Genomic DNA, 60,948 nt, shown 5'->3' on the forward strand with positions numbered 1-60,948 from the left:
CGTCCTTTTCATCTTCAGGGAGCCAAAGGCTCCCACAGCTGGGTAAAGGAAAGGTTAAGCCGGTTGGGCAGGGGAGCTGAGGAGCAGAATCTAAAGGGGAAACTTGGTAGCAGAAACAAAGCCGGTATTTGTTGGGCTTCCCTCCTGCTTGGGAGGGTGTTCTCAGACCACGGCATTCCTGGGTTAGACAGAGTCAGTTTACAGTGGCTTCTCTACAAGGCATATGCAGCCAAAGCTACTTTTTTCCACTGGCTGCACGAGGGCCCAACGAAGGAGACCCACAACTTCTTCTGGGCCTGAAAGACCAACATTACTGGGCAGTGGTGGCACACGCCTTTAATCCCAGAACTCTGGAGGCAGAAGCAGGTGGATCTCTGAGTTCAAAGCCAGCCTAGTCCACATAGGGAGCTCCAGGACAGCCACAGCTATTCAATAAGGAGACCCCATCTCAAAACAAATAAACTCAAACTCAAGAGAAGCCAATTCTTTTGGGTTTTTGTTTTGTTTTGTTTTTTTGAGACAGACTTTCTCTGTGGCTTTGGAGGTAGTCCTGGAACTAGCTCTTGTAGACCAGCTGGTCTCGAACTCTTGAACTCACAGAGATCCGCCTGCCTCTGCCTCCCGAGTGCTGGGACTAAAGGCATGGGCCACCACCGCCTGGAGAGAAGCTTTTTTTTTTTTTTTTTTTGGTTTTTCGAGACAGAGTTTCTCTGTGGCTTTGGAGACTGTCCTGGAACTAGCTCTTGTAGACCAGGCTGGTCTCGAACTCACAGAGATCCACCTGCCTCTGCCTCCCGAGTGCTGGGATTAAAGGCGTGCGCCACCAACGCCTGGCCACTTCTTTAAATAACATTTTTATTTATGTGTGGGTGCCTGTCTGCCTGCAGAGGTCATAAAAGGGTGTTGAATCCACTGGGGCTTGAGTTAAAAGGCCATCTGACATAGATGCCAGCTAGTTTCTGAGTCTGGGTCCTCTACAAGAGCAGTGTGTGCTTTAACTGCTAAGCCATCTGTCTTGTTTTTTTGAGACAGGGTTTCTCTGTGTGGTCCTGGCTGTCCTGGAACTCAGAGCTCCTGCCTCTGCCTCCTGCCTGCTGGGATTAAAGGTATGCACCACCACAGTCCCAAGCCATTTGGGTTTTAAAAACGTTATTCTAAAAATTTATGTGCATGAGTGTACTAGTTAAAAACCTTGTACCATCAGAGTCTGGAAAAGGGCAATGAGTCCCTTGGAACTAGAAGTTAGAGGCTGTGAGCTACTATGTGGATGCTGGGAATAGAACCCAGGTAGAACAGAACACCCAGTGCTTTTAACCACTAAGCCACCTCTTCCATCCCTAAGAATCACTACTTAGCCCAGTGATCATCAACCATAGATTTTGTTGCTATTTTGTAACTATAATTTTGCTGCTGTTGTGCATTATAATAAAAATATCTGATACGCAGGATATTTGATATATGACCCCTGTGAAAGGGTCTTGACCCACAGGTTGAGAACCACTGACTTAAGACAGTGGGCTAGAAACAAGACTATTTTCTAGAAAGGTCAGTAAACAGTTCAGGCCCCTCAGGGCACAAGAGCCTCTGCAAACCATCTCCAGCAGTGGAGAGTTGGCAAGGACAGCTTAGAGGACTGTGTGGCGACAGATGTGAAAACAGAAAAAGAAGACCAAGGGGAAACAGGTACATCCCTGAGAGTAAACCCCCCACCCCACCCCAAGGCCAAGAAAATCTATTTGTTATAATTTAAAAGGCAGTTCCAGAGAGAAGACCATGGGCAGAACTCACATGGAGTGTTTTTTTAGGTTGTTTGTTTTTTTGAGACAGGGTTTCTCTGTGGCTTTGGAGGCTGTCCTGGAACTAGCTGGGGAGGGGGAGATCCTGGGAAGAGAAGAGGTGGGGGCGGGATGGGGCAAGAAATGGGATGGCAGGGGACAGAGAGCCAGGCAGAAAAGGAGAGGGAGAGGGAGGGGGAGAAGGAGAGAGAGAGATGGGAGGTGGGCAGGGCCCTTTTAAAAGGGAACACAGTGAATGTGCCAGGTGGTGCTCTTAGTGGCTGCAGCTGAAGGTGTATCCTGTCAGAACCTCAAGGGCAGGCCAGTACAGATGCCTGAACACTAATACTGGCTTGTCCTGGATCTGGAGCTTCAAGAAATCACCTGTCAGAACACAGCAAAACACACACATTGATGTGGCATTTGTTTTTATTAGAAAATCCATTTGGTAAGTGCCCCTGATGCAGGCAGAGCCTGTTTAGGCCCCACAGCTTTTATTTAATCTTCCACCCTCTTGAGAGGAGCTGCCAGGAAATGGGGGTGTCAGACAGAGTCCAAAGGGTCCCTCGTGGACCCCCAAGAGTTCACATTGCCAGTAACATACCAACAGCACCTTGGCGGGACCCTCAAGCCCCAAAGCTGTGGCTAAAGGCAGTCCTGTTTGTATGGCTTCAGTGAAGGCAGGGAGGCTCGCCCAAGCTCCCAGGTCTGCCCTCTGCATTCTGGTTGAGTTCAGGGTAGGATCCAGGAAAAGATGGCCATAGGCCAAGGGCCAAGAGAACACATTTGACACCCTATGAAGTCTGGAAAACACCTGGTTTTGTGGGAGAAAAGGGCCAAGGAAACACTGCATTCAATTCTTCTTGGGTTTGGGGGTATCGTATTTCCTCTTGCTGGAATACCACAGGAGCAGAGGGATGCCTATGGAAGGCAAGGTCATAACTCCAAAGGCTGCCCAGTCCAGCTGTGAAGGAGAGACACAGGAGAAGAGGGAATGAGGAGGGATGATGTGATGAGAAGGGGGCAGTAGGGCCCAGATTGTAAGCAGGACTCTGCAGGGAAGTTCCAGACTCTCCTCAGACCAAATGGCTCTAGGACCAGTCGACTTTTCAGGGTGTGAAGCCAAAGTCTCACCTCACTCAAATCCTAGACAGTGCTTGAGGAGGGGGTTATTCCTAACAGTCAAGCCTCCAGGGACTTTGTTCTATCCCCTTGCTCTGCCTTCCAGCCTTGTTAAGCACTTGTCATTCCTGGATTACATCAGGTCTTTAGTCACATCTGAGCTGCTCTCAAACACTGCCCTTCCTTGCTTCTTGAATGGCTAAACCCTCTCTGGACTCAAAAAGGGACAGCTCCTCCAGGACCCCTGTAAAACCTGACCCTCCACTCCCTTACTGAATCTATGAGATTAAGGGAATTTTGGTGTTACATAGTGTCTTATGTAGCCCAGGTTGGCCTCAAACTGGCTAAACAGTTAATGATGACCTTGAACTCCTGATCTTCCTGCCTTGTGCATGCTAGGCAAACACTCTACTGAGCTATCCCTAGCCCCAGGTAATCTTTTAATGGGAGGGACTGTTCTTATTTGCAGCTTCTGGATGAATAAATGAATTCCCTTAGTCAGCCTTTAAAAATTTTCTCCAAACTCCAGCTGGTTAAGGTGGCACATGACTCAATCCCAGCACTCAGGAGACAAAGGCAGGTTGGATCTCTATGAGTTCCAGGCCAGCCAGGACCTCAAAATCAAAACAACAAAGAACCTACAGAAAACGAAGCCAAAGCTAAGCTCATTCAACTATCCCAACTCTCTATGACCCTCTGAATCTGCTGAGGCCTCCCAGTGACACATCTATCAAGTCTAAGATAGGCTTTCACTTAAGGTTAAACAGAAGAACAGGCCAGTTCTATGGTGCTGGCTTTTTCGAGCTTGTTTAACAAAAACCTGGGCAGGATTACATCAGGAATATATCTAAAACTCTCTGTCTCTCTCAAATATGAAAACAACAAATAGATAAGGCAAGACCAAGTCAATCAATTTTCTAAGGAGACCATGAGTTTCCAGAAACAAAAGAATATTCTCACACCAGGGGATGAGAGACAATACTAGAAGGGCTTACAAAATGGGGGGAGAATCTCCGGTCAAACTCCCGCTGGGCCAGGATTCCTCCCTGTCCAGGAGCACTTGTTGAGCCGATCTGGAGGGGAAAAAAGTATTAAGGCAAGCTTCAAAGTTACCTCATCTGAGAACAGGTTGCTCCAGGCAACAGACTTCTAAACATTAGACTTAGTTACCAACAGACACAGCCAAGAATACTTAAAGAACATGAGTTATAGCTCAAGTGGTAGAGTTCTTGTATAGCATGCAAGAAGCATCGGTTTTGATCATCAGTACTGGGAGAAGGAAGGAAGGAAGGAAGGAGGGAGGGAGGGAGGGAGGAAAAGAAAGAAGGAAGGAAGGAAGGAAGGAAGGAAGGAAGGAAGGAAGGAAGGGAAGGAGAGAACTGTTGATGGCTGCAGGGTTTCTTTGTGTAGTACCAGCCAAGGAATGGCTGGTTTTGCAAATGACCTAGATTTGGTCCCCAGCACACAACCACCTCTATCTAACCACCAGATCTAATCCCTTCTTCTGACCTCTTCAAGAACTAGGCATGCACTTGGTATACATACATACAATTAGACAAAACTCTCGTAAACATAAATAAATTTTCAAAATTTTCTATTTAAATAAAAGTTTTTAATAAGATAGAGAAGCCAAGCATGGTAGCACATGCATTTATTCCCAGCACTCAGGAGGTAGAGACAAGCAAATCCCTAAGAGGTCAGTCTGGTCTACAGAGTGAGTTCCAGGAAAGCCAGAGATACACAGAGAAACTCTGTGTTGAAAAACCACAAATAAATAAATAAATAACAGAGAGATAATTCCCTTAGGATTCTTAAAATTTTATTTATTTATTTATTTAAGTTTTTGAGATAGAGTTTCTCTGTGTAGCTTTGTAGACCAGGCTGGCCTCGAACTCAAGAGATCTGCCTGCCTCTCCCCCCCAAGCGCTGCTAAAGGCGTGCCCTACCACTGCCTGGCTTCCTTAGGACTTTTTTTTTTTTTTTTTCTTGAGACAGGGTTTCTCTGTATTGTTTTGGAGCCTGTCCTGGAACTCGCTCGGGAGACCAGGCTGGCCTCAAACTCACCAGAGATCTGCCTGTCTCTGCCTCCCCAGTGCTGGGATTAAAGGTGTGTGCCATCAACACCCGGCTTTCCTTAGGATTTTACAAAGAAAAGTAGATTAGGAGCCAGGGGAACTGAAATCCCACATAGCAGGGCTCACAACACAGCCAGCACCTGTTAGACGGGACATGCTAGCGAGGCAACTAAAACCAAAGCTTGATCCACTAGGATGAAGACACAGACCACTCCTGTCTGTCAGACAAGGTGTATAATGGAGTTAGCAGTCCTCAGCAATCATTTACTTATTCCTCATGAGAGAACACTCTTTTCTACTTCACAGAGCTGACCCAACTCAGATGAAGTAGTAAGAAGCGCTCTGAAAATTTGAAAGCCCTACCCAAATGTACATTACCAGAGGATGGCTGGGCTGCTCCACATTCCTGGGCTTTGAAGAGGGGCCAAGAGTTTGGAGCTCACTAAAAGAACTCTGTTCCCAGGTGGCAGGCAAGCCTTTGATTTTTGTTACTATTAACCCCTAAGTACCAGGTAGTGCTGGGCATAGTGGCTCACACTTGTAAAACCAGCACTTGGGTGATTGAGGCAGGAAGGTCGGAGTTCAAAGCTGGCCTCCTTCAGAGTTTGAAGAAGGTCAGCCTGGGTGGGCTACAGGAGAATCGGTCTCAAAATAAGTTAAAAAAAAAAATTAGTTCGAGCCCAGCCTGGTCTTCAAGAGCTAGTTCCAGGACAGCCTCCAAAGCCACAGAGAAACCCTGCCTCGAAACCAACCGCCCCCCCCCCAAATAATTCAATAATTCAACTAATTAACAAAACTAAAGCTGGGTACAGTGATAATCATCTGTAACCTCAGCACTGGCAAGACAGAGGCAGGCATTTCTCTGAGTTCAAGGCCAGCCTGGCCTACAAAGCCAGTTTCAGGACAGCCAGGGCCACACACACATAAGCCTTGTCTCAAAAAACAAAATAAATTTAGAGGCTGGGCATGGTGGTGCATGCTTTTGATCTCAGCACTTGGGAAGAAGAGACAGGTGGCTCTCTTCTGAGTTCAAGGCCAGTCAGGACTACATAGTGAGTGAAATAGAAAGATGGAGAAACAGAAGGTTCCCAGGGGGTGTCCTATAGAGGCGGGGAAGCTGGTTCTTTGGGGTGGTAAATATTACCTTCTAAGTGTGGGAAAGACAGTAACAGGGAAACATGGGAAGGCGACTGGAAATGGCAAGAACAGTTATAAAATGGAGAACAAATAACACATTCCAGAATAAAGGGAAAGCAGAGGTACAGAAGAGAGGAGATGCTATGGTTTTCCACTCTGTGCAGGTACAGTGTTCAACTCACCACAACAGGCCCATCCTCCTGGGCCAAGTAGGTAATAGTTGCTGAGGTGAAGTTGAAGTAACCGGCTTTGAGAGGACGCAGGACCACGGTGTGGGAGACATTGCTAGCACTAGGCCAAGGGTTAAGGAAGCAGAAAAAGATGATGAAGGCCTAGGGTAGTGGTATGTTCATTTAATCCTAGCATTCAGGAGCAGAGGCAGGCAGATCTCTGTTGAGTTCCAGGACAACCAGGATATATATAGACCCTGTCCCAAAAAACAAAATGAAACTAAAGCAGTAACAACCTTGCAATTTTTTAACTAAATGTCCCATTGACAAAACAGTAACACATGCAGTAACTTCAGGCCCACCATACCCTCTTTTTAAAATCAAAGCATATGACCGGACATTGCTGTCGAAAGCCTTTAATCCCAGCACTCAGGAGGCAGAGGCAGAGGCAGGCAGATCTCTGTGAGTTCGAGGCCAGCCTGGTATACAGAGCTAGTTCCAGGACAGGCTCCAAAACAATATAGAGAAACCTTGTCTTGAAAAACAAAACAAAACAACAACAAAATCAAAGCATATGTCGGGGCAGTAGTGGTGGCATTCACCTATATTACCAGCAGTCAGCAGGCAGAGGCAGGTGGATCTCTGTGAGTTCGAGGCCAGCCTGGTCTACAGTGAGTTCCAGGCAGCCAGAGCTACAGAGTGAGACCCTGTCTGAAAAAAAGCAAAACCAAAAATTTTAAATAAGAAATCAGACACTTCTTTAATCCTAGCACTCTGAGGCAAAGGCAAGAGAATCTCTGAACTTGAGGCCAGCCTGGTCTACAGAGCTAGTTCCATGGCAGCCAGGGTTGTTACATAGAGAAACACTGTCTTGAAAACAAAAAACAACAACAACAAAAACCAACCAAACAAACAAACAAACAAAAAAAGAAACTAGACACTCATTGAGTGAGAGGGGCACTAATAGGTTATCCAGTTTCTCCATGCTAATATCCCACTGGATCTGTTTTGACAGTACCTCAGGTACAGGGCATTTACCCGTGTGTGTGTGTGAATGCTTGGGTCTCTTTGCAACAATGCAAAGAAAAAAGAACCTTCGATATTCATTTGTAGCTACCAATACCCTTATAAATGTCTGTCTTTCTAAGGAAATGCAGGGCTTACAACCTAAACGAAGGCAAGCCCACACAGCTGACTCTTGTATTCCTTCCTTGTCCAGATATATGTAACAAGAGCCACATACCATTCTGTTTGAAGCAATGTCCCTCCCAGCCCTCACCACCTAGAAAAAGAGGATACGGGGCAATCCGGTCCCACTTGACATTGAGCATACCAGAGACAATGCCAAAGTCTTCTGGGGGGAAGGAATCGTCAGATAATTCCACATCTAACGCCGCACTATAAAGCAGAGGAAACAAAAAGGGTAAGGGATATCAAATTAAGACAGCTAGCCACAAAACCGACCTGCTAGTCAAAAGAAACTCCTACAATAACTTTGAAGAGGCCAGATCAAGGCCTGGATTCTATTGCTCAGAAACACCAGAATATTCAAATATCCAGAAGTGAATGTGCCCAAAGCTATCCCTGCTCTAGTTTCTAGATAAGAGAACTACGATGAAGATGCAAGAAAAACAAAATGAAAGAACAGCAATAAAAGTGCCCATGGGGCCGGGCGGTGGTGGCGCACGCCTTTAAGGAAGGCAGAAGCAGGTGGATCTTTGTGAGTTGGAGGCCAGCCTGGTCTCCAGAGTGAGTTCCCGGGCTGGCTCCAAAGCTACACAGAGGAAAAAAAAAAAAGGAGGGGTGGGGTTCATGGGTGGGAGTCGCGCCCCTGAGGTAAAAGGACTAGATGTACATTCTGTGTCTGCATCTCCTCTTTTTCACAAGATGAATTTGTTTCCTGCCTTTGAAACCCTTCAAAGCCGCCAAAGTGGAAGATGGTTTCTTGTAGTTCACCTAAGGATGTCTTCACTTTCAAAAACCATCCCGCCAAAAGTAAGCCCTGTAGTATATTCATTCATTCCTTTACTCACGGCACCCGATGCTGGAGGTCTCCAAAAGAGAATTCACCCCCCCCCCCAACAAAATGTTCTCTATGCCCACGTGGAAGCCCGGAATCCAGGGAAGAGCATGCAAACCCCAGGCCGTTACCTGGAGCCCACATTGTAGATGTTATACTGCAGCGTCAGGTCCCGCCCTTCCACAGCGTATCTGTTCAGCAATGATTTGGAGGCCAAAAGCCTGGCTCCTTCTTCTGCTTGACTGACAGCCAACAGAGCCAACACCACAAACGCCAGCGGCCTCATCTTTGGAAAAAAGAGCAAAGTGAGCCATCAACTCAAGCACGGAAAGCCCGCCAGGCAGGCACCTTGAGCGGCGCCACACTCCAGCCCCACGGCCTCATCGGCAGCCGCAGGCCCCGAGACCCGCCCAAGTCACAGCAGTGCGCACCGCGCTTCGGGTCAGGCTGGGTCTTGGGGACTGCCGGACTCACCGTGAGTACCCCAAACGCCTCTCTCGGTCACAGACAACAGGAAGACAACGTCAGCATCCCAAAGACCGGAAGCGGATCTGGCCGGAAACCCTGATGTCCCGCCCAGTGCCTTGTGGATGTTGTAGTTCTAGATCAAGCCCCACATTTCTCTTTGTGGAGACTGCCACCCAAGGGAAAAAAATGACTTGGACCAGCGGTTCTCAACCTGTGGGATGCAACCTTTTTCAAAGGAGATGCATATCATATATATCCCGCACAGATACTTTCATTACGATTTGTAACAGTAGCAAAATTATAGTTAGAAATATATTCTGCACCCACTGTCCAGAAACCCCATAAAAACAGCTGCCTTCAGATTCAGAAGAGGAATGTCTTCATCTTTTCTCTGGCAGCTCTGCATTGACCTTTCTCCAGCCTCTCCCATACGCATTGAGCCACTTGGCCATGTTTTAGGACATTTAGCTCTGAGGAGAAGGGTTCAACACAACGCATTGTACAAGCTAAGCACTTTCTCTACCTCTGAGCTCTACCCTTGTGTAGACCAACATGGTAAGTACTGCGGTTGTCCCTGTGGGATATACAAAGGCAGGCTATAGGCAGGAACACACAGAGTGCACTCCTTTAATGCCAGCGCACGCTGGAGGCAAAGACAGGTGGTCTCTGGGTTCCAAGCCTGCCAGAGCAAATAGTGAGACCCTGTCTCACAGCAACATCAAGCAAACAAAATAAAGCTGGATCTGGAGTCTGCTCTCTGAGTTTTAGAACCTGGCAGTAGGGAGGCAGCAGGTAGTGTGTGACTCCACTGCAGAAGGCAAAGGGAATGGCACACCCTCTTCAGAGAAACACCGTCTAGAGGTAGTCCCACTAGACTACCCTTTGTCAATGTGAGAGCCTATTCCTTACTGTGAACTCTGCTCCTCTACCTCAGACAGATCACTTTCCACCTTGCTTTCTCATTCCTGAGAATGAGATCTTTGACTAGAGCAAGTTATTGAATTAAAAAACAACCTTGGGGGGCTGGAGAGATGGCTCAGAGGTTAAGAGTACTGACTGCTCTTCCAGAGGTCCTGAGTTCAATTCCCAGCAACCACAAGGTGGCTCACAACCATGCGTTATGAGATCTGGTGCCCTCTTCTGGTGTGCAGATATACATGGAAGCAGAATGTTGTATACATAATAAATAAATAAATAAATCTTTAAAAAAAAAAAACAGCAACCTTGGGAGCTGGGCAGTGGTGGCTCACACCTTTAATCTTAGCACTCAGGAGGCAGAGGTAGTTGGATCTCTGTGAGTCTACAGAGTGAGTTCCAGGACAGGCTCCAAAGCTAAGGAGAAGCCCTGTTTCAAAAAACAAAAAACAACAACGAAATAAACTCAGGACAAATGGCTGAGGTGCCTATTAACATATCAAAATAAAGCAGGCCTTCAATCTCAGCATTTGGGAGACAGAGGCAGGCAGATCCCTGTGAGTTCAAGACCAGCCTGGTCTATACAGTGACCAGCTACACAGAGAAACCCTGTCTCCAAAACAAAAACAAACAAACAAAAGAAATATAGGTTAATTTCAAATGTAAACGTTAACTGGTAACAAGTCTAAGCATTTGTAATTAATATAAGCCTCAGTGTATTTATTTGGGAGCTGCTGGTGGAACAGAAACTTCTACCTACAAGTAAGTGTTTTAGTTTGCTTTCTACCTTTGTGACAAACACCATTACTATAAGCAAGTGTGGAAGAAAGAGTTTATTTCTCTTTCCAGTTTTCAAGTCCTTCATGAAGGGAAGTTAGGGCAGGAACTCAGGGCAGGAACCTAGAGGTAGGAACTGAAGCTTGCTCCACTTGCTTTAAAAAAAAAAAACATTTGTTTATGTGTTATTCATTTATTAGTTTTGAGTTTGTTTGTTTGTTTTGGGTTTGTTGTTGTTGTTGTTGTTGTTTTGTTTTTCGAGCCAGGGTTTCTCTGTGGCTTTGGAGGCTGTCCTGGAACTAGCTCTTGTAGACCAGGCTGGTCTCGAACTCACATTGATCTGCCTGCCTCTGCCTCCCGAGTGCTGGGATTAAAGGCATGCGCCACCAATTCCCAGCTTGGGTTTGTTTTTGTTGGGGTTTCTCTGTGTATCTTGGGAGCTTCTGCCTCCTGCTGGGATTTAAAGGCTTGCACCACCACCTCCTGCAGTCAGAGCTCTTTTTTTTTTTTTTTTTGGTTTGTTTTTTGTTTTTTTGAGACAGGGTTTCTCTGTGTAGCTTTGTAGACCAGGTTGGCCTCATTAAAGTGTGTGCCACCAGCATTCAAAGGTGTTGTTCTAAAAAACTTCATCATTGGGGCTGGAGAAATAGCTTGGTGGTTAAGAGCTCCCTGCTCTTCCAAAAGTCCTGAGTTCAATTCCCAGCAACCCACATGGTGGCTCACAACCATCTGTAGTGAAATCTGGTGCCCTCTTCTGGCCTGCAGACATACATGCAGGCAAAACACTGTGTACATAATAAATAAATAAATATTTTTTTTAAAAAAGCATTGGCTGCTCTTCCAGAAGACCCAGGTTCAACTCCAAGCACCTACATGGCAGCTCAAAATTGAAAAAAAATAAAATAAAAGGCTGGAGAGATGGCTCAGAGGTTAAGAGCACTGGCTGCTCTTCCAGAGGTCCTGAGTTCAATTCCCAGCAACTACATGGTGGCTCACAACCATCCGTTGTGGGCTCTGGTGTCCTCTTCTGGTGTGCAAATATATATGGAAGCAGAATGTTGTATACATAATAAATAAATAAATCTTGAAATAAGTAAATAAATAAAACTTAAAAAAGAAAGAAAACTTCATCATGATTAAGATCAAACTCTATTATTTCTTTATTATTGAGATGTGCTCATTTCACAGTTCATATTTTTATAAATGTCGAGGCATATATGAAAAGTGCATCTCCATGCTTACTGCATATAGCAATACTACAATTTTGGTTCTCAGGTTGTTTTGGAATTGGCCTTTGGGAGCTGTTTCAGTTGGGTCTTTTATATTAATGTCCTGAAAGGGTGCTGTTACTGTGTAATGCTGCTGTTTTCATTTTATTTTTTGAAACCCAGTCTTACTATGTGTCCTTGGATGGCCAGGAACATGCTATGTGGACCAGGATAGCTTTGAACTCATAGAGAGACTCCTGTCTGCCTCCTCAGTGTGGCTGGCATGATACTGTTTTTTTTTTTTTATGTAGATGGTATTTTGCCTGCATGTATGTTTGTGTATCACATGTGTGCAGTGCCTGAGGAAGCCAGAGAGGGTATAGGATCCCATGGGACAGGAGTTACAAATGGTTGTGAGCTGCCATGTAGGTGCTGGGAATCGAACTCAGGTCCTCTAGAAGAGCAGCCTGTGCACTCAATGTCTGAGTCCTGTTTTAAAACCATTTCCTTACTTTCTGGCCTGAAAGATGCTCTGGCCAGTCTCCAATCAATCATTTCTCCAAAGAACCCAGTTCCTCCCTACGCCACCTCAGCACCGGGAATTAAACTTAGAGCCTTGTAAAGGTTAGGCAAATACTATACCACTGACCTGTGTCCCCAGTTTCTTATCTGTAGAATGGGTTCTAAGATCTGGGTTCTCGAGGTACCTGTCATTATTTTTATGCTCTTTCAGCTGACAGTACAGAAAACAGTCATGGATACTAACCTCTCAATAATTGGTAACACACATATACATATTCAGTGTCTGTATTAACTAAACATGAGTTAATGTAGATGACTCTAGCTTTAATCATTACTGTAAATTCTTTTTGCCCTCTTCCTTTACTTCTAAATTCTCACTTCAACAATGAGGACCCTAGTGTCTACCATCTGGCAATGTGTCAAAGCTGGTGACACTGGCTGTAAACCTAACATTCAGGAGACAGAGGCAAGGCTGGGCTACATAGTAAGCCCTATCTTGTCTCAATCAAGAGGAACAACCCAGGGTGGAGCTGCAGGCCTTTAACCCTTGGGAAGTAGAAGCTGGTGGGTTCCTGTGCATTTGGTGTAAGCCAGAGTGACACAGTAAGACCCTGTCTCAAAACAAAAATGGTGGGGAGGGGCCTGGAGAGAAGGCTCAGCAATTAAGAGCATTTGCTATTCTTGCAGAGAACCCAGCTTAGATTCCCAGGACCCATATTTTGGGTCAAAACCATCTACATAGTTCCAGGGAAAAATCTGACACCCTCTTCTGGCCTCCATAGCACTCCACATGGTGAACAGATACAGGCAAAAACACTCACACACATGAAATAAAAAAAAATTGAAATAATTTTTATTAAGAAAAATGTGCTGGGCAGTAATGGCTCACAACTTTAATCCCAGAACTGGGGAGGCAGAGGCAGGAGGATCTCTGTGAGTTCAAGGCTAGGTTGATCTACAAAGAGAGTTCCAGGACAACCTCCAAAGCAATACAGAGAAACCCTGTCTCGGAAAAACCAACCAACCAAACAAACAAAAAAACAAAAAAAAAACAAAATTTCAAGCTACACAGTGAGTTTAAGGCCACCCTGGACTATGAAATAAAACAGACAGCAAAATTTATAGTACATCCATAGGAACCAGTTATTTTTTAAATTTACTATGTATTATTTGTGTGAATGTGTGTGTGTGTGTGTGTGTGTGTGTGTGTGTATGCTCTCGTGCAAGTGTCTATGTGCTTTACCACATGTTTGTGTGGAAGTCACCGGACATGGCCTGGGAGTCGATTCTCTTCTTTCACTGTGGGATCTAGGGCTGTCTCAGGTAGTCAGGCTTGCACGGCAGGCAGTTGAGTCTTCTGCCCACCCAGAGCAGCCATTTCTGTTGACCATAGTACAATGTGTAGCTTCTTTGGCCTTGAATCTTAGATTCTACATTTCACAGGTCACCATCGGTGAGTGTAGTATAGCACAAAAGTAGAGACTCCCTGTCCTTTAAATATCCTTTATTTTGTACCCTTAAATCCATTCCCTGGTCATTCCTTATATCTTATATCTATATATTAAGATGCCTTAGTCTCTTTTGTTTAAACTTTGAATGCATTAAATTTCATTGTATAGTTATGGACCTATTATTACCTTGTTTTGTGACAGTGTCTTTCTGTGTAGGCCTGGCTGACCTAGAACTTATATATAAATCAGGCTGGCTATGAACTTTGCAGAGATCTGCCTGTCTCTGCCTGAGTGCTAGCTTGAAGGCGTGTGCCACTGTGTTGGCATTTATCTTATTTTAATATCATGCAAAAACAGCTTCACCCTCCTAAAAAAAATCTTTTTTTAAAGATTTTTTTATTTATTTTTATTATGTATACAACATTCTGCATCCATGTATATCTGCACACCAGAAGAGGGCACCAGATCTTATAATGGATGGCAGTGAGCCACCATGTGGTTGCTGGGAATTGAACTCAGGACCTCTGGAAGAGCAGTTGGTGCTCTTAACCACTGAGCCATCTCTCTAGTCCCCCCCCCACCCCCAAATCTTTATTTTTGGTTTGAGACAAGGTCTTACTAAATAACAATCTGGCCTTGACTCTGATTTTTCCTTTTTGTTTTTTTGAGACAGTGTTTCTCTGTTGGAACTCACTCTGTAGACCAGGCTGGCCTGGAACTCAAAAGAGATTCACCTGCCTCTGCCTCCTGAATGCTGGGATTAAAGGCATGCAACACCCAGCTTTTATTTTTTTTAAATGTTTGTTTTGCCTGCATGTATGTCTGTGTACCATGTGCATACCTGCTGCCTGCATAGGCCAGAATAAGCCGGTGCCAGGTCCCCTGAGCTGGAGCTACAGATGGTTGTTGAATCTTCCACACCCTAATAAGACCTCCGCTGATGTAGTAATTCAAATCATACCAAATCAAACAGAATTAGAAAAAGCCCATGTTTAATGGATACAATGCTCCCTGATGGCCTTCCAGTTCCCCAGAGAGGATATGGGAAAGGGAGACAGGAAAAGGCACAAAGTCTATTTTCTGGGAGGCAGTGTAAATACCCTGTGGGAGTGGTCTTGAGCATCTCTGGGAGAGGGGTCATCATTCCCCTTGATTCTTTTTTTTTTTCTTCTTTTCTTTTATCCAGCATTGGAATTTGCACTGAGAACTTGTCTGAAGCATAGTCTCTTTCTCCCATGCATGGTTCAATCTTATATCACCAGACTTTCCTCATAGCTTCATTGCATAAAAGATAAGGCAAGTGTGGAGGCTCAGCCTACAATCTCATCACTGGAACACTGAGGCAGAAGGCTGCTACATGCTCCAGGCCAGGTTGGGCTACATTGACACCTTCTCAGAACACCAAAACTCAAGACAGGCAATGAATGACCTTGTCTTCCACCTGAATCCTCCCTCAGAAATAAACACTGACAACATCAATGTACTCTCACAACAAAAATCATTTATTTACAAAGGCCAGGGTGGATGTTGGAAGTAAGAGAGGAAAAGGGCAGGCATGTCTGGACTACTTGGGACCCTTCCCCAACTGGAACAGGGTTCTTCTATCTCCCAGCCAGGGATCCTCCAAGTAGCTGGACCACAGAGCAGAGAGAATGTGTTGACAGCCTCTTCCTCAGTACTCCAGCTGAGCTAAACCTAATTTCTTATTAAAGGCATCACTGTTCCCACCCTTTCCTCAAATAGAACTTTCTGGTCTAGAGGGAACCAGCAAGGAATTGAAAGGCAGGAGCTCTGGAAGAGAAACCTCACTATTTTTTTCCACAAGAGTAATGGTGGTAAGGGTATCCGTTAGAGCCATTATCTTTAGAATTATCCAATATGCTATCTGGTTACCAAAGACCCAGAGACCCAGCTCTCCCAATGCTATATTCCTCCACTAGGCTGGCCCTTGTACCCACTCATCTCTGTTGACAAAGTTGTGAACCTGAAACCAACAAAGAACACACAACTCCCAACTTTCATGAATGCTCGTATGTGTATAACTTCTCCATACTGCTGAGAAAGATCCAACCCCATCATATCTCCTGGAGAGGGAAGCTCAAAGTACTGGAGCCTGAAGATATAGGCATGTCCTGGGTCATTGGGTCACGTGTGTGCATATGCATGTGTTGGAGACAATGGAACCAACTTGATTCCTTGTAGGTTGCACTGCTCAGCTTTGTTGAGCTCCATTCTTCAATTCAAACTCCACCAGTCTCTCTTCTGTCAGCCCTGAGCCTGGGTTCTCCAACCTGAAATCTACTGGTGTTTCTATATCCCAACTGTCAATTCGAACTTCCAAGCATTCAGCTTAGGCAGTCTTTCCCCAGTCCCTGCTTCCAGGAATTCTCAGCTCTTGCTCTTCAACACCAGCCCCTGCAGGTCTTGTCTGTCCTTGGTAATCCTGCCCAGAGTACTGACTCATTGCTCCCTTTGGGCAAGAGGACAGGCATCTTTCTCCCTGCCTCAGAGTCCCAAAGGAGCCCATGAGAATATGCTGGATGAATTTGCAGAATAGGGGTAGAGAAAGAAAACTATAGCATTTCATCAGTTCCTTTCCAGAGAGTGAAATTCAAACACTGGTTGGGTTGAGGTGAGGGAGGGAAAGGAAGAGAGTAAAGTAAATGTAAGGCAAACTAATCCCTAGTGGTACTGATGGAAGACTTCCAGGAAGCCAGGCGGGGTCCTCCTCTCTCAGACCCTGGGAGAAGACTGAACATTGCCAGAGTACTTGTGGGCAAGGAGGTAGGGCCAACTGACCACACAACTGTGCAAACTAAATAGCTCTGCTTAGAGGGCCAGGAGAGAAGATTTCATTAGATAGCAACCGAATCAAAATCCTTGGAAAGAGCTGTGGGGTTGTGCCCATGCCTCTAGTGTCACCCTGCTGTTTGTAGAGGTCAAAGAAGACAGGCTACAGAAGGTAGGGCTTGACAGAGAGCCAAAGGCTGGCGCTGAGAGGTGGGGAAGGCAGGAGGCACAGGCCAAGGGATCAGGAGAGCTGGGACCCCAGGAGTCTCTCAATAGCAGCATTGATGTCCCCTCCTGTGGCAATCAGGGCCTGCAGGTTGGCTTCACGGTTGACAAAGCCCATGGAGTTGAGCTGTTCCAGCTGCTGTTGAAATCTCACTTCTGGCACCGGCACCTGGAGGAGGCAGGCCTTGGCAAGTGGGCATGGGCCCATCCTAGGGCTAGCCCCTGTCTTCCTTCCTTTCTGTTTGAGAATGTCTTGCTATGTAGTATGTAGCTCAGGCTGGCCTACAACTGCTGGGATTGCAGGCATATAACACCGTGCCTGTCTCCTAGAGGGACAGTTTGAATTTGAGTGTATACATAATACCAGTAGGTCCCTAACACCCCCATGGTCAAGGATGGCTCTTGTATCCACTTGTCTCCCACCCCAGTCCAGGGCTTTGTGCTTAGCTGAGGAAAAGTGAGATGCAAACGAAGGACAGGGAACCTAGTCCCCAAGTTAGTAAATAACTATAACAATAAAACAGACGATATTTTTGTTAAACTTCCTAAGTCCCTGGTAGGCCTGGGTCAGCTTGTTCCTATATGCTCTCCAGAAGATGTTAATAGATGCTTCAAAAGACTGATGCTGGGACAGAGAAGTGGCTCAGTGATTATCTTCCTGAGGACCTGACTTTGATTCCTAGAACATGGTGGTTCACAACTGTCTGTAACTCTAGTTTCCAGGGATTTGATACTTCTTCAGGCCTCTGTGGGCACTAGGCACACACTTGGTGCCCAGACATATATGCTGACAAACCATTCATACATATAAAATAGAAACAAATAATCTGAAAAGAAAAAAAAAAAAGGGCTAAAGCTGGGCTAGGCATGTAGCTCAGTGGTAGAACACTCACCTACATGTGCAGCCTCTGGGTTTGATCTCCAACACAGACTCGCATGCACAAAGAGAACCCAGAGCTCTACGCTCAAATACGCTGAATGCTAAACATGCCCCTCTTGATAGTCTTCGCATCTACTACCACAGGAAAGGTCAGAGAAGCGCCCAGCAAGGAAAAAACCTGCTTAATTTTTTTAACCTGCCAATAAACACAACTATTAACAGAAGACAAGCCTTTTCTTTCAACACACTCCTATAAATATCTCTCGGAAATGTTTTGCTGTGGGATATTTGTGTACTGTGTGAAGATGTATTGCTATGTTTGGTGTAGTAAAAATTCTGAATGACCAATAGGTAGTCAGGAGGTATAGGTGGGACTTCTGGGCAGAGAGAGAGAAAACTCCAGGAAGAAGAAAGGCAGAGTTGTGAGCCAGGCATAGACAGGAAACAGGAGGTACAAGATGAAAGAGAGGTTAATGCCACGTGGCAGAACATAAATTAATATAAATGGGTTAATTTAAGTTATAAGAGCTAGTTGGAACAATTCTTTTTTTTTTGTTTTGTTACAGGGTTTCTCTGTGTAGCTTTGGAGCCTGTCCTGTAACTCACTTTGTAGACCAGGCAGGCCTCAAACTCACAAAGGTCTGCCTGCCCCTGCCTCCTGGGTGCTGGGATTAATGGTGTGCACCACCATCGCCTGACTAGATGGGACAATTCTAAGCTAAAGGCTAAGATTTCATAATTAAAACAAATCTCTGTGTTGTTATTTGTGAGCTGGCAGCCCCCAAAAAGTCCAACTCCAGTGTTTTCCCATGTGATGTTTGGGAAGCATAAATCTTGATCATGACCAAGACCCTGCAAGAGGAAGGCTGTTGTGGAGTATTTGTTTACACTGTTATGTCTGCCTAAGGTGCCTTCTGATTGGTTTAATAAAGAGCTAAATGGCTAATAGGTAGGCAGGAGAGAATAGACAACTTCCAGGCAGAGAGAGAGAGAATCAGGAAGGAGGAATCTAGGTACCTGATTTTACCATCACACTCAGAGCAAGCTGGATGTGCTATACTAAGAAGAGTTAACCAAGCCACGTGGGTGAATTTAAGCTATAAGAGCTAGTTGGAAAAAGCCTAAGCTAAGGCCAAGCTTTCATAATAAGTCTTCGGGTCATTATTTGCAGGCTGGAAGTCTAAAGATCATCTGACAAGAAAGCTTGCTACAGAAGGCTGGTGTTCACTGCCCACTTGATTAGATACACTTCCCTAGGGCCACACAGCAAGCCCTGCAGTGTCTGTCAGAGCCCTTCACAGTGCCCTGCTGACATTTCTCAGTCACAGTTTGTACTGGATGCACCTTAGAGATCAAGCTGACTCAGCCCTGTGAGTGTTTTACACAGACATCTGCAGAATGGTGCTTCTAGAAGAGGCACAGAGGTTACACCCCCAGTCACCTCTGTGCCTGTGCCTAAGACCCTGCCCTTGACCTTCGTCATCTGCTGGCAGATGGAAACAGGGTAAATGACTCTCCTAGACAGAGCATTCAGCATGGTACCAAGCAGGTGCTGAGTGGCAGATTAGGCCCTGAAGCCAGCCAGGTCTGGTCTCCTGCAAAGCCTGTACTGCTGCCTCTACTCCACCTGTCCTTGATGTTGCTCAGGATGGATGGGTGGTTGCCCTGTATACCTGTGAGTTTCCACCTCCAGCCAAAAGCTGGATCATCTGTTGCATCAGTTGCTGCTGGGCACTGGAACCCGGTGTAGGAGGAGACGTGGCTGGGACGCCTGGGGAAGAGGTGGGGGCCTCGGCTGCAGAACCAGAGTTGCTGCCTGCCAGGGGTACAGGAGTCCGGGATGTTCCAAAGGAGCCAAGGCTGGAGGCAGGAAAAGAACAGGAGTTAGGAGACAGCAGTCCAGAACAGGATGGGAAATGGACATGGAGGAACATGCTTGTAACCTCAGCCCTCGGGGGCTGAGATAAGAGGACCATAAGCTTTCGGCTACCCTAGGCTACCAAAGGGAGACTTAGTCTGAAAGGAAAAGAAAAGAATGGAAATGTGAGATCCAGAAGAGAAAGCAGTCAGAACAAAACAGGAAAGTGGATCTAGCCCAAGGAACAATGGTGTAAAGATAGATAGATAGATAGATAGATAGATAGATAGATAGATAGATGGTACAATGGTGTGTGTGTGTGTGTGTGTGTGTGTGTGTGTGTGTGTGTGTGTGTGAGAGAGAGAGAGAGAGAGGGCTGGGCGTTGGTGGCGCACGCCTTTAATCCCAGCACTCGGGAGGCAGAGGCAGGTGGATCTCTGTGAGGGTGAGGTTGAGGCCAGCCTGGTCTCCAGAGTGCCAGGACAGCCTCCAAAGCCACACAGAGAAACCCTGTCTCGAAAAACCAAAAGAGAGAGAGAGAGAGAGAGAGAGAGAGAGAGAGAGAGACAGACAGACAGACAGACAGACAGACAGATAGACTGAACATTAATCACCAACCCTCCTTACCTGGGTACCAGCCCAGGGGCTTCAGTCTGTAGTGTCTGCAGGCCCTGCTGGATTTGCAGCAAGGCCTGCATGGCCCGGGGATTGGTGAGGATGGAGAGAGACTCTGGGTTCTGCATCTGTTGGGAAACGAGCAGAGAAGGGCAAAGGAGACAGCAGGAAACAGCAAGTAAGCTTCAGTCGCAGCCTGTCTGGCACTTAACTTCTAGCCATTGGGATTCCGGGCCTCCCTGCTAGTCCTCACTCACCTGCTGCAGAAACACAGGGAGCTGCAGGCGGAGCTGCTCCTGAAGTTGTGGATTCCCAGCAAACAGAGGCACATTCACCATCATCTGCCAGAGTGAAGGGAGCAGGGGAGGCTAGGGTCATCCTACTCTAAGACGTCCCCCACGGTCTCAGACGCTTCACAGCACTCCCACCACTGCAGGAAATCTGACCAGCATTTCAAGAAAATCTCAAAGTACTCCAAAAGCCCATGTGGGGCAGTTAAAGAAATGGACCTTTGTGTTGAGCAATAAAGTGCCCAGGCCTATCTGACTGTCACTTGAGCTACCACTTCAAGTGGCTCCCATGTGCCACATCCGTGCCAGTGGGGAACTACTGTTGCTACCATTTGCAGAGGTGAACAGGTGTTGAGATAACTTGCTTAGCTCACAAAGCTGTTAAGTAGCAGAACTTGGAGTATGAACCTAGGCAGCTTGGCCCGTGAGTGCTTCAACTGCCACTGCAAACTGGGGAACCCTTTCTCCAGCAATACTTCCTTTCTCCAGTTTCATACCTGAGCAGCAAAGTCAGGGTTCTGGGCGAGTGTCTGCATCATGCTTCGCATGTAAGGGGCTGAGATCATGTTCTGCATCAGCTGAGGGTTTTCGGAAATCTGCTGGAGGAGTGCCTGCATTTCTGGGCTGTTGAACATCCCTACAACAAAGAGGGAGGAACAAGACAGGAAGAAAGGGGTCCAAATGGAAACCAGAGACTTCATTTCATCGACCGTACTTCACTGAGTGGTCGGGAAACAGAAGCTATGTCACATAGGCATCTGAGCATATGACACGGGTCCAAGTGCTCCTGACTCTAAAGTTAGCTTACAATGTTTTATCCTGGACCTGGCTCATCAACTTGGCTAAGGGCTAACTGGCTAGAAACCAAGTCTGAGTTATGTCCCTCTGGACTGTGCCTGCCCCAAGCTCAGACACAGTGTGAGCTGGAAAGAACTAAATGCCATGGAGAGCAATGGCTTTTAAACCTGCGTTAGCTGCAGAGGCCTGCTTCTCAAGCCAAATCCCACTCAGGTACCCTAATGGTTTGGCGGATGCCAGTGTAGGACACATGGAGCTGGCTCCCATTTGGTCCTTCCCTCTGGAGATGGTCCAGATTCCCCCAACACTTAGGAATAGTGTGTAAGCCACAGATCAAGAGCCAGTCCTTCCTTAATAAATAAGGAAACGGAAGCACATTCCTAATTAAAGCATCCCCCAGAGTGCAGAAAAGTCATGGACTCTAACAAAAGACATCCTAGAGCCACGTGTCTGTCCCGTCACAGTCCAGAGACTCCCCTGGGACTTGGTGGTGTGTAACTGCATTTGTGTCCATGATAACCCTGCACACCTTTCTCTTCAACCATCACACCACCTGTCCCTGGATTGTTCCCATTCTTCTGCAACCCTTCCCCTAATCTTCATCTCCCACTCTGACTGACCCGTTTATACTGGATGGTACTGGAAAGTGTTCATGGAGGTGGGAGGTGTGGCCTGGTTTACTCATGAGCTGTTACTTAGGTCACTACCAGGGACACAACCACAACAAAGCTTCCTCTGAGGGGGCAGGGCCATTGCCCCAGGACACTGAGACCTGTAGCTTTAATTCAGTCTCACCTGTTTTCAATATACACTGAAGCAATGTGAACCCCATTCAGTCCTGGGGCAGAGGGGTTGCCCTAGTGTGACCCCACTAAGCTCCTTCCACCCTAAGACATACCTGACCCCAGGCTAGCCGCATTGATCCCAAAAGGGTTCGAGACTGTCGGGTGCACCTGGCTGGTCCCCGATCCTCCGTTGCCCTCCCCACCGGACCCGGGGGCCTGGGAGGTGGGGGGCGAGGGGCTCCAGGGGTTAGGGAGGGGCTCTCGATTCTCAGTCCGAAGAGGTTGGGAGGATGAGTTGTCGGAGTTCCCGGCCAGGGAAGAGAAGGGATTGTTGCCAAACTGAGAGGAGGGAAAGGTTTTGGGTTAAGGACTGAAACAAATCAGGGACAAGGAGAGGCTCCCTCTCTGCTCTTACCTGGGAACCTCCCCACCCCAGGGGATGAAGGGACTGGCTCCACCCTCACCTGACCCTGCAGAGGGCACCTGGCTGATGCTAGTGACTGACAGCCATAGCCCCCAGGAAAGATGCCATTTCCCTGGCTTGTGCTCAATGTGGGTCTCTGCCTTCAGTTCTGTGACCTAACCTTTCACATACATCTTCCTGTGATATAATGAGGTATTTTTGCTCTTGGAGTAGTTAAGGGGCAGAGGCAATGTCAAATTCACCTTTACACCCTCAGCACTAACACCAGTAGGTGCTCAGTAAGGAATGGCTAGGTTTGCGGTTGCAGGCTGTCGGACCTGGCTAATTTACCCCATCTGCCCCCAGCTCCCTCTTTCCCTGCCACCTTGGCGTAATTCTAATGCCCAGAACTCTCTTGCTCACTTCCTTGGTCCGATGAGAGGCATTTGAGTCATCGAAGCAAGCCCCAGGGAGCAGTGCTCTGGCTAAGGGTTCCCTTGAGGTTTCCTTCCTCTGTCCTTTGGGTGGATCCCCCAGTCCCTCTCCCATGCTCCCAAAGACTACTCGGGACTGTTCCTCATCAGATGGCACATTGCCCAAGGGTAACACCAAATCTCTTCCCTCCAGCAACTAGGACAGAGGTCTATGGGGACCTGTGTGCTGAGCAGTTCTGGACCCTTCTTCACTAGCTCAGTTTTACAAAGGCTCACTTAAGAGCTTGAAGCAAGAGGCAGACAGCTGAGCAATCATCTACCTTGAGCTGAGCTGAGGCTCCTTGGCTTCTACATATACCTGTTGTTGAGATAACCAGCTGGCTTCACAAACTATGCATTAGTGCCATTTCAGATTTCCCATTCCTAGCAGGGCGTTGGTGGCGCATGCTTTTAATCCCAGCACTTGGGAGGCAGAGGCAGGCGGATCTCTGTGAGTTCGAGGCCAGCCTGGTCTACAAGAGCTAGTTCCAGGATAGGCTCCAAAGCTACACAGGGAAACCCTGTCTAAAAAAAAAAGGAACAGATTTCCCATTCCTGTAATCTCCACCACTTCTAGTCCTTAACTTGTTCTGTTCTTCCTGGTGCACCTACCAACTAAATCTCTTTCCCTGAACTACCATTGTGACTACCCACCATTTACTGAGCACCTACTTTATGCCTTGGCACATTTATTCTAATATAATATCCCTATACACCAGCTCTCAAAAATGTGGCCCTATAACCCTTGAAAGACTAGAAAGTCTTCATAACTCAATGCCAATTTACTGTTTTTACTTACTCTATTATGAAAGCTGTGTAGCAGGGGATGTTCAATGCAGACCTGATAAGCCCACTGTCCTACAGGATCATACATTAAAAGATATCTTCTGGAAAGCCACATTTTCTTCTAAGTTTGTTCTCTCTCTCTCACCACGCCCAGACTTCAGTTTTTAATTTCTGGCCGTGAATACTGAAAGGTCCCACTCACGAAAACAAAGTTCTTTAGGGACCCTCTGTAACTTCTGTATGTTTGTTTTTTATAGTCTCTAGTAGCCCAGGCTAGCCTTGGACTTTGATCCTCCTGCTTCTATCTCTAGAGTAATGGGATTACAGTATGAATGCATCTTTTTGGGGGGAGGGTGGGCATCGTGTCACCTGTAGGCCTAGCTGGCCTAGAACTCGTACACCAGACTGGCTCAAACCCAGTGATCCTCCTACCTCTGCCTTTTGAGAGTTGGGGTTACAGGTGTATGCTCCACGCTCAGCTTATTCTCTCATTTTTTCAGGGAATAATTGTGTCCTGAGGCAAAATGTGTGAGCGACTGCTATAAAGGATGACCTGACTGTGAAAGCAAGGGAGTAAAACTCAGGGAGGGACCACTTAAAATCACATTGCTAGAGTCAGGTGGTGGCGCACGCCTTTAATCCCAGCACTCTGGAGGCAGAGGCAGGTGGATCTCTGTGAGTTCGAGGCCAGCCTGGTCTACAGAGTGAGTGCCAGGATAGGCTCCAAAACTATACAGAGAAACCCTGTCTCGTTAAAACAAAACAAAAAATCACATTGCTAGAAAATGACAAAGCAGGCATATGAACCCGGGTTTGTGGATGCCAAATGCTTTATTCTTTTAGTAAAAGCAGTGGTTTTTTTCTTTTTCTTTTTTCTTTTTTATGCTTTAATGTGCGTGCTAGGAATTAGGTGGAGTGTTTGTTGTCTTTCTCAACTATCCAATTTAGTTTTGTTTTGGAGACAGGGTATCATGTTTCTCAAGTTGGCTTTGAACTTAATGTGTAGCTGAGGGTGACCATGACCTCTGGGTCCCCAGTACTGGGATTACAGAACCAGACGACTATGTGTTGCTGGGGCTCAAACCCAGGGCCTTGTGCATGTTAAACAAGCAGTCTTCCAACTGAGCTACGCTGTTTATTTATTTACTTGAGACAGAATTTCATGTAGTTAGGCTGGCCTTGAACCCCAGATCTTCCTAGATGCTGGGACTATAGATATGGGATGCCATACCTCATATTCATAAAGCTGTTTTATTTTGTTTTGCTTTTTCTTTTTGGTGGAGGTGGAAATGACCCTAGGCCTCACATACTCTAGGCAAGCACTTTACCAGTGAACAACATTCTACACTCATAAAACATTTTTAAAAGTGCACAATCCTAGAGATGCATGGGGCTGGAGAGACGCATCAGCAGGTAGGAGCACTGGCTGCTCTTCCAGAGGTCCCCAGCTTGTTTCTTAGCACCCACGTGGTGGCTCAGAACCACCTGTAACTTTAGTTTCAGAGGACCTGATCCCTTCTTCTGGCCTCCACAGGCCCTCCACTCACGGTGCACAAGTACATACGTAGGCAAAACATCCATCCATATAAAATAAAAACATTTTTTTCACTCTTTTTTTTTTTTTTGGAAGTGCAGAATCCCACTGCCCATGGTGATCCATCCCAACACTTGGGAAGCTGGCTTGGGAGAATTTCAAGTTCTGGGATGCTATGAGCTATATAGTGAAACCTTGTCTTGAAAATATAAAAATAAAAACAAGGGTTCACTGAGCATTTAATTACAGCAGAGGCAGGTGAATCTCTATGAGTCAGAGGCTAACCTGTTTTATGTTGTGTTCCAGGCCAGCCAGGGCTACGTAAAGAAATGTCTCAAAAAACAAAAACAAGCAAAACAAAACAAAAGCCTACAGCAACTCACCAGATAGCAGTCCTAAGCAGGGTCTGGAACGATGTTATTAACAAGTTTCCCCAAGTGATTCTGATGTAGATGAACCATGGGTAATAGCTGAGATACACTGTTCTGGGGTCGGTTAACTTTTGTGGCAAGTCAGCCCCCCAACCTTTAAGCCTCTGGTGTAAGAGTTTATCAGAACAATGAATGTCAGGTCCCTTGGACACCATCTTATCTACTTCCCTAGGGACCTCTGTGATAGTCTGTCCTCATCAAGATGGTTGTCACAGGATCTGCACTTCAGAGGAAATGCCTTCAAGCATGGTCCACCCCACAGGAGACTGGTGAGTAACTGGGAAGCACTGGGGCTTGCTGAGGTTGGAAGTGGGGAGCCCTGAGCCCAGCCAGCCCCCCTGTTGCTTGCCTCCAGGCCCCACCTGTTCCCGAGCAGCAGTGAACATGGGCTCCTGGATGTCCGTATACATGCGGCGCAGGGCATTATACCCTCCAGGGACACTTTCCAAGTTGCTGAGGGCCCGGTCCTGGTTCCGCATCATTTCCTGCATCATGGCTGGGTTCCGAGCAAGCTCCATTGTCTGGTGAAGGGAAAAATATGAGATGGGCCCTGGAACCAGAGGAATACCAAGCTAGGAAAAGGGACCCGAGGAGGGAGGCTACACGAGAAATGCAGGAACCACCCAACAGTGGCAGGAAGTACAGCAAACCAGATCCCCTCCCTCCTGTAATCTGGACCTCATCCCTGCCTCTCTGTGGCTGTTTAGGTTGCCTTTTTTGAATTGAGAGGGATGGTGTTCACATATGGAGTTAGGCAGCAGTTTCTTTCTCTTGGCTTAGAGGATCCACAGAGGTGTCAGAGAGTGTAAGAAAATAGGTGGGTGAAGGGGCCCGAGGATTTTTTTCCTGCCTACAATTGTACCTGTTCCATAGTGGTGACTCAATAAATACTTATTGGATGATAAATTATAGGATAAGAGATTGGAGTCCTGTGAGGCTAATTTTTCAGTTCAGAAAGGTGAACTGGAAGACCTTCAGAAAGGTGTCTGAGAGGACTGGAGAGGATTTGGGGGGAAGAAAGCAGTCCAAGGAACAGGAATAAATGGCTTGCTGGCTTCATCACAATATCCCCAAGGCTTGACACTAACAGCAACTAAATAACCTGTTGTAGAATATTATTTTAAGATGTGCTGTGTTCTTTTATGTTGCATTAGTTTAACTCTGTGAAGCTGTGTTACTTTGCCTGTCTAAACACCTGATTGGTCTAATAAAGAGCTGAACAGCCAATAGCTTCATGGGAAAGGATAGGCGGGGCTGGCAGACAGAGGGAATAAATGGGGGGAGAAATCTGAGAGGATGGAGAAGCAAGAAGAACAAGACAACATGCCAGGGGCCAACCATCCACAGAGTAAGAGTGAAAGTAATATATACAGAAGTAAGAAAAGGAAAAATCCCAGCGGCAAAAGGTAGATAAGATAATTTAAGTTAGAAAAGCTAGCTAGAAACAAGCCAAGGCAGGGCAGGGCATTCATAAGTAAGAACAAGCCTCTGTGTGTATTTATTTGGGAGCTGGGTGGCTGTCCCCCTTCCCCAAAAGAGTAAATAGTAAGCAGCTAACTACATAACCTAGAATTGAAGTCACACCATTTTCACAATAGCCATCCCAGGTAAGTACTCCTGTCCATCTTTTGTAGATATGAAAATGTGGTCAGGGAGGATCGCAGACCTATTGTCCCCTAACACAGAGAAGTTAATCATGCCGACAGGCTTCTAGGCCAGGACTCACCAAAACCACACTGTGAATCCTGGTAAATCAAACTGGATAGGGAAAGGATTCAGACTGGACACCCCTTAGCCCCACTTCCCTCTCTTCAGCCAAACTGAGCCCTCTGCAACACTGAGGATGAGGGTTCTCTTCTTCTTCTTTTTTCTTTTTCTTTTGGTTTTTCGAGACAGGGTTTCTCTGTGCAGCTTTGGAGCCTATCCTGGCAGTCGCTCTGGAGACCAGGCTGGCCTCGAACTCACAGAGATCTGCCTGCCTCTGCCTCCCGAGTGCTGGGATTAAAGGCGTGTGCCACCAATGCACGGCTGAGGGTTCTCTTCTTTAGAGCTGCTGTCAGTATGACTCAACCCTCGGAGATGTCACAATGAAGACAGCAAGCTACTTATTCCTGTTCCTTGACGTGCCTTCTTCTCCCCAAATCCCCTCCAGTGCTCTATGATGCCTTCCTAGACCCACAATCCTAGCCTAACAGGACTCTGATCTCTTGATCTACAATTTACCATACAATAAGTATTTACTGAGTCACCACTATGAAACAGATACAGTTTTAGGCTGGAAAAAAAATACCCAAACACTCAAAAAGTTCTTACACAAACAAAACAAAACAAAACAAAAACAAAAAAAAACCCAAAAACACGGCCATGTAGTGGTTGGTATATACCTTTGATTCTAGCACTCAGGAGGCAGAGGTAGACAGATCTCTTGTGAGTTCGAGGCCAGCCTGGTCTATGTAGTGAGATCCTGTCTCAAAATAATCAACTAACAAATTGGAAAACAATTTAAAAGCCTTAGTTGTTAGGGGAGTTACCTGCCAGTAAATCAGACTTTGGTCTCAATAAGCCTGGTGACAAGACCACCTATCCTGTCTGCTAGGAAACAGCCTTCAGAAAATGGTCCGCAGCCTGGCATAGTGGCACACACCTTTTCCCAGCATTCAGGAGGCAGAGGCAGGAAGATCTTTATGAGTTTGAGGGCAGTCTGGTATACAAAGAATTCCAGGACAGCCAGGGCTACATAGAGAGACCATGTGTCAAAAATAAATAAATATTTAAAAAAAAGAAAAAAGAGCTGGGTGGTGGTGGCGCACAACTTTAGTCCCCAGCACTTGGGAGGCAAAGAAAGATGGATCTTTGTCAAGGCTAGCCTGGTCTACAGAGTGAGTTCCAGGAAAGCCAGTGAAATACATGAAGAAACCCTGTCGTGAAAAAACAAAAAAAGAAAAGAAAATGATCTCCATGGGTGTCCTCCTCGGCTGGGTGTGTCTAGCCTATGGCTTTTGCTTTACTTGGTCTTGAACATTATTTTTCTTTCCTTGGATCATCCACTGCCTTTCTTTAGGTCTTAGCTCAGTGACAATTCCAGAAGACCTTCTATAAGCCCCATAAGAGCAGGGTCAGAAGGCTTCCTTATTACTAGTCGTAGGGTGTTGCCTACATGTCTGTCCCAATTTCCTGGCCTATATCTGTTCCATACTGTATCAAGCATTCAATATTTAGCCGCTCAATTGAATGAACAAATAATAAGTTAGGAGTGGCTGACAGCACATTCCTCCCTCCTCCTGCCTTGGCTCACACGCACCTGCCTCATGAGCTCAGGGTTGTTGAGCATGTGGCTGATCTCAGGGTTCCTCTCCATCAACTGTTGCATCTGAGGGTTAGCCATGATCATGTGTCGCATCAGGTCAGGGTTTGACATCATATCCTGGACCAAGGGGTTGTCCATGATCTGTGACAGCATCTCGGGGTTGGACATGAGCTGTCTCTGCATCTGTTGCTGGAGCTCCATGAAGTTGGCAGAACCCAGGCCCAGGCTGCCTAGGCCAAGGATGCCCCCAAAGCCAGCTGTGGGAAGGAGTAGGTCAGAATCTACCTCTCAGGCCCGTCTCAGATTTATTGAGCCTGTGAATTTGGGTCTCCAGGATAGGCCCCAAGGGCCCCTCTTGCAATCACTCCCACAGCTCCAGCAAGGAGACCTCTTTAAAGGCAGAGGCCAAGCTGAGTATATCATTGAACAGAGAGAAATGAAACAGCCACCTCTTTCTCTACTCCCTCCTGAAATCCTGGAAACCATCATAAACTGCCCCCCACCCCTACCCCAGCATGGCTTAAGCTGGAAGAGTGTCTCCCCACATGGGACTGCTGTTCTTCATCCTTGTGCAGCCCACTCCCTGCCCAGTAAACACAAGCCTCCCTAAAGGCTTACAGAGAATTGATGCAGTAGCACTTGGGGGCCCCTCTGCAGCCACCGGGGTGGGTCCCCTTGCACCGGCGGCGGCGGCATCTGAAGTGGCACTGCCAGAGCCGCAGGCCTGGGCAGGGGCAGCAGGTGAGGCAGGTGTGGTGGATGGTGCAGATGCAGAGTCAGGAGTGGATGGGGGAGAACCAGCCGCAGCCACTGGATCTTGAGCCCTGAGGACAAAGAATGGAAAATCCTAGTTAGAGGGGCTGCAAGTGGGAAACTGGCTGTGTAGCTGCTGCCATCTCAAGCCACCTCCTGAGCAGCCTTGCCCCACCCTTACCCAAGCTGGCAGGATGCAGGGGACATCCAGGACAGGGAGATGATGTCAGTATCACTAGTCTTTAAGGCAATCTGGGAGTGGTCAGTCAGGCTGCCCTAGAGTAAGATCTTATCCACCTGCACCAGGCCTGGCCAACAGTTGTCCATGTGGTTGAAGAGGTGAGAAAGGACCTGAAGTCCCAATTAGGAGCAAGGTCAGTCCCTTCCCTGAACTTACTTCTGAGGGGTCTTGATGACTAGATGGACAGTGAGCCCATCCTTGATCCCATGCTGATTCAGGGTGTCTCCGTCCTTGAGGATCTTGCCCGCGAAGATCAGGACCAGCTGATCCTGCTGCGCCTTAAACCTCCGGGAGATTTCCTCCTTGAACTGTGGTCAAGAGGCAGAGATCACTGTGGAGGCTGCCTGTACTGCACTGCCAGGACTCTACTCTCAACTCTGCCCCTCTAGCTGCAATTAAGTTAACAGTGAGATACATCTGCTTTTTCGAGTAGTTCCACGATACAGTCTCCCAACCCTAGAAAGCCCCAGCTGCTATCTACCACCCAGTTCTCTGTGAAAGTTACCACCTGGGCAGCCCTCCCGATCCTAACTCCTTCAACTAGCCTTGGTCTCAGGCTGTCTCTCTTCAGCTTTCTCTTGACTCGAAGTTTCTCTCTGCACTTTATTCCCAGCTTCCTCATAACTATAACAAATAGATCCAGCTGTTGAGTAATCTAGTGTGTCAGTTACTATCCCGGACATCTCATTTATTTATTTATTTAGAGGCAGGGTCTCTCTATGTAGCCTTTAATGTCCTGAACTCTCTACGTAGACCAGGCTGACCTCAAACTCACCCAGAAGAGATCCGCCTGCCTCTGCTAGGATTTTAAGGATAAGGATCTGAGGGGGGGTAGGAATTCAGGTTTGTATATCAGTATCTCCATCAGACACACTCTCAATAAGAGCCGTGTTCCAACTCAGCCTTTCTGGAAGGACTTTAAATTCTTTTTTCCCCCTCGTGACCGGGTTTCTCCGTGTAGCTCTGGCTGTCCTGGAACTCAACTCTATAGACCAGGCTGGCCTCGAACTCACAGAGATCCGACAGCCTCTGCCTCCCTGAGTGCTGGGATTAAAGGCGTGCGCCACCACCGCCGGGCCAGGACCGTAAAATCCTTGCATGGGAGAGCAATAGTGGTATCAAAGGCTACTCTGGGGTGAGTTAGACTCTCTAGATTATATCAGCTCCTCCAAAACACAACACATACTCTAATTATAAACAGTGCACTTGCTAAGCAAAGATCCCTCGCTTCCAACCAGATGGCCTATCCTAAGCCCCGCCTATTTGCAATTCTGGAGCAGCTTCAAGCAGTGGGGAACACAGGCAATCGTCCCTCGCTCATTCAACATTATTTTGTTGAGCACCTACGGAGCTCAATAAATCCTTTAGAGCAGAAAACTGAACAACACAACCGTTTCGATGTGCGAGCAGGAAGGATCTGTACGGAGAGAGAGTACCCTCACCACGCGACTCTCCCGGGGGAGCTTAGCCACAGCTCACTCGGGCCACACTGTGCCTCGGCGCCTGGAACCTCCACCAGTAACGGTGGCGCACTCTACCCTCAAGCCGAGGACCCTCGGGGCGCCCGCATGCCAGGTGCCTCTTTCTCAAGCTCCCCCACCACGCCCCCAGCCCTGGTAGCGTGGCCAAACCCGTCGCACCACGCTCGCCGGACTAGCCCAGGCAGGGCGCCCCCTACCCGCCTCGTCTGCCCTCGCGCAGCTCGGATCCCCGTGGGCTCCGCCCCGGCCGGGGGCCCGTCCCGCAGCCAGGCCGTCCCCGAGGTCTCCATCTCAGCGCTGACCCCGCGGTGCGCCGCTCCCGCCCTCCTCCCTCCAGCGCCAGCGGTACTACCTCCTTGACCGAGGCTCGATCGCAGATCACGATCTCCTCCTTGTCCTTGGGGGTCTTGACGGTGACCCGAATCTGGGGCCTCGTCTCGGCCCCGCTCGGCTCCGCCATGCCGCCACCCGGCCGCCCGCCAGCCCGCCCGGCTCCTCTCCCGGCCCGCCCGGCCCGGCTCGACTCCGGCGCCTCCAACTCCCCCTCCCGCCCCTCCCCAAGGCTCCGCCGCCCCCTCCGGACAGCCGCAGCCACAGCGCCCCGGGCGGCCCGGGGGGGCACTGCAGCTGGGGCGGCCCAGGACCGAGCGGGGTTCGCAGCTGGTCAGGGCAAGCTTCTCCGGAGCCCAGAGGGCGGCGTAGCGGGCGCCGAGCCTCGGCGATGCCCGCGGCTCCCCCCCGATCGGGACAAAGGACTTTCTGTGTCGCCGCCTCATCTCTGTTCCCTGGGGTAACTGGGTTTTCTTAGGAGGCGGAATCTCTGCCAGGCCTGGGGTCGTTCCTGGATCTGGACGCCCTTAACACCTCTGCAGGCATAGCTATGGCCCGAGGGGGCCATCGAGGACATCCAGAGACCTGGAGTTTGCCTACGTGGCTTCTCTGAGCCTTGGGTGTCAAGACTGCAGTACCGCACAGAATTGTGACCATCGTGCAATACTGATTTGAAAAATGGCCAAGGGTGTGCCTAGCAAACACAGATCTTTATTATTATTGAATCGCGGGCTGACTAGTAGGCACGAGGGCGCCCTTTTCGTACAAGGGGTTAAAAGTCCTTCCAACGTCGCCTCTGTCCTTGCACTCCCGCTCTCCACCCCCCCTCCCCGCCTCATGGTCTGGCGAGGAAGCCAAACTATAGTTCCCAGAATTCCTTGAGCGGTCACAAGAAACTATAATTCCCAGCTACCCCCCGCGCGGGGCGGGGATTGGGCCAGAGACTCAGTGGGTAGGCCCGGAGACTACAACTCCCAGGGCGCCTCGCAGGTAGGCTTCTGGGCCACCGGAAGCGGCTGGCGAGCTGCGGCCGGCGGTGACGGGGTGTGTGCCGGTCAGGGTTAGGAGACGCAGGCATGCTGCGTCCCAAGGCTTTGACGCAGGTGCTAAGCCAAGCCAACACCGGGGGAGTCCAAAGCACCCTGTGAGTGCACAACAAGGACCCGAGCGGCGAGCGCTGGAGTGGGGCGGCGCGCGGCTGCCTGCAGCAGGGGTAGGGAAGTAGCCCTCCACCGGGAGGAGGCTGGTCGTATGAGCGGCCGTTTCGGGAACCCTACGTAGGGCTCCCCTCGGAAAGGGAAGTCGACGAGTGCGTAGGGCATGTTCCAGGATATATTCCTAGCAGATCCTGGCTTCCTAAAAGCGCCAGTAGCGGGAACTGGAATAGGAACCCAGGCGTTTCACTCTTGCTGAGTTTGTCGATAATCCTTCTCCATCCTCGCCAGGCTGCTGAATAACGAGGGATCCTTGCTGGCCTACTCCGGTTATGGGGACACAGATGCCCGGGTCACCGCGGCCATCGCCAGTAACATCTGGGCTGCCTACGACCGGAACGGGAACCAAGCATTTAATGAAGACAATCTCAAATTTATCCTCATGGACTGCATGGTATGGAGTAAAGTAGGCTGACCTCGAACTGCAGTGATCATCTTTCCTCAGTCTCCCGAATACTAAGATTGCAAGTGTGCACCCCTGTACCTTGCCAAATAAGTAATACGTAGATATTAAAGAAGGAAGAAAGAAAAAGTGAGAGTAGGGTTCAGATAGATGAAAGGGTGACATTTCCTAAAAGATTGGAGGAAGATTGGAGAGGGAAGGGAATCAGCCATGCAGCGATCTGTTGGAAAAATATTTTTGACAGTATGGGACATGGTTTATGCCTCTAGTCCCAGCACTTGAGAGACTGAGGCAGGCAGGTGGATCTCTGCAAGTATTTCCGACAGAAAAGCAATTGCAAAGGCCTTAGGGTAGAGTGATGCTTGGACAAATGGATACTCCATCAGTAAGGATGGTGTACCACAGAATGAGGAGATAGAGCTAAAGAGGCATGCCTGGTTCCTAGCACCCTGGACAGTGATGGCATGCAGATCCGAAGCAGTTCACCTAAGGGCAAATGCCCCTCAGAAAGCTCTTCGTTGTTATTCAGGCAGCCCTTTACACCACTCCTAACCATTGCTGACTCCTGCTGGGGGCTGAATCTAGAGCTAAAGCTCCAAAGACATTCACTACAGCCCTGCCATAATAAGAGTATTTTAAAGAACTTAGGATGGAGCTCAGTAGTGGAGCTCTTTGGGGTCCTAGATCCATTCTCAGACAATTTTTGTTTTTGAGTCAAAGCCTAATATACACATTGATACACACACCTAAAACAAGTTTCAGGAAACATCACTTTTCTTGCTGCAATGTGAAGTCTGTCTTTTTTTTTTTTTTTTTTTTTTGGTTTTTCGAGACAGGGTTTCTCTGTGGCTTTGGAGCTGTCCTGGAACTAGCTCTTGTAGACCAGGCTGGTCTCGAACTCACAGAGATCCACCTGCCTCTGCCTCCCGAGTGCTGGGACTAAAGGCGTGCGCCACCACCGCCTGGCAAGAGGGTTTTTTTTAAAAATAAGTATTTATTATGTATACAGTGTTCTCTCTGCATGTATCCCTGAAGGACAGAAGAGGGCACCAGATCTCATTACAGGTGGTTGTGAGACACCATGTAGTTGCTGGGAGTTCACCTTTGGAAGACCAGGCAGTGCTCTTACCACTGAGCCATCTCTCCAGCCCTGTATGAGAGGTTTTTTGTTTTTTTTGTTTTTTTTGTTTTTTTTTTTCTTCTCTTTTTTTAATTAATTTTTATTTTATGTTCATTGGTGTTGGGGTCCCCAGGAACTGGAGTTAGTTACAGATAGCTGTGAGCTGTCATGTGGGTACTGGGAATTGAACCAGGGTCCTCTGGAAGAGCAGTCAGTGCCCTTAACCGCTGAGCCATTTTCCCAGCACCCCTTTATGAGAGTTTTTCCCAGGTGTTATATATGTGTACCATGTGCATGCATGGTACCCCCAAGGAGGCTAAAAGAAGGCTTTGGATCCCCTGAACTGGATGCACAATATAGGTGTTGGGAATTGAATCCAAGTCCTCTGCAAGAGCAACAAACAAATTGGGTTATTGTTCCTGGTACCTCACTTGTTGAGACAATTCTTGGCATTAGAGAAGAAAACCCATTTCTGGGAGACTTGGTTTCCCAGAATAACTTGATTAGGAATTGCCTGTGCTGAGGCAGTGTCAGGCCCTTATGTATTAAGAGCTGGGCAAAGCTTCCTAGATGAGTTTCCCGCCCAGCCAGGCTTGAAGACAATATCTCTAGGATCAGAGGAGCCCTGGGGAAGGTAGGAACTAAGGATGCCAAGCAGAATGCCTCAATGTATCATCCCCACTAGGAGGGCCGTGTAGCCATTACTCGGGTGGCCAACCTTCTGCTATGTATGTATGCCAAGGAGACTGTAGGCTTCGGAATGCTGAAGGCCAAAGTGAGTACATTCCTATGTTACAACCTTCCTGGGCCCAGCCATAGTCCCTCTTCACTGTGTCCATTCCCTACATGTACCCCTTTCTGAAATTCTCATATCTAGTCCGTGTCTGAAATGGGCTGAAGAGCAGTGGGGGTGGGCTGGGGTCTGGTTGATGCTCATTGTGGGGCAGGGAGCCAATTTGGGATACCTCTAAGCATAGGCCATGCATGGACTGACATGTGCTTTTCCCTCCTTGCAGGCCCAGGCCTTGGTGCAGTACCTGGAGGAGCCCCTCACCCAAGTAGCAGCATCATAATAGAGTGATGGAAGCTGGAGTCAGAGGACGGATGGTGGATGGGAGGATCAGGGCCCTAGAGACACCTTACTGGACTGGTTACAGGAAGGTGGGACTCTGGCTTTAGCTTTTTTACAAATAAATTTCAACTCTTGCCTTGTGTCTAACTGCTTTCTTGGATGGAAGAACTCAGGCCATGGGAAGGAGTGAGTAAATTATTTAAGGGATTCATCCTCTGCAAAGGTGGGTTCCCTCATCTCCCATCACCAAATCTCCCAGCAGTTCTTGGCAGGGCTACCCAGTGTAGTTGACTTCTCCAGTGCTGGGCTTCTCACTCCAACCACTCAGAACTGATTTTTCTCCTTCTCCCACCCACGACAGGATTTCCTTGTGTTGCTTTGGCTGTCCTAGAACCAGCTCTGTAGACCAGGTTGGCCTTATACTCAGAGATCTGCATACCTCTGCCTCTTGAGGGCTGGGATTAAATTTGTGAGTCACTATATCAGCTTTAAAATTTTTTTAAAATTAATATGTATGAGTGTTTGGCCTGGTTTTATGTCTGTACCATGTATGTGCCTGTAAAAGTCAAGAGAAGGGCATCAGCTCTCTTTAGAACTAGAGTTACAGACTGTTGTGAGTCACCATGTGGGTTATGAGAACCAAACCTAGGTCCTCTGTAAGAGCAGCCAATGCTCTTAACTCCAGCCCTTAGAGCAGAATCTTGCCTGCCTATTTGGCAGTACCTTGGAAGTGAGCTAGAGGAGCAAAGGCCTGTGTTTGTTGGACACACACAAATCCTTTAAGGAGGGGTCCTCTCAACTTCCTTTCCCAAGTTTTCATAAGTCAGACCCTCTCTGTAGCATTTGTTTTGTTTTTAATTAAAAAAGAAAGTGGAGGGGCTGGAAAGATGGCTCAGAGGTTAAGAGCACTGACTGCTCTTCCAGAGGTCCTGAGTTCAATTCCCAGCAACCACATGGTGGCTCACAACCATCTGTTATGAGATCTGGTGCCCTCTTGTGGAGTGCAGATATACATGGAAACAGAATGTCGTATACATAATAAATAAATAAAATCTTAAAAAAAAAAAAAAAGTGGATGGTGGGAGGGAGAACTGTGGTTGGAATATAAAATGAAATAAAATAAAAAATGCAAAGAAAAAGAAGCGAAAGAAATTGTGAGCTGTTGGTGGTGGTACATCCCTTTAATCCCAGCGCCCCGGAGGCAGAGGCAGGAGGATCTCTGTGAGTTCGAGACCAGCCTGGTTTACAGAGCAAGTTCCAGGACAGCCTCCAAAGCCACAGAGAAACCCTGTCTGGAAAAAAACAAGCAAACAAAGAAACAAAAAACTTGTGTGTGGGGTGACCACTCTAACATGAGATCATACTTTGTAATCAATCACTTTGTGCCCCTTGCCTGTATGCTGATCTGTGTTTTTTTTTCTATATAAGGAGCCGGTAACCCTTCCTGGGGTATGCAGCTTTCCTGAATTTTCTGACACCCGAATGCGCATTCGTTCAATAAACCCTCTTGTTTTTGCAAAAAAAAAAAAAAAAACTTGTGTGTGTTTACACAGATGCCTCACCATTACATTTACTTTGTGTGTGTTTATTAGTGTGTGTGTGCGCGCGCTCGCGTGCATGTGTGGGTAAGTGTGTCCCACAGTACAAGTGGGACAACTTTTTTGTTTTTTTTTTTTTTCTTGAGACAAGGTTTCTCTGTGGCTTTTGGAGGTTGTCCTGGAACTAGCTCTTGTAGACCAGGCTGGTCTCGAACTCACAGAGATCCGCCTGCCTCTGCCTCCGAGTGCTGGGATTAAAGGCGTGAGCCACCAACGCCCGGCTTGGTTTGGTTTTTCAAGACAGGGTTTCTTTGTGTAGCTTTGGATGTCCTGGAACTCACTCTGTAGACCAGGCTGGCCTCAAACTCACAGAGACCCCACCTGCCTCTGCCTCCTGAGTGCTGAGATTAAAGATGTGTGTCATCTCTGCCCCTGAATGTTTTTTATTAGATTCATTAATCGTGTGTGCATGTGAGGATGCATGTCTGCCCTGGCACATGTGTAGAGGTCAAAGGACAACTTTGATTCTTTCCTTCCACCATGTGGGTCCTAGGATTTAGCTCAGGTTGCCAGACCCTGCATCAAGTTCCTTACTTTGAGTCATCTTGCTGGTCCCTGGTTTGTCTCAGGAGATAGGGTCTTGTTATGTGGTTCAGGCTGGCTTCCAAAATGGTACAGGCTGGTTTCCAACTTTCAATACTGTGCCCCAGCAATTCCCGGGAGTTGCAGGGAAAACCCCCAAACCTGGCTCCTCTTTCGAACTAGATGCCTTGCTGTGAGGCCTCAAGTCCTGACAAAGAGTTGAAAACCCCATGACCCAGGGTCTTCATCTTAGATTCTGCCCCCACATGCACTGCATCCGGCTCTTGCTGCACTTGTTTCTGCCACCATCTAGGAAGGGAGCAAACCTGTGTAAGGCAAGCAAGAAAGGACCCAGCTGGGCAGGTGGAGTCCCAGCTCCACCTGAGTGAGAAATGTGCCCATCCCTGGCCTGGGGCTGATAAGGAAGAGCTTGAAGCTGCAAGCTGCATTGCAGAGATGCTGGGCCCAGCTTGCATTTCTTGCCCCAATAGTCCTTCCCCTGACGCCCCAATTGTGCCTTTACCAAAACTTGAGAAGGGAAAGCTGGGGGCAGTAGGATTCTGCCCTGCCACGAGTCTAGTTCTCTCAGCCTAGTGGCAGCTCCCCTTCTACAAACCCTAGAAACCCAGCAAGATGCATTCAGCCTGCAGCCTGCAGCCTCACCCACTGTTAACTCTAGGAGCAAGCTCTCCTGTTTGGGGGAGTGTAGGCTGAAAGCAGATACCTAACCTGTTTAACCTGTCTGACGTCATCTTCGCTCCACCCACCTGTGCCCCAGGTCCCCAGTCGAGCTGGCTAGCTCTTCCTGTTCTTTGCTTCCGTCCTCTCAGCTCCCACAGAGTAGCCCAACCTGTCAAAGCTGAGCTTCTGGTGCTCTTCCTGGCCTCAACTCAACCCCCTGTTCCTCACCCCAATGAGAGGGAATATAGGTACAGGCCTCTAAGAGCTGAGAGTTGAGGCCTTTTAACCAATAAACAGACTGTGACCTCTGCACCTGCAAACACCTTCGCTCTCCATGCTGAGCCAAGATGGGGAATGGAAAAGATGAAGATTATAATTTTGTCTTCAAGGGTAAGTTGGGGCTCTTGAAAGGGAAAGAATCTAAAGAGGGTGGGAGAGAGTCTATTTCCAGAGGAGACAGGGTCTTTTCTTGGTTTTTTATTTCTTACTTGGACACCGACACCCCCACCCCCACCCCCAGGCTCAGCATTCCTTCTAGGAGAGAAAAGAGGCCTAGAGGAGTATAGGCAGGTCTGGTTACAGGTGCAGATGTTTGAAAGTTGTATGCCCTATTCCTTCCTATTGCCAAATTAGTAGGCTGCCCTACCCATTCTCTAATAGACACTCAAATCCCTGGGAATGTCAGCCTGTGAAGCCCAAGAGATGGAAGTCTGACTTCAGAAAGTACTTGCATTCAGGGCAGAGGGAGAAGAAAGCCAATGTAAGAGGAAGAAAGTTTGTCTGGGTGGTGGTGGTGGTGGTGGTGCTGATCTTTAATACTAGTACTTGGGAGGCAGAGGCAGGAGGATCTCTGTGAGTCCCAGGACAGCCTGGTCTACAGAGTGAGTTCTAGGATAGCCAGAACTACACAGAGAAACCCTATCTTGAAAAAAAATGGGGGGTGGGGGGGTAGGAAGAAAGTCATCTTGTCATCTTTCTGAGCAGATGCATAGACAGGAGGGGAAGGAAAGAAGTAGTCGTTGCTGAGCTAGTTAAGTTGATACATAGGGAAGACACTGGGATAATGCAGGGAATTTGAAGCAGTCTGATGGATTACATGGGACTCCTGGGCTGAAGCCTGTGCAATGGCCTTTTGCACCTTCTCTGGACATACACTAGGTACTTCTTCACTGGGCTGTCCCTGAAAGTGAGCATGTATCCTTCCTGCCTTTTTGTCCTCAGCTCTTAGAGTTTGGTCCCTCTATGGGTCTCTAGCCCACCTCTTAAAGGCAAGGTGGCCTGGTGGCACTCTCCTTCCCTTTGCACCACACCCCACAGCCCAACCTCAGCCCCACCCTGGCCCAAGCTGGGGAGCCTGTACTCCTGGCATTTTCCCAAGGAAGCTGGTAGGGCTGTGGCTGTGGTATAGTGACTCCCATTTATTGAGCTCCTTGTAGATACCATTTTCACAAAATCATCTTCACATCCCTGTTGTGGTCTATCAGTTTTGTGTGGTTCCACGCATGACCTCTCTGCCACAAACCAGTTAGCACAGATGGGGTCCCAGTGCTACTATGGAGAAGTGTGGGGTATTCTAAGCTGACTATAGGCCACCACATATGAAGATAAGCAGGAGTAAACAGGATTGGGTAGAGGGTAGTCACCTGCCATGAGAGCGCAGAGGTAGTTGTAGAACAGGGAGCTTTGGAGTAGCCTCAGAACAGTGACCCTGAGGTACCATGTGGAGTTGTCTAGGAGAGGCATGACATCCCATGTCCACGAGGGCTCATGTCACTCACTGCTACTGCCTTCACCCCTTGAAATGAAGGGGTAGGGCAGGCAAATCCTTCCTGGAAAGTAAAGGTGGGTAATACATGTATGTTTAGTACAGTGTAATAGACCTACTACGGGGTGCCTTCCTTGTCTATAAAAATGGGAATAATGAAGGCATTCATCTCTGGGCATTGTGAGGCTACATAAAGTTTTTTGGATGGTGGCTGATGTGAATGTCAGCCATTGGCATCACCATGGTACAGAGGAGGAAATTAAGTTGTAGAGAGTTAAGTAGCTTGCCAAAAAGAAGTCACAAAGGGGGCCGAAGAGGTGGCTTAGTAGGTAAGAGCACTGTTGTTCTTCCAGAGCACCCAGGTTCAATTCCCAGTACTCAGATGGTTCACAACCATCCATAACTCCAGTACCAGAAGACCTGACATCCTACCAGGCATGCATATATACAAGCAAAACATACATACACACAGACATCCATACAAGCAAAATGCTCATACACATAAAATAAATAAGTCTTAAATTAAAACAATTTTAAAAAGGCCACAAAGCCTGAGGACAGGGCCTGGATGGATGGATGGATGGACGCAGATGCTCCTAACAAAGGAGAGGCAGTGAGACACACGCATACCCACAGGTGTACTCCTGCACCCACCTCTCACCACACAGCAGTGTCACCTGCCAACGTATGCCTCCATCTCCCATCTCCCATGTAAACACACACACATCCAAGTCCCTCTTCCTCATGCTTCCAACTCATATTCAGACATCAGTAACTGGGGCTAGAGAGATGGTTTAGAGGTTAAGAGCACTTGCTGCTCTTCCAGAGGTCCAAGTTCAATTCCCAGCAACCACATGGTGGCTCACAACCATCTGTAATGAGATCTGGTGCCCTCTTCTGTCAGGCAGGCATATGTGCAGGCAGAAATTATATATATATCCTTTAAAAAAGGCAACAGGCTGAGTGGTGGAGGCGCATGCCTTTAATCCCAGCACTCGGGAGGCAGAGGCAGGTGGATCTCTGTGAGTTTGAGACCAGCCTGGTCTACAAGAGCTAGTTCCAGGACAGCCTCCAAAGCCACAGAGAAACCCTGTCTCAACCCCCTCCTCCCAAAAAAGGCATCAGCAACTTCCTCGCGCCCCTAGTCCAGAAATGTGCACCTCAGACCTCCCAAGCCTTTGCCTTTCACATACCTTGTCTCTCTAACACATGTCCTCTGTGAACAGCCCACAGCTCTTGCTGTGTTACCAGCAATACAGACAGACTCTGTTGCCTCAACAGCACTTGCCTTGAACACTCCTAGCCCTTCTGTCCCCACCCCCCACCCCCGACAGATGTCCAAGCAGTGTGGCCAAGAGACTGCCAGGAGATTTTCTTGCTTTTCTGAGCTCCTTTCTTTCCTGTGGGACAGACTCTGGCTCAGGTAGGCTCAGAGCGGCTGTGCCCTGGCTCAGCTCTCCGCTCTCCTCTCTCCACTTCCTCAGTGGTGCTGATCGGCGAGTCAGGCGTGGGCAAGACCAATCTGCTGTCCCGGTTCACCCGCAATGAGTTCAGCCACGACAGCCGTACCACCATCGGGGTTGAGTTCTCCACCCGCACTGTAATGCTGGGCACCGCTGCTGTCAAGGCGCAGATCTGGGACACAGCTGGCCTGGAGCGATACAGAGCCATCACCTCTGCGTGAGCCCAGGCCTGGGGGGATTGTGAGGACCCTGGGACCCCAGCGCTCTCCTATGGACTAGAGATGTGGGAGGATGGGAGGCTGGAGAACGTTGTGTGTTCCCTGGGACGGGAATCATGACAAAGACAGTTCTGTGATTGACCAACAGGGACAGATAGGGTGTAATGATTGTTAACACAAATCATGGCCCCACTTACTAAGCCTCTCATGTGACCAAGAAGATACAAAGTACTGGCATTTTGTGGAGCTCTTAATGTATTACAGAAACAGCTGGGCGTTGGTGGCACACGCCTTTAGTCCCAGCACTCGGGAGGCAGAGGCAGGTGGATTGAGTTCAAGACCAGCCTGGTCTACAAGAGCTAGTTCCAGGACAGCCTCCAAAGCCACAGAGAAACCCTGCCTCGAAAAATAAAAAACAAAACAAAACAAAACAAAAAGTATTACGGAAACAAGTGAGATGCTGTAATCCAATCCATCCTTGTTTAGATTGGTGCTTGGAGCAAGAGCGCCCCCTGACTTCAGCACAGTACTCTACTCTTGGCAACATGTCTAATCACAAGTGCCAAGAGCTAGCTGAACTTTAGAGGGTTTTTTGGCAGACTGGGCAAGCCTGAGCTCACATGTAGACCTGGAACTCACTATGTAGTCCTGGCAGTCTGGAACTTGCTATGTTCTAGGCCAGGCTGGCCTAGAACTCATAGAAATCTGTTGCCTCTGCCTCCTGAACACTGAGATTAAAGGTGTGTTCCACCATTCCTGACCATGATGTTTTAAAAATGAGATTGGTTGATTGATTGATTGGTAGATGGATGGATAGATGTATGGATTGTACTCAGAATTGAATTTATGGCTTCCCATACAGTAGGCATATCCCCAGCTTGGAATATATATTTTATAAAGCCTCAGAAAGTTAGGCCTTCTGGCACCATATCCAGCGTCTCTTGGTCAGTGTCTGAAATGTGGTCTGTCTATCAAGTATGCTAGAAGACAGAACTACAAGAGACCAGAAGCAGGAAGCAGGGTTTATTGTTATGTATACTAAAGGGCCACACCCACCCACCACTCTTATCTATTTGACCTCTTATAAGACTTGGTTGACTTGTTAATAAACTAGGAATAAACCACGCATGGTGGTTCACACCTGTAATGCCAGCCAAAGCAGGACGATTGCCTTGAGTTTGAAGTCAGCCTGGGCTACGTATTGAGTTCTTGTCTCAAAAGAAAACAAGGAATAATTAAATCTGAAGACAGCCTTTTGAACTCAGGCTCCAGAAAGAGGCTAAATGTCTGTAGGAATTCAGGTCAGGTACTGGTTCAAGGGGCATATGTGGCTCACCCTGAGAAGATACCAGAAGAGACCACTAGATGAAGAGCCGTGTGAGAAAGACATTAAAAGTGGAAGATCCAGGACTGGAGAGATGGCTCAGATGTCCTGAGTTCAATTCTCAGCAACCATTTATTTGGTGGTTCACTATCTATAATGGGATCTGATGCCCTCTTCTGGTGTGCAGGCACACAAGCAGGCAGAATGCTGCGTAAATGAATGGAATTAATGAATTAGTCAGCTTTTTTAAAAAGTGGAAGATCCAGGGGCATGCCTGCTCAGGGTCCATGTAGGCACTGGCGGGTGGTACAACTGTAGACTCTGAGACCAGCATCCCTGCAGCACCAGGGTGCTTCGAGTGCTCTGCAGGGGCTGGGGTCCTCCCTGGCTGCTGGCACACTGGCAGGCCTTTAGCTTGATGATTATGTTCTGGGGCTGAGCCCGGCATCCCTGTCCATCCCTCCCTCTCGCCCCCATACAGGTACTACCGAGGAGCAGTCGGGGCACTCCTGGTATTTGACCTAACGAAGCACCAGACCTATGCTGTTGTGGAGCGCTGGCTAAAGGAGCTCTACGACCATGCTGAAGCCACTATTGTTGTCATGCTTGTGGGGAACAAAAGTGACCTCAGCCAGGCCCGGGAGGTGCCTACAGAGGAGGCCTGCATGTTTGCTGGTGAGAGCCTATTCCCCCTCAGTCTGATTTTCGATTGCTCATACACTTAGGGCCCTGAGTGGTCTGTTCTCTCATGTGGTTCACTGCTTCCAGGCCCTCTGGGAACCCATATGCCTCCGCCTACTCCCTGCTGTGAGACTGCCTTCATTAACAGTTGTTTATAGCTGATTTTAAGACAGCCCCCACCCGGACATACCCAGAGCCCCTTGTGGTCTCCTTCCTGGTGGCCATCTCCTTCCCCAGCTTTCTGGGTTTAGCAGTAAGCAGTTCAATGTGGCGGACTAGAGCACAGCCTCCAGCCTCCTCTCGGTCAGTTCCTAGATGTAGGCCATGGTGCAAGTTCCTTCTTCATTCTTTCTGCGTTTCTAGGTTTTATTTTCCTAAAAGAAACTGCTTTATAGATTGTATAAAGGATTAAACGAACTACTATCTACCAAGGGTTTTGCATATATAAAAAAGACACAGGAAACATTAAATAAATATTATTATTGTTGCCACTAACCCACAACTAATATGCACTTCTTTCCTGGAAGAAAACAATGGTCTGCTGTTCCTGGAGACCTCTGCCCTGGACTCCACCAATGTTGAGCTAGCCTTTCAGACTGTCCTCAAAGGTGAGAGCCTGCTCACATTGGGTACTCGATTTCAGGTGGGATACCCTGTCCTAGCTCTTAGCCCACCATAGGCCTCCAAGCCTCCTCAGAGACACTGGTCCCACCACCCATCCTAGAGTTTACAGAAGGAACCAGAGGTCTCAAATTTTTTTAGGGGGCTGAGTCTGGGTTCAGCCTTCCCAGGAAGGTAGACAAGACCCAGGTGTCAAAACTACTTCCTGCCAGTAAAAAATCTTTCCAGGGTGGCCACCTGTGCTCAGAAATGGTATGGTTAAGGGGTGGGACATTAAACTTCTGCCTGATTATTGCTCTTTGTTCTTAGAGATCTTTGCAAAGGTGTCCAAGCAAAGGCAGAATAGCACCCGGGCCAACGCCATCACCCTGGGCAATGCTGAAGCTGGACAGGATTCTGGCCCTGGGGAGAAGAGGGCTTGCTGCATCAACCTCTGACTTCAGCCATGGTCAACCCTGTGTCCCTGTCTTTATCCGTCGGGTGCCCCCCCCCCTTATTGCAGGACTTCTCCCTACCCTCGAGTCCCTGTTCACAAGCACCCAGGGGCACCCATGCCCTACCACATGTCTCTATCATCTGTCCACACCCCTCACAGGCCAGGGCCCTCAAATAAAGCTGTTTTGTATCATGCTCTGGTCATTTTACCGCCTTCCATCTGTCCCTCGTCGGATCATCTGTGCTGCCCTTCCAACTTTGACTCCTCCTGAGTCGATTCCTTTCTCCATCCCTTTCTGTCATCCCCACCATATCCACTGCCCCTCAGGGCCTGCTTTTGGAGTTCTGTGGTCTGGGGACAGTGCCAAGGGGGCAGGAATTGCCTACCCTTCTCTCTGCCAGCCCCTAGGGCAGGTGGGGGATGGAAGATTGTGTGGAGGGGAGGGTTATTTGGAAAGCAAAACAAAAGAAACCATCCTCCAGCACCATCTGGTACCCAAAGCTCTGGTGCCAAGAACTGAGGTCACTCTAATGCCAGGGGCAAGAGGAGGTGGCTAGGGAAGATTCAGAGAGCAGGGCCAGCCTACTATATGTACTCAGGAAGGGTTCGTAAGACTGGAGGGGACACTCCATCCAGTCCTTTCCCTATCCCTCAACAGGGAAGAACTGTGTTTGGTAGAGTAGGAGGAGGATTTTTGTCTCTCAACATCTTTTCCAGGGAGCCAAGAAATGGCCATCCAAGCAAGGGATGGCAGGGAACCTGGGAGATACCCACTTTTTTGTTTGTTTGTTTTTTCGAGACAGGGTTTCTCTGTGTAGCTTTGGAGCCTATCCTGGCACTCGCTCTGGAGACCAGGCTGGCCTGGAACTCAGAGATCCACCTGCCTCTGTCTCCCGAGTACTGGGATTAAAGACATGCGGAGATACCCACTTTCCACACCAGAGTACTACCACCCCCACTGCACTTGCTACCCCAAGATGCAACTGTCATACAGTGAAAGACAGAGCCTTAAGTAATAATACTTTTAATAAAATTAACTTCTCAATAGCACATTTAATACATTAACCCTCCCCCTTCTTGGTTTCTCTGCATTGTGTGCAACATCACTTTGACTTGATTATTCATGGGTCTATTTTATTTCCCACCTTTATTTTGCATTTGAAAATCTTCCTTGGTGATTTGTACGAGTCACTAGATGCCTCAAATTAAGTCTGACCACGATCCTACTCTACTTTCTACAGTGGAGAGACCATCTTCCCTGCCCCAGGGTTGTCTCCACTCACCCACTTGACCCCTCAAGCATTCACCCTCAGACAGGCAAGGGGAAATTCTCCCTTTTCCAGATGCTACCATCTCAAACTATCGAGGGTCCTAGGGCAAAAAGGGGCAGGGGTACCTCTAGTCTCTAGATGGGGTGAGAAGAGCAAACTGGGGAGAGAGATGGGTTTGGGCTCTAGGGTCACGAAGTGGTATGTCAATCACTGGTGCAATGCTTGCTCAAACTAAAGCCACGAGGCCTCTCCCCATCCTGATTGGATTGCCAGTGGGGGCTGATGGAAGGCAAGTGCTTAAAAATGTGTATTTCTCACATGCAAAAGCCAGGCTTCCAGTTTTCCTAGGGAAGGTGACGTGGCCATGTGGGTGATGCCTATATGAACACAGAGGGAGACTAGGACACAAGGGCTGCAATGGGGGTCACCAAGCTCCCTGCATACTTTTACCTCTGTACTTTGTGGGGTAGGTTCTCCCAGGCCAGTATTTGCACTCTACTTCCTGGGAAGAAAGTATTTCTTGGGATGTAACTTTCTCTGGGACTCCACAAAGCCAAGTGTGATGGTGCATGCCTTGTAGTCCCAGCAACTGGAGGCAGCAAGAAGATGGCTGCTTGTTTAAGGCCAGACTGAGCTAGAGACCCTGTGTCAAAAAATAAAAACAAAAACCCACTACACATGTGAAGGAAAGCAGCACTAGATTGCATTGCCACTCTCCCTGCTGCATGGGCACTGGACAATCAGAGCTGACAAGCACTGGCATGTTCATTGTTGAACCAACCTGTAGCAAGATGGACTGAGGTGACTTCAAGGACTTCCTCAGTGTGGCCTGGGAGAAACTGCCTTGGGTGGGGGTTGGGCATTAAGAGTAGGGGCTTCCCAACAGATGGCCAGGCTCTGGGCCCAGTCTCACCCGGCTTAAGATGACCAGTGTATACCCTGGCAAAGACCCTGGGACAGAGCCCCTCGTATACTTGTCCCACACTTAAAACCTAAGGATTCTCAGAATCAACCCCAGCAGACTGGAAGCTCCCAATCTTAGCTGGCAGACTGCTCCAGCCCCGTCGCCAGGGGTAGGCAGCTCAGCCACTGGCCTCTATTCTTTCTTCCCATACTTTTATACATTCTACTGGGCTCAGGGGCCCACAATGCTACTAAACTTTAAGCTATCTGAGTATCGTCTACTAAGTAACTAGTAATTCTTTTTTCTTTCTCTAGGATTATATGAAATAAATTTGAATTATTTTGTAGTATTCTCTTCTTTTAAACCCCTCGGTTTTTCTTTCTCTTCTCATTTTTTTTTTTTTTTTGGTTAAAAAAAAATCTATTTCTCTTAAATCTCACGCCTCTGAGGGTTTCCATAGGCCTGCTAGGCCTCAGTTCTGGCTTTCCCCTCCTTACTTGCCCCTGGCACAGGGTAGGGGAAGGAGGGGACACCCCAGGACCCTCAGTCTTTAGTCCCAAAGCTTCTTCCTTTCTGGTTAATCCTTTCCTTTGTTTGGCTCTGCCGGCTCCCCTGAGGGGGAGGGGGAGGGGAGCCCAGGGAATGAAATCCAATCTACTGGTGGGGGCCCCAGAAGGGACCAACTCCTCCATCCCCTCTCCATCCATCCATCCCAGGATGCTCCCCCAAGAAAAGCAAATGACATTTCTCCCCAAAAAAAAGTGGGGGGGAAAAAAAAGAACATAAACCCGAACATATATTAAAAACTTTTTTAAGATTTAACTCTGAATACAAATGTATTTTTTCTTCTCTCCCTACATATATTCTAAACCTTCTAAAGTTTTTTTTAAGGATCACTTTATCATAAAATAAAATATCCTTTTCATATAATAAATTACCTAATAAAAAGTCTTTTTTTCATATTAGCCCAGGTTCTTTGCTACATTTATACGGTAATAAATGCCTTTATTAAAATAGAATATTAAATTATAAAGAACTGCTTTTTTTTCTTTTTTGCTATTTTTGTTTCCTCTCCTCTGTTGGTTACCCATCTCACTCCCTCATTGCTTTCTCTTTTGTCGCTCACTTTTGCGTTTTGCGCTTGTTTCTAGGAAAGGCTCACTCAGCAAGGGTGGGATTGGATCTGTGGAGCCCCTAGTGTAACAGTCTTTTGCCTTTGTGGGTAAGGAGTGGAGAGGGGGAGGGGATCGACAGACAGACACCCCTTCTTCCCACCCCCTCCCGTCCCCTGCCCCTGGGCAACCCAGGGTGCCCATTTGTTTTGGTTTCTATTGTACAGACATCTCAAGATGGCTCACATTGGTGGAAAGGAGGGAAGCTGCCACAGGCCAGTTTTCTGGGCTGTGACCTCCTTCCTCTCCTCTCCCAGGCTGGTGGTCTGGAGGGGAAGGCTGAGGAGAGGCAAGTTAGTTCACAACAGGCAAAGGAGAGAGGGGCCCTCCCTCTGTGCCCTGCTCCACATCCTTTCTCCATCCAGGAGGAATGGGACTCCTAAGCTAGAAGAGCTCAAAGTAGTCCCCCGACTATATACAAGCATCTCCTGGGCCTCCCCATCACCCATCCTCTCTTGGCCCGGCCAGCGGAACCAAGAGGGTAGGAGGCGGCTGACAGACACACGTGAGCAATGGGAGCAGCAAAGCGGTGCCAGGCCTATCACAATACCTGATTCTTGTAACAGGCACTGCTGCACCTCAATCCTGCTTTGCCCTGGCTTGACCCTCACCAAAGATCTGGCCTCTCACCAGCCAGTGGGTAAGACAGAGACTTCATGATTTGTGGCTAATAAGGATTCAATAATGGTTCATCTAGGTGCAGAGAGGTCAGGGGGTAGGCCACTGCAGGTGAGGGGGAGGGGAGCCCTTCCAGCCACATCTCTCCTGCCCCAGGACTTTTCCTAGTTTCACTTCCCTTGGCCAGGAGAAGTGCTCCCTAAGTATAATGCCCATAGGTGATATAGGTGGGGTTTCAACCTTTAAATACCCCGTTATTAGTTTGTTTCCCCTCTGGAATTGTCACTGAGCTGATTCTTTGGAGGAGTGGGGGGTAGGGCTGTCCAGTACATAAGGAGGAACTGGGGTGCTATCAACATGTTCACCAGACTTCTCCCCAGGAGGGCGGTATCCCCAAAGCTGGGCTAGAAGGGGCAGGAAGGGGGGAAGGGCAGAAAGATAAGAGGAGCAGGAGGGAACTGAAAGTGACCGCCATGGGAGGGGGGACTGGAGAAATAGAAAAAGAAGCAAAGGGCAAACCCAGAAGTTGGGAAAAAGCCAAGCAAAAAGTTGGAGGGGAAAGAGAAGCCCCTCTTTCTGGATCTCTCTAGCCCAGTTTTGTAAGACAGATGAGTTGTGAGCCCTTTATTGATTGACATCCTCCTCCACCCCAGAGCATCTGCCTAGGTCTTCGATAGGCCCCCACCTTCCTATCTGTTGGAAACTCAGGGTATGAGTGGGGAGGGATAAAGAAAGGGTCATGTCGGGAGGTGGGCGGTCAGGACCAGAGGGGCCGGGGACCACTAAGAGCACCTCTAGTTACAGATGGCAATTCTCTCCCTCCTGTGTTCTCTTACCTCTCCACAGAGGAAGGAGAAAAATGACACAAGAATGGGGAGAAGGGAAAGAACAGGATGTCCTGATGGTGGCTTCAGGCTAAACAAAAGCTTCTCTTAGCTGCTTCCAGATTTAAGGGTGTGTTGAGGTATCAGAGTTGTAACTCTAGTAAAACTTACAGTCTGGCCCCCTCCCAAAGGGTAACCAGAGGTTCTGAAAGTGGCTGCCCCCACAGCCACTCATGCCTCCCTTCCCCACCCCAGCGAGTGAATATTTCTAAGCACCTTGCCCTGTAGTCACTGATTTTCCAAAAGGCCCTAAATGTCCAGGGTGGCACCCTGGGCAGTGGGCCCAGGAGACCAGGGACAGGGAGCTTAGGAAAATATTCGGATGGCTTGCGTGGCGGTGATGTGGCAGACAGGACACTCTGGATCCGTCCTCTCGCAGATGCGTACTGCACACTCCATGCAGAAAAGGTTGTGTCCACAGGGCACCAGGGCTGCTGTCACTTCGCTCTCAAAGCACACCATACAGTCCCGCCCGCTGCCTGGGCTCCGCAGCCCTCCCGCCCCCAGTTTAGAGAAGCCCTGCAGTGGCTCTCCAGGTGGCCGCCGAGGGAGCCCGGCCAGCTGCTCCTGCCCGGCTGAGGTGGCTGGAGAGCGGTGTGCGCCTGGCGGCCCTGCGCGTGCCTTGGCTGAAGAGGAGGAGGAGGAGGAGGCAGAAAAGAGCACCGAGGTGGGCGTGGCGTTCTCCTGGCCCGCCCACAGCGGGGGGCTTGTCTCCGCCACGCCGTAGTACACGTCCTGCTTGCCCACTCCGTAGCCCGGAAACAAATACCCGCCGTAGCCGAAGTCCCCGCCCTGCTCGCCTAGGCGCGGGGCCTCGAAGGCCGAGTCCACGCCGCACTCGCCGATGCAGCCCAGGCTGTTCTGCCGGAAGGAGGAAAGCGGCTTGCAGCCTGGAGCATGCACCCGCCAGGCATCTGAGTAGCGGCTGTCCAGCGCAGCGTCGGGGCTGCCAGCCAGGAAGTCGCCGTCGCTGTTATATTCGAGGATCTTGCCGGTGCGCACTGCGATGTGCGTCTCGATCTCTTCCCGCGCACGTTCCACGTTGCCCGGGGCGCCCGTGATCTCAAAAACCGGGTCGCGGTCCCGGCTGGGAGTGATGATGTATGTGTTGGTCTGCTGCTGAATGCGTTTGATGGTCGCTCCCTTGGGGCCCACCACCAGTCCCACCACACGGTAGGGCACTCGTACACGGATGGTCACCTGGCCCGGCAGAGCAGGGGCCACACCAAAGGCGGCGCCAGACTTGTTGCGTGAGGCTCTTATCATGGAGAAGTGCTCAGCTGCTGAGATGATTTCCCTCCGGGCTGTGGCCACATCTTCCCGCCTCCCGGTCACCATGAACACTGGCTCCTCACCTCGCACAGGTGTCTTGATGTAGGTGTTGGTCTTGGCTCTCAGAGCCTTAATCTTGCAACCTGAACAGAGTGGGAAAGAAATCCACAGGACAAGGATATTTGTACTGGGATCGTCTGCAGAATCCCAGCTTCCCAGGAACCCTTTAGTTGGGTCCATTGATACCCTCAACCACACAGACAGCCCACCCCACTTGACCAATGGAGTGACCATGTGTACCATTCGGGGCCTTCCAAATACACTCCTCCTGTAACACCACCTCCTTCAGAATCTTTCAGAAAAGCGGCTAACCCAAAACCTGCTCACAAACTATTCCCTAAGCATCCACCCTTCTGTTCCCTCCATTTCACCAAGCTCTCGGTCACCTCTCCTAATCTTTGCTCAAAACTCCAATGCACTCATTAACCCAGTCTGCTCATGTGATCTCCATTCATTAAGAGAGTCTGTGCTCTAGCTCACCCAGGGACCCTGACCACCGCGTGCTGTGACCTCCCCATGCCTTCTGCCCCACAATCTCTGTGATTCTCCACACCATAAAGAGTTTGTAGCACCTGACTCAGTGTGGGTCTTGGGGGAGAGGAGAGGATGGAGGTGGGGGGGTCAGAGTTAGAATTTCAAGGAGAGAAAAGTAGAAGCCAGTATCACCCAGAGACCTGTACCCCTGTACTCTCTGCCCCTGTGGGCTGAGAAGGGAGGAATTGGGCATTTCTGGACCCATGCTCGGCTTTGAAGGAGTATCATGTTAGAGCTGGGAGGCTGGGGAGAGAGACAAAGAGAAAAGGAGGGGAGCGTAGGAAGGCTGGCTACCTGTTGGGAAAGGCTGGTAGACCTCAATGGCTGGGTGGACCTGTCTGCCTTCACACAGCCTCAGAGCCTTTCATCCAAGCAGCCTGGTGCTGTAAGCAGAGCACCCCTTCCCATGTACATGGGTCCCCTCCTAGCTCAGTCTTCTTCAGCACAGACTATAGACTAATACACACCCAGGCCTTTGCCCCATTCTCACAAACTCCCTCGGCTCCCCAGGCACGTCATCTCACCAACACACTATCAATCCAAAGCCAAGTAAGTGCACATTCTTCTGACCGCCCCAACCCTCAACTGCAGGCTTCTGGGTGAGCTTGTTTTTCCTTTCTCCTTCTTCTTACTCCCCCAAACAGTATCTTTCCTAAACCTAATGGATTGGAGGGACACAGTGGGTTAGGGATGTCTTTTTGTCTTTAAAATATATTAGGAAGGAAAATTTGACTCCTCCCCTTCTCTTCAGACCTGTTAGCAGTTAAGAAGTCCTACTTGTTGTCAGTCCCACATCCTGACTGCTGTAATGCGGTAGATGAAGGTTCAATTTGTGAGGCTTGGAGGATCAAAGCACAGTATGTTCTGCCACCTCAACTTGCATGCCATCTGATGGGCACCCAGGCTCTGGCACTTCAGATATGAGTCCAAAAACTTCAGTGGGAGCAGGTATCTTTGAGGGTTGGGGAGTTTTGGAGGACAAGCCCTGGTATAAGACTAAGTAGAAAAGCCAGAGGCCAGGCAGTATAGAAACCAGCACCTCATCCTCTTGGGTTCTGCAACCCTGAAGCATCTCTAGAAGGGGAAGCCAGAACTCAGAGAAACACTTAAACTGAAGCAGCCTGGGGAAGGTCAGACAAGAGGAGTTCTGTGTACTTATAGAATGGGGAAGGGAGGACATACGTTCTCTGAATAGGAGAAATTCTACTTTTATGATGGATAGGCACATTTGCTAAGGAGGCAGAAGAGTAAAGGGTCCCATTAAATTTTGGTGCCTTCCAAGACCTCACCCAAGTGGAGATATTAATATCCCCACCCAATTCCAGGCTCTGGATCCCCAGGGTCCCTGACAAGGAGGGGAAATCCAACTTTCTTAATCAGACACCCCAAGAGATTGAGAGAGGGGGCGCTGCGCAGGGGAGTGCCAAGCTCCCCTCCTCCACTCAGCGCTCTATTCCAAATCCTCCAGCCCCAATACGAGGGTGGATGAAGTGGGATATGGAGTAGGGGCCCCAGCTTGCCTCCCCTCCACCGCCAGGAACTGGCCTCCTCTACTCCCGCGGAATGCAGCCCCTCCATTGTTCCCCACTGTGGGACAGCTCCTCCCCCACTCCACCTCTCAGCCCAGCCCCTTTGCAATATCCAAATCCCGCCTCCCGAGAAGCTGGGAGGGGAAGGGTCCCCAAGATCCAGGCTGCTCAATTTGGGTACTTACCAACACTCCCACCCATCCAGGGATGCTGGGTTGAGGAGGGTGTGGTAACATACTCCACTGGCTTAATCCAACACCCCTCCCAGCAACACCCAGACATGCACCCACCACCAAAATTTCCAAGTGGAGGTTTCTCTGCCCCTTCACCAACATGCCCCTCCTGCCCAGTCCCACGCGTTCACTCAGAGACTCCTCTTCAGACCCCTGGCTCCAGGCCGTGGCCAGCCCAGAACAAAAGCAAGACGGAGAAGGAGAGGCCCACTCCAAGGCTGGTACCTCCTCAGAGACACCCTCCCCAAACACAAGGGCCCACACAAGTGCCTGCAGGCGACCACAGGACCCCTCTCTGCCAAGGGCTCCCATCACCTCTCCCTAGACTGGGACCCTCCCCTGGGCCACACCCCCTTTCATTCCTACACTCAGCCCAACAAAGAGACAGATCTTCAGTCCGGCTTCATAGACCGGGTCTCCCTCAGAGTCCCCAACTCCAACCGCAGAAGGTCCCAGGAGTGCCCCCTCCCCAGTCTACAAGCAGATACCAGAGTAGGCACTTCCAAGTAATTGCACATTCCGTCAGTCCTTCCAGCCCGGAGCCGACACCCCCTCCGCACGGACCCGGGGATTGGGAGGCAGCTCCCCCTCCCCTTTCCTCTCCCAGTTCCAGGATATTTCTTTGTCTACGGGCGGAGCCCCAGGGGAGGAAGGGTCCCGAGAGCCGTCCCGACGAGGGGTACCAGGGAACTTTGTGGCACTTGGAATCTGGGCAGGGGGCGGGGCCCCCTTTGTCGGGAAGGGACAGAGCCAGAGGCGGGCAAAGAGGGAAGCGATGAACTTTCAGCGCCGGGGACGGCAAGCCCCCACTCCAACCCTCGCGGTGTCCGGACGCCCGCTTACCTTGCCTGCCCACGATCTCGGCCACGTGCTCGGAGGTGGGCACCGGAACGCACTCCGTGGTGTTGCTGCTGCCCTTCAGGCGCAGCTCGGCCTCTTTGTAGAGCGCGCAGAGCTTGGCGTCGTTCGCCCCTTTGGGGGCGGTGGGGGGCTGGGGCGTCTGCGCCGCGGGGGCCGCGCTCGGGCGGCCGGGGCCGCCGCGGGCGGCGGCGGCGGGGCCGGCTGCGGGGGGGCGGCCGGCTGCGCGGGGGCGCCGCCCCCCCCACCTCCCCCGTCTTCGCCCGTCGTGGGGGCGGGGGGCTCCCCCAAACCCAGGAGGCAGAGTTGATCAAGAGCCAGCTGAAGGGCGCGCTCGTCTTCCAGCAGCCCTCGGTCCTTAGCGCTTCCCCCGAAACATCCTAGTTCTCCAAAGCCCCCATTTCTTTCCATTATTCCAGATACCACTAGACTAGGCATGGCGAAACAAAAGCTGGGGGAGAGAGAGAGGGAGAGAGAGGTGGTGGAAGGGAGAAGAGGAGAGAGGAGGGGAGGGGAGAGGAGAGGAGGGGGTGTGTGGGGAGGGGGAACAAAGAGCTGGGGAGGGGGGAAGAAAGCGAGATAGAAAGATAGACCCACCCCTAAGCCCCCCTCCCCAAGCACCCTGTAACCTGACTCCCCTCGCCCCAGCCCCCGGGTGGGGGTGGGGGAAAAGAAGCAAAACCAAGAAAGCAGATCTCCTCTCGCTCCGGGGTGACGGGGTGGGGTGGGGGGCTGCGGGCCCTGGCCCCCACCCCTCCGCCTCGGACCTGGAGTCTCTACCCTCCGCCGAGCAGACGCCCCCTTAGGCTCCCGCACCGAGCCCCAGTCCCGGAGCGTCGCTCAGTGGCCCCCAATAGAGCCCAGCCCCTTCCAGCGCTCAAACTCTTTTGTTTTAAATGAACTGGATGGAGCAGCATGGAACTGACGGGAGGGGGGCGCGCCGGGGGCGCCCGGGGCATGCCGGGAGTTGTAGTTTCCCGCCCTCGGGCGCGGGGACGAATTAGGGCAAGAAGGGGATGCGCCCCCTCGGGCTCTGCCTACCGCTCGCGAGCAAAGCCTCCGGTGGGCTGGGAGTCGCGGTCCGGGAATTTTTCAGGAACGGGCGGTATGCAGGAAGGGAGCGGGCGTGGAAAGACGTCGCTCCCTGGCCCCGCGGGTCCCGGGCCTTTTTCTTATGGTAATGAGGGCCGGGGCGGAGCGGCCGCGTGGCTGCGGTGCCCTCCCTCCGTCCCGCGCGCGATCGCGGAGTCCACAGGCTCAGGCCTCCGGCAGAGCGCTCGCCGAGCAGACAAAGCCCGCGGCCGCTGTGGTGGGAGGAGCAGGTCTCCAAGCTGCGTGGGGGCCGGGAAGGGGCGTTGGGGTGGGGGAGGGACCCCTGGTAGGGTCCCCCTCGTCTCTTAAGTAGACCTTCCCCTCCTCCAGCCCCCCAGTTCCGGGATCTCAGAGGCCGCGGCTTAGGAGGTGAGTTAGTTCGCGCCCCCGTGGTCCGTGCAGTGACCCGGTGAGGAAGAGGAGGCGCGGGCGGAGAGGATAGGGGTGCGGGGCTGCGCAGGGAGGCCGGAAGGGTCCTAAAGACTTCGTGTGACTTAGCTTGGGGCCTTGAACTCTGGATGTAGTAGGAGTGAGATTGGGAACCTAGATTTCCTTCTTTCCTGAGCCACGAGAACAGTGGTCATTTGTCCCTTAGGACTGTCATTCCGCTGTTTCACTGGCCTCTTACTTTTATTAGCCAGCAATTCAGCCCCTTTGACCCTAGAAATATGTTGAGAGAGATCAGAAATAACTTTTTAAGACTTGACAGGATTGAGAGGGAGTTGGATTGTACCGCAGTCTTCTTCGGCTCTACCCTAGATCTTCAGCACTTCTTTTGTCTAAGAGAAGGAATGGGACCGCGTCCAGAGGTCCTGAGGTCAGACTCTAAGAACCACCTTCCCCAAATTGGCTAGCAGTGAGTGAGTATGCCTCTGTGTGTAGGATGCCTTTTTTTTTTTTTTTTTTTCCTGGAGTACCTTGGGTAACAGAAACCTTAACTAGTCATGAGGTAAAGTTTTGCATAAAGATGGGGCAGTGAATTGAGGTAACCTCACAGAGAGGGCACAGTGAGGCCAGGAGGGCTGAGTTTAGGCCCACTTCCCTAAACTGGTTCTTGAAAAGAGTGAGTTCGTCCATCAGTCTGAGCAGAGTGCTGAGTGGTGGGTGGGAGGATCTGAGGATTTGTCCGGCAGGCAGGCTTTCCCCTTTCTATGAAGGAGGATTTGGGGCTGAGGAACCTGGGAAGCTGAGTAGGGGAGGGGATGCCCCTGTGTGGAGGATTGAACAGATTATGAACACATTTTATGGGATTGGATGTTTGTGCCCTCCAGCAGGAGTGGGAGAGGAAGAACCACAGAGTGGGCCGCTTCTGACTCCTGTCATCTCTCTGCCCCGGGACCTGGGCTAGTGCTTAGGAACATGGGGATTTCTTTAGGAGAGTTCCTGCTGGGGACCAGGTGATAGTGGGGCCACCAGCTGTTTTGAGCTTCCCTGTCCTCACTGAAACAAGATCCCCCCCAGAGTTTGCCCAGTCTATGCTTTCCCCTCCACTAAACCAATTAAGGCAGGAGGTTAATGACCAAAAAAGCCTTGGGGATTTGGTCAGGGAGGAAAACAAAGGGCAGAATCTCCAATGGGGAGAGGATGGCTGCTAAAGGGGAAAGGGACAGGCTGAGGATGGAGTGGACCCACGTTTCCCAGTGGAGCCCCCATGCAACAGGGGTGTCTCCATCCTCAGAGTGTCTTAGCACACCACACACACACTGATGGTCACACTGTGACTCCAGACATCCTCCAAGGCAGAGGAGAGCAGTGAGCCTGGCACTTGGAGGGCAAGGTATGTGTGGAGAGCTCAGGTGTACCCACAGGAACAGGTGTCTGCAGAGTGGACAGGTGCAGAGGAGCTGAGGGGGCAAAGAAACCACTCTGGCTCCAGCCTCCTTTGTTCAGGCTGATGTCACCCAGTCTGGGCTGCTGTGCATAAGCCCTGCTTAGCTTCCCTTCCCTGGTGCCCATCCACACCTAGGTCTATGAGGGTAGAAGCCTAATTTTAAGCCACTCCCTGTCCTCTGCCCTGTGACAGAAGGGTGTAGAGGGTGTATATTGGTCTCCTCTGGGACTCTGAGGAATCTGTATGTCTCCACCTCTTCTTATATACCTCTCTATTCCTGTCTCTCTCCTTCCCTCACCTACTCTTCCAGTTCCTGTTTTCATGCTAAGGAACCAATTGAATTGTGGACTTGGCTGTGAGCATCAGATACTTTTGTGTATATGTCTGTACTCATGGGTGCAGGGCAGGAAAGGTGACCCAGTGGGATGAGGTCCCTGTGGAGGCCTGAGGACAGGAGTGTGGTAGAAAGGGCATATTGTGAGACCCGTTTTCCTGTCTACTCTGGGCAATCTTGAGTACCCACCCATTCTCGGCTGTCTACATAGCAGATATCAAAGTCAAAGTACACACCTAATACCTGAACCCAGGAAGGGGAGGGAGACACGGGGGCTGTCACCAAGCCTCACCAAGCAGGCTAGCTTCAGTTCATTCCCCGACCTCTGTTGTCCTCCTCCTCACAGGCTGCCTGTCTGTCTGACTCATTCACTGCAGCCTCCCTCCATGCTTTGTGAGGTTTCCACTCTCCTTTTTATTTTTGTTGTATTCCACTTATATATCATGAGTGTGCATGTGCCACAGCCTAGACATGAAGGTCAGAGAAACTTGTGGGAGCAGGTTCCGTCTCCCTCCACCACGTGAGTCCCAGGGATTGAACTCAGGTTGTCCGGTTTGGTAGCATGTCCCTTTATCCACTGGGCCATCTTGAAGATCTTTTATGTTTTGTTTTTCAAGACAGGTTTCTCTGTGTAGCCTTGGCTGTCCTGGAACTCTCTCCGTAGACCTGGCTGGCTTTGAACTCCCAGATATCTGCCTGCTTCTGCCTCTCTGTTGGAATTAAAGGCGTGAGCTGGACTCCATGGCCTTTTTTTTTTTTTTTTTTTTGAGACAAGGTAAATGTAACCAGGCTGGCCTGAAATTAATGTAACTGAGTAGCTGAGACTGGCTTTGAACTCCAGTCTGCACCTCTTAAGTGCAGACTGGAGTTCATATATTTGCAAATATTCACATTTTTGCCCCACCACACCTGGCCTATTTTCTTTTCTTTTTTTCTATTTTCTTTTCTTAATATCTCTTGTTGAAAATACATCGGGATGTCTAGCCTCTGCTGACATCCTTTCTTGTTGAATGTGCAGCTACTTTTCTCCCTTAGGCTGTAATACACTCAATGTGGTAATTTCCTTAGAACAGTTTTTCAGTGTGTATGTTTTGTATGTATGTTTATAGGAGTGTGTGTGTGTGTGTGTGTGTGTGTGTGTGTATGTGTGTGCTCTCGCGCCACAGCACAGGAGGCCACGGATGACTTGAGGGAGTTCTAGGGGTTAAACTTAGACTTGATGGTAAGCTCCTCTACCTGTGAGCCTTCTTGCCTGCCCTCAACTTATTTCAGCTAATGAGAATATATTGGGTAAAATTCTGCATGCGGTGTAAAAGTGATCTCAGGCTTGATCCCTGCTCTCATGGAAGCATAGGAACTGGCTTACATGGCCAAAGAGGGCAAAACCGTCTTTGGGGCTTGAAGAGCCACCAAAATTGTCAGGAAGGACAGGTCTCTCTGACCCTTTTGTCTCTCTGCCTGATCTCCAAGCCCTTTGCAGCCCTCATGCTTGGACCTGAACAGACAATATTTCTGCTCCCCAATGCCAGATCTCCTGTACTATCTGACTCCCCAAGGGAGAGCAACTCCAAGGGGCTGGGCTGGAGCCGGGGTCCCCCAGGACAGCTGGCTAACAAGGCCCCTCTGGGATTCTAGGCTGCCCCCCCCCCCCCCCCCCGGCATTCAGTGATACTGGAGCTGTGACAGTTGGTCCTTGGATTCCCCACCCAGTGGCGCCAGCTCTGGTTTCGGGCTGGGTGAGGGAGGGGATTAGTTGCCCTCCTGGGGCAGGGAGGCAGTAAACATGTCTCCCTGTGAAGATTTTTTTCTCCCTGGGGCTGGTAGAGTGCTAGGTTAGACTAAGGAGGGGTTTGGGCCAGGGTAACTTGCAGGAAGCAATGTATAGTTAGAATGTTATGTACGAGGTCAGAGCGGGAGCGGAAGGTATGTGAAAAGTCTGACCCTTATCCTCATTTGCAGAGGACACGCGGCCCAGAGCCTGGGTTCTCTGACTCTTCTGTACTGTTGTTTCCTTTTCAGAAAGGGGCATGAGGAAGGACCTTCCATTTCCTGAAGCTTCTCTTCCTAGAGTCTTCAGTCTTTATGTCTAATCTTCTGTTATTATTTTATTCCATGCATTTAATGTGTGCATGTACCCTATTTATCCTGAATGTGGAAGTCAGTCCATTGTGAAGGTCCTAGGGATTGAACTCAAGGCCTTAGGCTTGGCAACAAGCACCTGTATCTGTAGGGCCATCTCACTGACCTTTGATATCTTCATAATTCCATGGAAATGTAATTTCTATCTGTGCTCGACATAAAGAGATCTGCAGCTCAGAGATGTTAAGTAACTTTCCCAGGTCACACAGCTGGTAACTGGAAATTCCACTGGTCAAAATTAAAGTTGTCTGATTCCAGCCCTGGGCCCCCAGAGGTAGACGGTAGCATTCAATACTTGGAGACCTCAGAGGGAGTGACATTTAAAGTTGGGAAAGTTTGGGGAGGCTTCGTGACTGAGGTGGGTCTGTTGGAATCACTAAAGAAGGAGTGAGGGTCACTGGGAGGGAGAGAACTTGGGGAGCATTTCTGGAGGTTGTATAGGTGGTGGCTGGTGAGGCTTGCTACTTTTTTTTTTTTTTTTTCTGAAACAGGGTTTCTCTGTGGCTTTGGAGGCTGTCCTGGAACTAGCTCTTGCAGACCAGGCTGATCTTGAACTCACAGAGATCCGCCTGCCTCTGCCTCTCCAGTCCTGGGACTAAAGGCGTGCACCCACCACTGCCCTTCTAGGCTTGCTGCTTTCACCCGTTCTGAGAAGCATTGAGTACGTGTGGCCACCAGGTGGCACTGCAGGACAGTCACCTCTGCCTCCCACGGGTCAGGCGGGCCAGGACCCAGGTGCTGCCACCTTGTGGAACTGTTGCTCTGTGCTCTGCCCTGCACACTCAAATTTGGTCTCAAACCCTCCGTTTTTGGCAGGACATCCAACACGTAGAAGACAGGATATCTTGATAGCAGTCTATTCTAGATGCAGACTGGAAACCCTAGGTGGCAGAGACCCTCCAGCAGCTGGCTCTGCCTTCCTGAGTCCAGATGACTGAGTCTGCAGGAAAATAATAACTACCTAATAAAGATTTGAATTTTTCACCCAGTGAGCACTGGTTGAACATTTATTGTGCTTCGCATTGTTCTAGGCCCTGGGCAGATACCAGAGGACAAGAAGGGTGAAGCCTGCCCTGGGGTGAAGCCAGTGTTCTATAGGGTCTTGGGTAGGTGACAGAGTGTGAATTAGTAGATGGTGTTCTTCTGGCAGTGGCAGACACTATCAAAAAAATAAAGCAGGGGTGGAGGCAGAAGGATTTGAAGTAGTCTGTTTTGGGGGATTTCTATTGTTTGTTCTGGGGGACAGAGTCCCACTGTGTAGTCCTAGCTGGCTTGGAACTCACTATGTAGACCAGGCTGGCCTCCAGCCTGGAGATTTGCCTGCCTCTGTCTCCAGAGGAATGCTGAGATTAAAGATGTTCGCCACCATACGAGGCTCATTTGTCTTACTTTGAAAGGTTCTCCCATAGTCCCATCTGGCTTGAACATAGCTAAAGAGGACATCACATGCCTGCCCTTCCTGTCCCCACCTCCCAAATA

General features: G+C 49.4%; 5 protein-coding genes and 1 long non-coding RNA gene across 7 annotated transcripts; 3 read left to right on the plus strand and 3 right to left on the minus strand.

The window, feature by feature from the left end:
* Positions 1-2,186: 2,186 nt before the first annotated feature.
* Positions 2,187-8,896, minus strand: Ssr2 (signal sequence receptor subunit 2). The gene is made up of 6 exons (XM_027393138.2): positions 8,774-8,896; positions 8,431-8,585; positions 7,579-7,677; positions 6,292-6,400; positions 3,893-3,970; positions 2,187-2,739 (listed from the first exon to the last, which is right to left on the minus strand). The coding sequence occupies exons 2-6, from the start codon at positions 8,583-8,585 to the stop codon at positions 2,629-2,631; spliced, it is 552 nt and encodes a 183-aa protein (XP_027248939.1). The 5' UTR covers positions 8,774-8,896; the 3' UTR covers positions 2,187-2,628.
* A 6,225-nt stretch (positions 8,897-15,121) lies between these two features.
* Ubqln4 (ubiquilin 4) lies at positions 15,122-31,800 on the minus strand. Of its 2 annotated transcripts, none has more exons than XM_027393136.2 (11): positions 31,643-31,750; positions 29,966-30,117; positions 29,434-29,639; positions 28,810-29,072; positions 25,871-26,029; positions 21,995-22,220; positions 20,796-20,935; positions 20,266-20,349; positions 20,021-20,136; positions 19,209-19,395; positions 15,122-16,824 (listed from the first exon to the last, which is right to left on the minus strand). In XM_027393136.2, exons 1-11 carry the CDS (start codon positions 31,748-31,750, stop codon positions 16,672-16,674), a joined length of 1,794 nt encoding a protein of 597 aa, XP_027248937.1. In that variant the 3' UTR covers positions 15,122-16,671. The 2 variants fall into 2 exon arrangements, with proteins under 2 accessions (XP_027248937.1, XP_027248938.1); XM_027393137.2 differs by having other exon boundaries at positions 16,681-16,981; positions 31,643-31,800.
* Positions 31,801-32,603: 803 nt separating this feature from the next.
* Lamtor2 (late endosomal/lysosomal adaptor, MAPK and MTOR activator 2) lies at positions 32,604-35,570 on the plus strand. The gene is made up of 4 exons (XM_027393134.2): positions 32,604-32,764; positions 33,066-33,228; positions 35,043-35,132; positions 35,374-35,570. The coding sequence occupies exons 1-4, from the start codon at positions 32,697-32,699 to the stop codon at positions 35,428-35,430; spliced, it is 378 nt and encodes a 125-aa protein (XP_027248935.1). The 5' UTR covers positions 32,604-32,696; the 3' UTR covers positions 35,431-35,570.
* A 4,213-nt stretch (positions 35,571-39,783) lies between these two features.
* Rab25 (RAB25, member RAS oncogene family) lies at positions 39,784-44,932 on the plus strand. Its single transcript, XM_035451330.1, has 5 exons — positions 39,784-39,798; positions 41,407-41,675; positions 43,482-43,675; positions 44,209-44,289; positions 44,612-44,932. Exons 1-5 carry the CDS (start codon positions 39,784-39,786, stop codon positions 44,737-44,739), a joined length of 687 nt encoding a protein of 228 aa, XP_035307221.1. The 3' UTR covers positions 44,740-44,932.
* An 814-nt stretch (positions 44,933-45,746) lies between these two features.
* Positions 45,747-55,594, minus strand: Mex3a (mex-3 RNA binding family member A). The gene is given in 3 exon segments (XM_027393132.2): positions 45,747-51,002; positions 54,059-54,241; positions 54,244-55,594. Coding segments are annotated over 3 exon segments (1,560 nt in total). The 5' UTR covers positions 54,512-55,594; the 3' UTR covers positions 45,747-49,893.
* Positions 55,258-60,473, plus strand: LOC113833106. The gene is made up of 4 exons (XR_004772003.1): positions 55,258-55,395; positions 55,496-55,534; positions 55,925-56,025; positions 59,961-60,473. It is a non-coding gene; the product is annotated as an uncharacterized LOC113833106 (long non-coding RNA).
* Positions 60,474-60,948: the final 475 nt, after the last annotated feature.

Source organism: Cricetulus griseus, assembly GCF_003668045.3.
Source record: "Cricetulus griseus strain 17A/GY chromosome 1 unlocalized genomic scaffold, alternate assembly CriGri-PICRH-1.0 chr1_0, whole genome shotgun sequence".
NCBI lineage: Eukaryota > Metazoa > Chordata > Mammalia > Rodentia > Cricetidae > Cricetulus > Cricetulus griseus.

Coding starts and splice junctions, on each gene's coding strand:
- Rab25 (XM_035451330.1), top strand. Junction 41,676..43,481: donor TACAGAGCCATCACCTCTGC/GTGAGCCCAGGC, acceptor GCCCCCATACAG/GTACTACCGAGGAGCAGTCG. Junction 44,290..44,611: donor CTTTCAGACTGTCCTCAAAG/GTGAGAGCCTGC, acceptor CTTTGTTCTTAG/AGATCTTTGCAAAGGTGTCC.
- Ssr2 (XM_027393138.2), bottom strand. CDS start 8,585: ATGAGGCCGCTGGCGTTTGTGGTGTTGGCTCTGTTGGCTGTCAGTCAA. Junction 7,678..8,430: donor ATCTACAATGTGGGCTCCAG/GTAACGGCCTGG, acceptor TCTGCTTTATAG/TGCGGCGTTAGATGTGGAAT. Junction 2,740..3,892: donor GGAGATTCTCCCCCCATTTT/GTAAGCCCTTCT, acceptor TCTCCTTCACAG/CTGGACTGGGCAGCCTTTGG.
- Lamtor2 (XM_027393134.2), top strand. CDS start 32,697: ATGCTGCGTCCCAAGGCTTTGACGCAGGTGCTAAGCCAAGCCAACACC. Junction 32,765..33,065: donor GGGGGAGTCCAAAGCACCCT/GTGAGTGCACAA, acceptor CATCCTCGCCAG/GCTGCTGAATAACGAGGGAT. Junction 33,229..35,042: donor TTATCCTCATGGACTGCATG/GTATGGAGTAAA, acceptor CATCCCCACTAG/GAGGGCCGTGTAGCCATTAC.
- Ubqln4 (XM_027393136.2), bottom strand. CDS start 31,750: ATGGCGGAGCCGAGCGGGGCCGAGACGAGGCCCCAGATTCGGGTCACC. Junction 20,137..20,265: donor TCCCTGTGTTTCTGCAGCAG/GTGAGTGAGGAC, acceptor GTTTCCCAACAG/ATGCAGAACCCAGAGTCTCT. Junction 16,825..19,208: donor CTGGAGGTGGAAACTCACAG/GTATACAGGGCA, acceptor TGCCTCCTCCAG/GTGCCGGTGCCAGAAGTGAG.